This window comes from Halichoeres trimaculatus, unplaced genomic scaffold, assembly GCF_033239565.1.
Source record: "Halichoeres trimaculatus isolate MK-OKI-2021-1 unplaced genomic scaffold, fHalTri1.1 fHalTri1_scaffold_14, whole genome shotgun sequence".
In the NCBI taxonomy this organism is placed as follows: Eukaryota; Metazoa; Chordata; class Actinopteri; order Labriformes; family Labridae; genus Halichoeres; species Halichoeres trimaculatus.
Window position 1 is genome coordinate 25076071 of NW_027437192.1, and position 58945 is coordinate 25135015.

The 58945-nt window shown below is 39.9% G+C and overlaps 6 protein-coding genes across 6 annotated transcripts; 4 read left to right on the forward strand and 2 right to left on the reverse strand.

Annotated features, from left to right (window-relative positions):
- Positions 1-999: 999 nt before the first annotated feature.
- LOC141803343 (sodium-dependent neutral amino acid transporter B(0)AT1-like) lies at positions 1000-6355 on the forward strand. Its single transcript, XM_074687309.1, has 12 exons — positions 1000-1198; positions 2482-2622; positions 2713-2850; positions 2947-3128; positions 3210-3320; positions 3399-3511; positions 3643-3771; positions 4858-5014; positions 5240-5444; positions 5541-5700; positions 5824-5986; positions 6185-6355. The coding sequence occupies exons 1-12, from the start codon at positions 1000-1002 to the stop codon at positions 6353-6355; spliced, it is 1869 nt and encodes a 622-aa protein (XP_074543410.1).
- Positions 6356-9900: 3545 nt separating this feature from the next.
- On the forward strand, positions 9901-16232 carry LOC141802899 (sodium-dependent neutral amino acid transporter B(0)AT1-like). Its single transcript, XM_074686693.1, has 12 exons — positions 9901-10099; positions 10754-10894; positions 11005-11142; positions 11234-11415; positions 11501-11646; positions 11708-11857; positions 11990-12118; positions 13551-13707; positions 13798-14002; positions 14112-14271; positions 15730-15892; positions 16059-16232. Exons 1-12 carry the CDS (start codon positions 9901-9903, stop codon positions 16230-16232), a joined length of 1944 nt encoding a protein of 647 aa, XP_074542794.1.
- A 5030-nt stretch (positions 16233-21262) lies between these two features.
- slc6a18 (solute carrier family 6 member 18) lies at positions 21263-29977 on the forward strand. Its single transcript, XM_074686490.1, has 12 exons — positions 21263-21522; positions 23045-23185; positions 23260-23397; positions 25585-25766; positions 25888-25998; positions 26080-26192; positions 26287-26415; positions 26508-26664; positions 26874-27078; positions 27168-27327; positions 27412-27574; positions 29635-29977. Exons 1-12 carry the CDS (start codon positions 21381-21383, stop codon positions 29860-29862), a joined length of 1869 nt encoding a protein of 622 aa, XP_074542591.1. The 5' UTR covers positions 21263-21380; the 3' UTR covers positions 29863-29977.
- Positions 29978-30098: 121 nt separating this feature from the next.
- On the reverse strand, positions 30099-46898 carry tert (telomerase reverse transcriptase). Its single transcript, XM_074686489.1, has 16 exons — positions 46578-46898; positions 44857-46171; positions 44599-44788; positions 44357-44510; positions 42704-42871; positions 42348-42509; positions 42155-42256; positions 41986-42071; positions 41721-41837; positions 41494-41565; positions 34422-34610; positions 34034-34160; positions 31465-31526; positions 31226-31350; positions 30995-31132; positions 30099-30817 (listed from the first exon to the last, which is right to left on the reverse strand). Exons 1-16 carry the CDS (start codon positions 46791-46793, stop codon positions 30714-30716), a joined length of 3327 nt encoding a protein of 1108 aa, XP_074542590.1. The 5' UTR covers positions 46794-46898; the 3' UTR covers positions 30099-30713.
- Positions 46899-48288: 1390 nt separating this feature from the next.
- rbbp4 (retinoblastoma binding protein 4) lies at positions 48289-54060 on the forward strand. Its single transcript, XM_074687193.1, has 12 exons — positions 48289-48468; positions 49023-49173; positions 49285-49430; positions 49720-49893; positions 50021-50136; positions 50997-51157; positions 51282-51408; positions 51615-51692; positions 52013-52089; positions 52380-52437; positions 52542-52652; positions 53232-54060. Exons 1-12 carry the CDS (start codon positions 48453-48455, stop codon positions 53292-53294), a joined length of 1278 nt encoding a protein of 425 aa, XP_074543294.1. The 5' UTR covers positions 48289-48452; the 3' UTR covers positions 53295-54060.
- Positions 54061-54429: 369 nt separating this feature from the next.
- sync (syncoilin, intermediate filament protein) lies at positions 54430-58172 on the reverse strand. The gene is made up of 6 exons (XM_074687192.1): positions 58072-58172; positions 55600-57202; positions 55303-55517; positions 55003-55210; positions 54709-54833; positions 54430-54631 (listed from the first exon to the last, which is right to left on the reverse strand). Exons 2-6 carry the CDS (start codon positions 57139-57141, stop codon positions 54580-54582), a joined length of 2142 nt encoding a protein of 713 aa, XP_074543293.1. The 5' UTR covers positions 57142-57202; positions 58072-58172; the 3' UTR covers positions 54430-54579.
- Between the last annotated feature and the right edge of the window lie 773 nt (positions 58173-58945).

Consider the following 58945-nt stretch of genomic DNA (forward strand, 5'->3'; position numbering starts at 1 on the left):
TCATGTTTCAATTAACAACGCTTTTCAACTGTACTGATAAACACCTTACCTTGTAATGTTGTATCCGATAAAATGTTTTCTTGAACAAAGACGGTCTGTTCCAAATCAAACACACACCTTGTTGAAAGCCACATCTGTGTGCATGAGACTCCGGGCCAGAGGGTGGCAAGGCAGTCCAATTAGAACAGATCCCCCTCACAGCATCTTTAAGGTAAGACTTCTTACTTTAAAGTTAAAATAAAAAAAGGTTTAAAAAAGTATTATTATTGGCCAGATGTTTATTCATTTATTCATTCATTCATTTATTTATCATTTGTATTTTTTCATTAACCCTAATGAGGACTAGGGTCACTCTGTTTTACACTGACTATGGACTACTAGACTGACAACAGTATACGAAGTCTCATGACAACTTTGATCCAAGACACTGCAACACCAATGGCATATTAATTTCTCTTGAAAGTTGTCTTGAACACACATCTTTTGGATTTTTTTCTAACAAATAAATAAATAAATAAATAAAAAAGATCATAATATGGTTGGTACTTGGCACTGGGTCACTAAATTAAGGCTACCATAAAACCTTTTTCTTAATATGGAGAACTTGAAACAAACTCTAAGTGACATTTCTAAACAGGGAACAACATCAGTAAATATATATGGGAAAAAAAGCCCTATCTTTTATAGGGGGGTTCAAAAATAACAGGTTTATGACTGGTTACATAACTGTGGAAAGTTGCATGATTAAAGTGACCTACAGTGACCTGAAGTGACCTGGAAGTTTATGATCTACAAATTGTTTGCACTATCATACCATTGTTAATGAGATTAATGTTTGATTGAATTAAATCACTGAATAGGAATATAAAATCACAAGTGCAACGTATGCACATATTAACCTGTCGCCCACATTAGATTATAAAACAGATCATAAAGTGTTTCAACATAGGCAGTGTAAGACCAAGCCTTCACTTCAGCTTCCAGGAGCAACAGTGTAACATGAGACTGTTGCTTCCTAACCCAGGGCTGGATAGTAGGATACCATCCTATGAAGATCTGAAGAGAACAGAAGAAGATGGGGTCGAGGACAGGCCCAAATGGGACAACAAAGCTCAATATATTCTGTCCTGTGTGGGCTTCTGCATTGGGATTGCCAATGTGTGGAGATTCCCCTACTTGTGTCAAAGCAACGGAGGAGGTAAGCAAGGATGGAGTGTTTAGGCTGTAAGGATTTTCATGCCTGTTATCATCCTGAGAAAAACAAAGATGAGCTTGATGTTGAGCATGTTCTAAATAGCGACCGAAGTGCAGGGGGACAGTTTTGCAATGCAAATAAAAGAGATATACCTGCTAATAAGGCTAATATGGCTAATATCAGCTATCAGCTTATCTTTTTCTAGATTGTTTTATTCTACATACTCATGAGTGGTAGAAACAGGATAGATGTTCATTAGACCAATACAGTTTTGGATTGTAAGCAGTAGTTGTGTTGCAAAATGACTTAGTGGAGGTGAAAAACACACACGCCTGACAGTGAATCAGCTGGTTGTTATGGTCTACCATGAACTTGGACTTTGACTGATATAGTGCTTTGTTTTCAGGGATATAAGTCTTGTTATGATTTGAATTGTTGATGTATATGTATAATGATTTCCTCGTCATGCATTTGAATACTGAATGAATATTTTATGCTTATCTTAGATTTGATGCCAGCAACTTGTTTCAAAACACCAGAGTCAGAGGGAAAACACTTTTCAAAATAATGAAAAGTTGTGTAGTGCTAACAAAAACAGAAAGACAAAAGCATGGACGATCATCAACTTGTATATATATAAGTTTACAATTTTGCATTCTTGAAAAAGGCATTCAAGGGAGGCCAAGTTTCTCAGAAAAAGCTCTCCTCTTTTACCCCTCTCTTCAAACTTACATGGCTCTGTAATGGAACTCACTGCATGGGCTCATAATAATTTCCAAAAATCCATTAACTGCTTTATCCAGGCACACAGGTTAAAACTGTAACATGCAGAGAGGGAAACCATTTTGGAAATCATGAATGCTGCACCCTCTGTCTGTAAGAAGAAAGAGCCCATCGGCTTGTTATCAGCCAGAGTTGGGGACTGGAGTTTGACACTTGGACTTCAATCACACCTAATAGCACACTATCTTTATTATTTGGTGTATTTGACTTCCTAGTCATGTACAGCTGGCACCATGGTCAGCACATCTCCTGCAGCTACATGTTATTAGTTTTTCACAAAGACCAAACCTGAGCAGGCCCCTGTAGCATATTTACAGACTACTTTTACTTTCTCATCTGTGTGGGATTTCTGTTTGGGATTGGTTCCCCAAACTCTGAGCAGAATAAGAAAACAGCTCTGCTAGTTAGACAATGGTCCATTGCATCACAGAAACATTCTGCTTTAGTGATGTTCACATCATGTTTTGTTAAAAGAAACCATGCTACTGTTGATTGATTTTCAGGTGCATTTGTAATCCTTTATTTGGTCCTGCTGGTGCTGGAAGGAATTCCTCTCCTGGTGATGGAGTTTATCATTGGGCAGCGTCTCAGGAAGGGCAGTGTTGGAGTTTGGGGGGCAATCAATCCTTATTTGTCTGGTATTGGTAAGAAAATGAGGTTCTATAAACTATTTGCCTTAATTTAAAGACTATGCATAAATACACAGCTAAATATGTATATATTTGTCTTCTCAGGTGTGGGCTCTATGCTGGTGTCCTCATTAATTGTGTTGTACTACAACACATTAATAGCCTGGATCATGTGGTATCTCTTCAACTCCTTTCAAAACCCGCTGCCATGGGCCCAGTGTCCTCTCAATGCAAATGGAACAGGTGCCTGTAAACACAGAAAGAAACTTCAGCACTTTTACTCTTCAAATATCTAACAAGGGTGTAACAATTGTTGATTACTGCCTCTTATCCTCTTAGGCTTTGTACCTGAGTGCCACGGCAGCTCAACTATGGACTATTTCTACTACAGAGTGACTTTGAATATCTCGACCTCGATAGACGACTCTGGTGGGATTCATTGGCCCATAGTCGTCTGCCTGCTAGCTGCTTGGACACTCCTCTGTATCTGCTATATCCGAGGAATCAGTACCTCAGGCAAGGTTTGTCAAGTTTCACGCGGAAGCTTGCATTAATGTATCATGCCTGACTGCTTCATGATTTACATTTCCTGTCATAACTAGGTGTCGTATGTCACAGCCATCCTACCGTACATAGTGCTGGCCATCTTCCTGATCCGAGGACTGACCCTAAAAGGCGCAATAAGTGGACTAAAGCACCTCTTCACACCAGATGTAGGTTTTAAATTTGAGTTCTTAAAGCCTATTAACTCTAAACAAAAAGACATTTGAATGTATTCCTCCATCTTGTAGGTTAATATGTTGGCTGAACCAACAACTTGGCTGAATGCAGGTGCCCAGGTGTTTTATGCTTTGGGTTTGGGATGGGGAGGCCTCATCTCCTTCTCCAGCTACAACCCTGTTCAGTAAGAGATGCATCAAGATGTACTCTTATATTTTATAGCTTCAGATTAATTTAAGTAATATTTTATGTCTTCATAAGATATTCAATAAATCTGGCGTGTTCTTTACTTGTTGTTGTTTTTTTCCTTTTAAGCAACAACTGTATGCATGATGCTGTCATCCTGACAGCTGTAACTGGCTTCACTTCCATCTATGCTGCCATAGTCACCTACACCATCATTGGCTTCAGGGCCACAGAGAATTATGACAACTGTATCAGCGAGTGAGTAGTCAAAAGGTTTGATCCAATCATTAATATGTGCATGTCTATTTTTATTTCGAATCTACTCACTCCATTTTTCTGGCCCTTGTTTGGGGCTTGGTTGCATTGATGTTATACAAAGCTAGGTAGTCTTCACTCCCCTCTGTCTGGGGACATGTATGTATTTTACATGTTGCATGTTTTAAACAAGAAAAAAGTCTTCAAGAGGGGGTATAATGCTTTCCCATAGTTTAAAGATAGATAAGAAGTAACAACACTAGATGTCCACAATAAACATGTGCAGAAGTTCAAACAGATTTATATTCATATGAATATAAATCTGTCAGTAAACAGCACAAAATGGTCTGTTCTTCAAATAACACAAGATCTTCACGAGATCGTACTGAGAGTTTCTGAAACGATGAAGTCATGGCACAAGGATCTCTAAACTGGTTTATGACAAATTGGAGGGATGGCCCTCCAACACCGAGGCCTGCCTTGTCCACTCAGAGGGAAGGGGGTTCATGGAGTGGGGAGCCTTAAAGAGACAGCAGCTAAAACAAACACAAGCTAAAATAAGGGTTTCATTTTCTGTAGCAGTAAATCATGTTAAGCTATTGTTGAGGAACCAGAGGTACAGTAAAGTGATGAAAAAGAACAATATCCCCTCTTTGACAATATCAAGAGGGTAACCTGGACATGGTCCCATTGAGAAGTATTAATAACTGTTGTTTGACCTCACTGAAAAATTTAACAAACAAAATCTCATAATAACCTCAATGAAGAAATAGAAATAATTAGGTCATATCATTAGCCCTAGAGCATCATTGCCTATGTCTTATTTCAAAGTCTTCAGAAAAAAAAATAGTTTTATGCATTTTTATTTTTTTTTCATTATTGTTTATAACACCACACATGCTATTCATGTAACTATTTTTAACTTATTGATTTTTTTAAAATTAAAATTTCACAGATTAAGACAATTAGGTTGAGGCTCAAAAATAATAATTTAGATGTGTAAAATATATGACATTTTATTATAAACCTGTTTTTTTTATATTAATAACTTTGTGTTTAGTTACTAATTATGATATATTTTGCTCACAGAAACATCATGACATTATTGAATGCCTTTGACCTTCCTGAAGACAGCATTACTCCGAGCAACTACGAGGCAGCCTTTACTCATCTCAACAGCTCCTCTCCTGATATTGTTCTTGGACTGAATATACAAACCTGCAACCTGCAGAGATTCCTCAGTGAGGTGATTGTCTTGATTTTTTTTAAGTAAAAAGGTGTCACTTTAAAATTAAGATCCAGACTAAGTGCTAATGAGCTATAAAAGATGCTTAAGATAACGTCTGCTGTGTTTTAAAGCTTATAGATTGATTGATACTGATGTGTAACCAGATGTCAAGCCACAGGTCATGGTGCTGTTATTTCTTGTCTACTGGTTTTATTCTCAACAAATGTTTGTGTGTTTGTGCAGGGTGTGGAGGGAACAGGTCTGGCCTTTATTGTGTTCACAGAGGCCATCACTAAGATGCCTGGTTCCCCAGCCTGGTCTGTCCTCTTCTTTGTGATGCTTCTCTGTTTGGGAATCTCAAGTCAGATTGGGACCATTGAAGGTGTAGTTGTCCCTCTGCAAGACCTGAAAGTGTTCCCTCAGAAATGGCCCCAGGAAGCAAAAACAGGTATTCTTTCTGAAAGTGAATCACAAAACATATGTCGCAGTAATTTTTTTTTTCTTGGTTAACAACACGATTTGTTTTTGTGCCTGTGTGTTTCAGGAGTAACATGTTTCGTGGCCTTCATAGTCTGTCTCCTGTTTGCGCAGAACTCAGGGTTTTATTGGGTAACTCTCTTTGACAACTTTGCTGGATCTGTTCCACTCCTCTTCATTGGACTTTTTGAGATGATAACAGTTGTTTACATCTATGGCATTGACAGGTTTGTAAATGGAAAAAGACATGATAATTAATGAGCAATTTAATGTGTTCCAAAGGATAATGTAAATCACTCTATGAAACAAGACCCATGGACTACTTAATAATGGATGTCACTGTGTTGCAGGTTCAATGAGGACATAAAGTTCATGATTGGATACAGGCCTTCAATCTTCTTCCAGATCTCATGGAGGGTCGTCAGTCCTTTGATCGTTCTGGTTATTTTAGTTTTCTACCTGGTTACACAAGCACAGGAGGAGCTAACCTACTTAGTCTGGGATCCAGAGTCTGTAAGTGACAAACTCTCTAATCAGTTGAAAAATCAAGCTATTATCATGTTGGTGTTTTTCTCTCATTGCAAAACAGACAAGGTTCTTGTCACTGTAAGGTGAATTATTAACAGTAGGTCAGTAGATAACTATTGTGACACTGTTGGAAAGCTGTTTTACATTGAAAACCATCTAATGACACTGTTTTGTGATTTACAGGATGCATTTCCATCCCTGGCAACAGTTCCCTACCCTTCATGGATAAACGCAATCATATTTATTTTGGCGGGAATCCCCAGCCTTGCGATGCCAGTGTATGCGTTATACAGACTGATAATCGTTAAGTTGGTGAAAAAAGACAAAAAAAGTCTGGCTCCTTTAAAGACTTGATTACATTTATGTATTTTGTTTGTATATTTGTTTTTAATATCCCTTCTTTAAATGCAAATATATTTTTTTCTTATTCCCATGTAAATATTATAGAGCTGTGCAATGATTTTCTATTTCTATTTTTTCTGCTAATTTTTTTTCTTTTTTTTTTACTTTAATTTTGCATTTATTACAATAAATCTGTTCATAACTCTTTCTGGTTTACAAGTCTCTCCTGATTGAAATGCCTCAAAATCAATGTATATGTGTATTTGTTCTGTATGTACAGCACAGAACCAACACAAAGAGACAGACACACACTCAGACCTGCATGAAATTTAGAGAGAAATTTAATCAACCTGATGAGAATGTTTTTGGATGCGGGAGTAAGCCTGAGAATCAGAAAAAACCTACACATGCACAAGGAGAACATTCAAACTCTACAATCAAACCAGGAACCTTCTGCTGTGAGGCGACAGCGTTAACTACCACAGCCCTGCTATCATTCTGTTCCATGAGATAATTCTCAGAGTGCATGCAAGGTTTCCCCCACACAGCAGGATATCTGACCATAAATACTGGACATCTTCATCAGAAAATAAGGACTGCTGACTTTTGCTAGAAGTGGGAAACCAATTCTAATATCTGCCTGATTTCATGCAGTGCAGTCTAGTGTAGTGCAGTGCTGTCTATGGTTCCTGACCTGGAGAAGCACTGTTTTTCAAAAGTTGCATAAAAGTTTTAAGTTGTTGCCACTCTAATGCTAATCCTCAGAGATTTCCCTTCTGTTCCCTGTAGATGCCAAGAACAGTTCTGCTGCCATAAGCTGCATTTCAACCTGAGGAACTCTCTTTGGAACTCCCCTGTGATAAGTCGTAATGCTTGATTATCTAAAGCTGTTCAGAAGGATGCATCCCTCTGAAAGTGGTCAATGAACCAGCTCCTTTTTAAGCCAAATCACAGGCTGATCTGTGCCATCCTCCTGCTTTAGGCAGCAGTGGTCTAGTTTGGCGCTTTCAGAAAAAGCGTTGGCAACTTTGGCACTAATGCTTGTCTCAACCCAAAACACAAATCCATCTGCAGGCCTTTAAAGCACTGTTGAAGCCAGGACCGAATATACTCAGTGCTAACAAGCCGACTGGTACTGCACATGGATGGCTGCTTGTCTTCTTCCATGGCGTCATTTTTGCTGAGTGGTCTTTATTGTTGTTTTTCTGCCCTCTGCTGGTATGAAGGTGTTTTGCAATCAACTGTTTCTTCTCCCACACATCATTGTCCTATTGTGAATTATCTACCTGGGTCTTTGGCCCCATTGTTGAAACAAAGACAAACAATGAGCCATAGAAATAACTCAGTTCTGGGGAAAGTTTTACCAGGAACTAAAAGCTCCTGGGCTCTCTGGTCCAAACACAGCTACAGTCATCAGCCTAAGACAACACAATGCCAAGCCAGTGAAACTCCTTATTTCTTTCTGAGCACTCTGTTCATCCGTTTGAAGAAGTGGGGCTCTTGTTGGTGTGGTCTGACTTTTTCTGCCCTTTATAACTTGGCTACCTTTGTGATCCTGCCCTGAACTGGAGTATCAGAGTTCTGTCCCTGCCTTTGCACTGACATATAGTTGTCCACTTTTACAGTGAACAGCCTTTGATGTTCTAGAGATCTTTGACCTGCATCTTGTCTCAAAATCCCACATTCAGATAACTCTCAACAAATCATCCCAGTGATGGGATTCTTTACCTTGTGTTTTATATTCTTTAAGTTTTAGCACTGTAGTATTATTATAATTATCATTAAAGGTGCTTTACCACCAGAAGTTCCAGGAACTTTTAGGGACATTTGGATAATATTCTGACCTATTAATATAAAAACTACATTTGGATGCATTCCAGAGAGCTTCCCTTGTGTTCAACAGCTTGTCATCCAATGACACATTCAACTTACAGCTGCCAGTTTACAGGGTCACTCTATAAATGTAACTACAGTTACAGTTTAAACTACTGTGGCCAGAAGTTCAGAGGACAGTTATCCAAACGGACACAGAAATGTGAAAGTAAGTGAATGATTTTTTTTTTTTTTACCTTCAACTATGATACATATAGCTTTAACTAGGAGTGGGTAAAAATATCAATGAATCGATGCATTGAAATATTTCTTTGCCCAATTCAATATTGATTCAGCAAATCCTCAGAATCGATTCATCTCCTGGCAAGTGAGGGGGACTGTGAGTGTTACTTGCATTGCACGAATGAGGGCCACCAGAGACCAAAATACAAAAAAATGGCAGCCAAAGCAGCAGCAGTAAAGCTTCAGCTTTAAAGTCTGATGTTTTATAGCTCCAAAACATGAGGTGACATCCCACATGCGTTTACATGGGGCATGAAAATCGATAATGAAAACATTTAGATCAATATAGAAACAAATTGATATTGAATCAAATTGTGAGGTTCTTGGCAATACCCAGCTCTAGCTTTAATGCTAACTACTGATCCAAAATTTAAATATAAGATGACGTATTTTTCTGATAAATAGATATAAATACTATGAAGGATATTACAAGGTGAGACCCCTACAAAGCTGTCATAATCATAGGTGAAGTTAAAAAAGATTATCATTTACTTACTTTTGCAACTTTTCTGCGTCTGTTGGGATAATTAAACTCTTTTAACTTCTGTTGTGGCTGTACTTCCTTTGTGTTGTGGTGTTGGCATTCGTGTTGTCACTTTTGCATTCGTATTGTGGCTTTTGCAAATCATCTGATGCCCACCAGTCACCATATCAAACAGCTGAAATAAAACCAGCTTCAGTAATGAATCACATGCAAAAGAGTCAGACTGGATTTTACTTAATCTTCTTTTCAAGGTAAGGCCTCAAGGTAAGATGATAAAGCAAGACTGACTTCAAGGCCCTTATCAGTTGAGCTGATGTTGGGTTTCAGTGGAGAATTCCCAAACAAAGCTGCAGATCGACTGCCACTGGAGTCAACTTTGTTGAACTGAATATTCAGCGACACCATGCAAAAACAGTTGCTCCAGCCAAAAGCTGATGTCCAAAGGTCAAACACTGGTGGATTATTGCACCAGGCTTTTTGATTTGTCGCCTTATTGGAGGTTTAATCTCGTTCTTCAGGTGTAACCTTGTTTGCCTCTGCAGTGAACCCCAGCCATGATCTCACTGTCAACATCACTGACAGTGTGTGCTTCACTGAGGTTATCTGTCTCATTATCTGCCTCAGAGTCCTACAATAATACGACTACTACATGGGAGAGTTAGTTTCAAAATAGACAAAAGGTCAGTTAGGCCTTTGTCCTGTGAATTCATGTATCTCCATGTTGTTATCGGACCAGCTTTCTATAGCAATGCTGCTTTAATCGATAAAGTTTAATAATTCAAATTACTCCGTGGTTGAATGGAAACACGGGGCAGAGTATGCAATGACTAATCTCCACGCGGCACCAGATAAAGAAAAGGATCATAAACTTGTCAAGACACTGGCAGGTGCATACAGTAAGCCTTCAGTTTTCCTTCCAAGAACGACAGAGTGACATCTCTGCTTCAACGGTGGAACAATGAGACTGGTACTCCCTAACCCAGGACTGGATCTCAGGATCCCTTCCTTGGAGGATCTGGAGAGAATGGATAAGGAGGAAGCAGGGGACCACCCAAAGTGGGACAATAAAGCCCAGTACATCCTTACCTGTGTGGGCTTCTGTGTTGGGATTGGCAATGTGTGGAGATTTCCTTACCTGTGTCAAAGCCATGGAGGAGGTAAGCTGAATGAAAGGGTAAAGAAATGCTGTGTGACTGCTTATTTCTTTTAATAATCAACGAAGTTGTGGCACCTAGATTTCCTCATCTATCAACTTTGCTTCAAATCAGAATAAAAGAACAGGGTTGTAGTAAGATCAGGAATGTGCAGACCTTCCTATTCCAAAATGATGTATTCCTTTGTGCATGAATTGAAAAGGATTCTGGTAACTGAGTCATACCAGATGAGATAGAGCTAAAAGCCTTACCTAACTAAATCTGCTCTTCCCACTCAATAGTGAAGTGTATTTTTTTGTCTTTTGAACTTGGTTTACTCAGACAGCTGAACACAGAAAATTCAGCGCAATGTCAGACAAATGATAAACTTAATTGTACTGAAGACTCAGCACGTTCTGCAAACATACAGCCCACCAGAGAGTGAAAACGCAGCAGAAGAACAAAGGCAGGCCGACAGGGGGAGGAGTTATGACATAATTTCATTTATTGACATTAGCATGTATTGTTCGTATGCAAGGGCCCTTGAGACGAGTTTACTGCCCAGAGTTTACTGCCCACATTGACTTGCTTGAGCAAATTAAGTGTCAGCAAGGTCGTTCATTGTCATAAAAGAAACAATATATCTATCTGATAAGGCTTTTATCTTATATTTTCCAGGTGCTTTTTTGATACCATATTTGATCCTGCTACTGCTGGAGGGAATGCCTCTCCTGCTGTTGGAGTTTGGGATAGGCCAGCGTCTCAGGAAGGGCAGTGTTGGAGTTTGGAGGGCCATCAACCCTTATTTGACTGGTATAGGTAAGAAATTTGATGCTAGTGCAATTGGTCCAGAGCAACTACCCAAAAGACATTAGCTTAATGTGGCAATAAACATCAATGTAATAAGTCAGCTTTTCTTTCCTTAACAGGTATTGCATCCATGCTGGTGTCTTTACTGATTGGGCTGTACTACAACACGTTAATCGCCTGGATCCTGTGGTATCTCTTCAACTCCTTCCAAGACCCTCTGCCATGGGCCCAGTGTCCTCTCAATGAAAATGGGACAGGTACTGGAAATGATCAAAAAATGCTCAGCCACTGAAAGAAAATCCATTCATGATTCAAAGAGTTTCAGAGGACTGTTTTATTCCCCTCCAGGCTTTGTCTCAGAGTGTCAACGCAGCACAACAATGGATTACTACTATTACAGAGTGACTCTTGATAGTTCAGCCTCTATAGAAGACTCTGGTGGGATTCATTGGCCCATGGTGGTCTGCCTGCTAGCAGCCTGGACAGTTATCGGTATCTGCTACATTCGGGGGATCAGTACCTCAGGCAAGGTTTGTCAAGTTTCACTCAAATGGCAAGTACTTTTTAATCGGCTCTGGAATAATTCACCATTTTAATTTCTTGTCCTGACTTCAGGCGGTGTACGTCACAGCCCTCCTACCGTACGTAGTTCTGGCCATCTTCCTGATCCGAGGACTGACCCTTAAAGGAGCTATCAGTGGGTTAGAGCACCTCTTCATACCTGATGTATGTATGTTTGGTAAAAGGATATACAGTCACAAGTCTCATTTACGTAACAATGAAACAAAGTTGTTGGCCAAGCTTTACTCAGGGTCTGGAAAGAAAAACCAACTTGTCAAAATGTCTTCTCTCTCTACAGCTCAACGAGTTGACAAAACCAACAACGTGGCTGGATGCTGGTGCCCAAGTGTTTTATGCCTTTAGCTTAGCATGGGGAGGCCTCATCTCCTTCTCCAGCTACAACCCTGTTCAGTAAGAGATGTTCGTACAGCACAATAAGGGTAATACATAAGTGTTACCCTTATTTTTAAACAGATTTTTTTTAGGTGCAATGCTCTGTTAATGGTGTTTCCTGATTTTTTTTTACTTCTTTTTCTTCAACAGCAACAACTGCATGAAAGACGCCGTGTTTCTGACGGCTGTAACTGGCTTCACTTCCATCTATGCTGCCACCGTCACCTACACCATCATTGGCTTTAGGGCTACAGAGAAATATGACAACTGTATCAGCGAGTGAGTGATTTCATGATAGAAACTCAAGATACTTGGGCATTAATAAAAGGTATTTGTGCTAAAAGAATCCAAATCAATTTTTAAGTGCCAGGACATAAAAAACATGTTCAAAGGAAAATTGATAAGCATAATGCTGTCTGGGATCTTTTCTTGGAGTTATTTGTCACATTAACTTTACACTGCATAGGTGAAATTTGCTATCCAACCACAACTAAGTATATTTTAAAATCCTAACTTTCCTTAGCAGGTCTGTGAAAGATGATTTTATGTTTCTGTTCATCTCAAAGGTCCCATATTCTGCTCCTTTTCTGCAGTTTAATATGGATCATTGATGTCTTCATGAAATGGTAGTAACATGTTTTGGTCCAAAAAGCCAATAAATCAAGCACAGCAGCATTGTTTCCAGGCTCTCATAGCCCCTCTGTTCAGAATGCTCTGATTTAGTGGGCGTGACCTTCATATGTAAATGAGCCACCGCTGATACCGCCCTGCTCTTCAGCGTCACTGAGAGCGGCGCCATGAGCTCCGAGTGCACAATGTTTAGTAAACAGCGAAGCTTGTTTACCGAAACATTACAGGCTAAAACAACAGGCTAACCGCAGCTAAAGTTAGCATCCTGAAGCTAACACAGAGACAGGGGGGACACTGAGGAAAAGCTCTTACATCTGCTCCACAGCACACAGCATTTAAAATACTCATATTTTTAGGATCTGAGGTTTGTTGGTGGATGGTTGGTAATGCGCCTGGATTCAGGACCAGTCTATTCGCTGGCCCTCTGTTGTACTGTCCAAAGTTGGAAAAGCAGTCGACCGTGAAGTGACTAGCACACACATGCACCGTTTTACTGAGTGTAGCTGGCACATTTCCTTGATAAATGAACTCTAGCCACTAGTCTTGTCATTTTCCAAGATGGGAAGCTTGTGCAGGGAACTATGTGGCTGTTTACCGCCAAAAACAGAGCAGTGATGGCTCTTCAACTTCACCATTCTCCTCTCCCAGCTGCTGGAGAGATTTCTCTGCAGCAGCGGGGAGAGGAGATGGCGGGGAGGGGGTTTGGGAGTATCTGCTCTGGTGGACCAATCAGGTCAGACTTGCTCCTGATTGGTCAAAAAAGGGAATCACTGACTTCGGCAAATCCGCAAAATCCAAATAGCTCGTTTTAGGTCAGGATTTTACATTCACAAGCACTACTAAGTACAGGTTTTGTCATTAAATGTCACGTTTTGTTTATTAAGTCTTTACTAAAAGACTTGATAAAGTGATTTTTGCATAATATGAGACCTTTAAAGGTGAAGATTTCTTAACCCTGACTCAAATTTGACCAGATACAAAAAATCGACAGTTAAAAAGAAATTTAAACAATCTGTTATAAAGTATACAGTCAGGAAGTGTTAAAGAAATGTTTTCACACATTGTCATGCTTTCTTTGCAGTAACATCATGACGTTATTAAATGCATTAGAGCTTCCTGAGGACAGCATCACACCAAGCAACTACGAGGCAGCCTTCACTCATCTGAATAGCTCCTCTCCTGATATCGTTCTTGGACTGAACATCCCAACCTGTGACATGAAGAAACTTCTCAGTGAGGTGACAACACTGATGACTATCCACAGCTGTAATAATTTATAACTGCTAATCTGTATTTATTTTTTATTTTTACATTGTATTTCTCTTTAGGGAGTGGAGGGAACCGGTCTGGCCTTTATTGTGTTCACAGAAGCCATCACTAAGATGCCTGGTTCTCCAGCCTGGTCTGTCCTATTCTTCATCATGCTCTTCTGCCTGGGGATCTCCAGCCTGTTTGGCAACATTGAAGGGGTGGTGGTCCCTCTTAGGGACCTAAATATCTTACCCCAAAAATGGCCCCAAGAAGTTGTGACAGGTAGTACAGTCTTCTGTTTTGTCCTTCTGTTTATCTTCCAGGCAGCCTGAGGTTATCAAATCATTTTTTGTGTCTACAAGTCTCATGTTTTTGTGCACGTTTGTTTCAGGAATAACATGTGCTGTGGCCTTCGTCATTTCCCTCCTGTTTGCACAGCGTTCTGGGTTTTACTGGGTAACCCTCTTTGACAACTTTGCTGGATCTGTTCCACTCCTCACCATCGGACTATTTGAGATGATAGCTGTTGTTTACATCTACGGTATAGACAGGTGAGTGAAGATAATGTAGGATTGTGTCATAAAGAAATGTAGGGGTAAAACGCAGGGAGCATTTTAGTAGAGCAGGGATATTCATTCAGGGTGAGACATCAGCCCTCTCTATGAGATGGTCAGAAAAAAACACTTTCTAAAAGTCATGTGTAAGCTTCTTGCAGGGTTACTTATTCGGAAATTCATTATCTAGTCTTTTTTTTTCTGTACTACTTTTTCAAATTGTTGAATGGGTTGTATGTAAAGTGTGCAAATATACACACTACTCCTTTAATTATTCACTTTTCAAAATAGTTGAAAATAAACAGTTTGCACCCAGATAGCACATTGGCACAGAGATCCTGACTTACAGCTGAACGTATCAGCATAGGGTTCACTTGTCTGGAAGATAAGGGACAAAATGTACCTGTGTGCAGCTTCCCCTGAGCTCTGTGACACCACTGATATTTTAAGGGAAGAGTTATAAAAAGGAACTCTCTTGAGGAAAGTGCGTGTGGATGATGGGTTATCTGACAAATAGTGAGAAACCTTTATCTGTCGGCTATCTGTTTAGATTTACAAGGGTTTAAAGGGATAGGCTACTGTGTTTAATATTCGTGTGTTACATTTTTTCTGATTGGATAAAACCACAATCAGAAAAAGTGTGAGATGAGGCAGACAGTGCTCTTAGGGGGAGTAATGAGCGCACAGGTTCATGGCAACTAGCTGCAAATCCAAAATCAAGTATGCAGCTGCAGCCAGTCCAGTTAAAAATTTTGCTTCAAATTAAAGCCAAAGTGAGAGTGTATTATTTATATATATATATATATATATATATATATATATATATATATATATATATATATATATATAATGTGTCAAAACTGGGCAATCAATCTATTTGATAAAGGATCTAATTGATTAAAAAAACATCACTGGGGCTCAAAGATTTTCTTCACACATAAGGTCAGAACATAATTTCTGCACTCCACTTAGTGATTTAATAAATGTTAAATAAGGAAGAAATTGTGACATAAAATATGCTCTCTCTAACTCAATGAAAATGCAGCGGTCCTTATGGCAAAATATGTACCCTACTTATGTGTGTGAAAGAATGCTGGTATAAATTTTACTAGTTTGTAATGTCAAGTTGCCAATGGAACAGCAAGTAAGCCACTGTTTGGCTCATGAAGTCGCCTTACCTCATCACTAGGAGAGTTTAGCCTTTCCAGTTTAGCCCCTATCATTAATATACTTTAAAACTTTGCATCAAAACTAATGGGTGATGTAACAGACATGATGTCCTTTACCTGTTTTTTGATAATCCTATTTTAGGCCTGGTATGTATTCATTTTATTCCCATATATTTTTGGTTGCCTTCGTTGATCAGAATGTCCTTGTAAAGTAAAATGTTTTCTTTTTTTAATGTGTTTTACAGTAGAGTAAAAATACTTAAACAAGAAAACCATTTTGTCGCAGGTTCAATGAAGACATCAAGTTTATGACTGGATACAAGCCCTCCCTCTTCTGGCAGGTTTCATGGAGAGTCGTCAGTCCTTTAGTCGTCATCGTCATTCTAGTTTTCTACCTGGTTACACAAGGTCAGGAGGATCTCACCTACTTAGTCTGGGATCCAGAGTCTGTAAGTTCTCAAGTTTAACAAACTCATCAAGTTCAGCATTATAAATCAGTGTTCATTCTCTTTTTTCTTCAGTTGTCTCTTGGAAATTTGACAGATTTGGGATGAAGCCTTGACTGTTGGTAGTTAAATGAACTGTGCTTACATGTTCCCTGTCTTTGGATTACAGAAGGAGTTTCCAACTCTGGCTTCAGTACCTTACCCCTCATGGATCAACGCAGTCATCTTCCTCTTGGCTGGAGTCCCCAGCCTGGCCACGCCTCTGTATGCACTGTGTCGTCTGGTCTACGTGAGCTGCAAAGACAAAATGAAAGCCAGAGAAAAACTGAAACAACTTCCTTAATTTACTTTAGAGCATATGTTATGTAGAGATAACGCCAGTGTTTCTTTTGTGTTGCTTGGAATTATCCTTTTTGGATGGAGGATTAGTGCCACGTTCAAGAGAAGAAGAAAAACTGCAAGATTAATCTCATAAATTTATGAGAATGCAAACATAGATTTATGAGAATTAAGTCATTAATTTACAAGGTTAAGTTCTTAAAGCAATTTAAATAATGCGAAACAACAAACTTTATTTATTCTAAGCCATCTGCTTGAGCAAAGAGGAAGAAATGAGATGTCTTCTTCATTAAGGTATGCTTTTGTTGGTGTACAGGTTTGATGAATAACCTTTTTGTCATTTTTAAACAGGTACCTGCAGCAGCTCTTTTGACAGCCTAACTAAAGACTAAAATACCATGTTAATTCTCACAGTTTTATGACTTTATTCTGAAAATTTACAACTTTATTCATTTAAATTTGTTATTTTAATGTAGTCAATTTTAATCTTGTAAATTTACTTTTTTTTTCTGTAATGTGGCCTTTATCCTCCAGTGCATCCTTTTAACTGTGAAGATTAGCACAAAAGAGACCAGACTTGTGTAAGAGTTAGCCCTTGCCTGATAAAGCCTTGTTCTGAATTGTGCTATTTTTGGATTAGACCAAAGCTTTCTCCATCATCTTGGCCTCCAAACTTTATAATATGGTTATAAATATTGTAGTTGTCAATCAATGTGCCTCTGTTACAAGCTAACAAGCTATAAAACAGCATAAAGAAAGCTGCAAAGTTCACACCACTACCAGCAGATTGATGCATCTGCCTGAGAGCCTGTGATAGGAGCTCAGACGTGTTTCAATATTCATATCTTCTGTAAACGTTCTGTTTATAAGAGCACGGCTCTTTTATTTGTCATTCTCAGTCCGTTATTTAATCTGCCTCCGGCAATTTTTAAAGTGCTTTAGATTGTGAAGGATGAGATTTTTTGTACAATAATAATAAATGCACTGTTATTATTTCCCCATTCCCCATTATTTTAAAATCAAGTGATTTTTCTTGTTATGAACAACAACACTCTTTCTTGAAGTTTAATTACTTGATAAATGTATCACTTTATCTTGTTCTTGCTTAGTTTAGTGCATTATATACCATGTGTCTATCTCAGTGGTGGATAGATTGTGCCTCATGAAGTTTTAGGGCTGTTTTCCTGTTAAAAATATTCAAGGCATTGGAGCTTCAAACAGAGACCTACAGGGACATCTGGTGGCATTTAGCACTTAGAGCGGTACTCTTAGTGGTGCTTGAAGCACCATAGTTTTCATCTTATATTTAAAAAATTAAAGTCCTATAGTTGTTTAGGTGTTTTTATGATATAAAAATATCTCTGACAACTCGTGCTCTGATGTACTTCATGATTTTTTTTTTTCATTTTAGTGCAAGATTGTAGCAAAAAAATAGAAAAAACTGTATTGTCACAAATTTCCCGTATTTATTACTTGTATTTGAAAAAATAAAAGCTTGCTTAAATGTTAAAAAGTTGAATGAGTATTACGTTCTGTCTTAGTTTATATATAAGACATATAAGATGAGTCATCTTTGACAGAAGCTTCAAAGCTTTAAAATTGAGCGGGGTGGTGGTGAAGCTTCAACATTGGTACGATCTGCTCATCCACAGTAAATCTGTGTAGTGTACTTGATATTTGTCAAAAACATGCTACACTTTTTCCAGGTTTCTATCTTTAAGGGGGTTATTAACAATAAGAATATTAATATTGGTGCATCTTGGTTTCAAGCTTTGCAAACAAAATAGTTTTGCTCTGTTCAAATGTGACATCTAATTTCTTTTTCTGTATTTCTATGTTCTAAAAAGTATGTTTATTTATGTCCACTCAATACTTTTTGCATTAACTCCTACATCGAAGCAGTTTGACATGGAGGTGATCAGCCTGTGGCTCTGCTCAGGTGTTATGGAAGCCATGGTTGCTTTGATAGTGGCCTTCAGCTTCTGGCCAATCAAGCACTTAAATATCATGGTCACTTATCCAGCTTTTGGTACTTTTGGCAGTGTTGGCAGGAGCTAAGTCTTAATGGAAACCAAAATCAGCATCTCCTTAATGCTTGTGAGCAGAGGGAAGCATTGAAAGCTCTGAAATTTCCTGGTAACAGCTGTGTTTAGTCTGTACTTCAGAAAACACAGTTAACCAACAGCAGCAGATGACATGGCACCCCGAACCATCAGTGATTGTGGAAACTTTACCCTGGTCTTCAAGATACTTGGATTCTAAACCTCTGCACTCTTCCTACTGACTCCTGGTCCTTGTTTCCAAATGTATCAAACGACTTTCATTTAGAAAAAGGAGCACCTTGGACCACTGAGTGATCGCCCAGTTACTTTTCTCCTCAGCCCAGGTAAAATGCTTCTGTTGTTGCCTCTGGTTCAAGAGGGGCTTGATACACAGAATCCAACAGTTTTATCCAAATTCCTTGATAGTCCATAATTGATGCTCTGACTCTGCCTCAGCCCACTCCTGAAGCCCCTAAAATTCTTAAATAGGTTTTTCTGTCAATCCCCTTCAGGCTGTGGCTATCCCTGCTGCTTGTTCACCTTTGTCTCTGTACTTTTTCCTCCCAATCAACTGTCTAGTTATATGCTTTGCAATAGTACTACCGGACAACAAGACCATTCATACGCTCAGAAAACCTTTGCAGCTGCTTCAAGTTAATCAGCTAGTTAGAGTGTATCACCATTGGTTTACTTTTTTAATCAAATCACTGAAATAATCAACTTTTCCTCAATATTTTATTGAGATGCATCTGTAGTCTACTGTGTGAAAAATCTTAGCTATAGGGACACACTCTTCTGGTTAGAAACCATCTTCAAAGCTCAGGAAAAACAAACCAACAAGCAAACAGATTGATTTAAGTTAAGCTCTCTTGGATGAGAGCTTCAGGACCAAACAACACCAGCAGGTGGCAGAAACAAACAACCTTTGGAAATTATAAACTCAAAGACTTGTATCCTGTGTGTTTCTGACTGGTGCAGTTGAAGATAAATCACAGACACTACAAGAACATCAAACAGCTATCCATCTTAGCAGGACAGGTTTTTACATTCTCAGAATTAGATGAAAAGCAACAACATTAAATCTAAACTTAACCTCTTCAAGCTTATTAATCATTAGTGGAAGTTGATAATTAACAGGGTTGATGTTCAGTTTGACCAAATTAGTCAGTTGTTCAAATTTCTAAAATAATAATAATAATAAAAACTTTATTTGGAAACCATTAATTGAATTTGATGCCAACACTGTGTTTTCAAATAAGTTGGTGGAACATCTCCCAGCATGCACAAGTACGGATGGTACCACTCTGAAAGGCTGTGTGTGTTTAAACAAGTTTATAATGATGTTCCTCAGAGTAAAACTGAGAAAGTTTGTGAGTTTTATCCATTTTAGTGCAGAATGTCAGTCAAAGTCTCAGAGATTTGAGAGAAATTAGTGTAAAAAAAAAAAAAAGAGACAATGATGAAAAACAAAACTCCTCAGACATTAGACATAGATCTGACTCTGTAGTGGAAATCACTGCATGGGCTCAAAACCACTGCCAAAACACATTAGTGAAAAAAGGTAGCAGCTGCATCCATAAACATATGTCAAAACTGTACCATGCATATGTAGAAACCATACATAAACAAAATGTAGAAACACAAGTGAGAAAAAAGCATCCTTGTGGTCTGGTGAATGAGGACATTATGGATGACACCCCCTGCTGAAGAATAGAGGAGAAACCTGGACTGTTTTCACCACAGAGATCGAAAGCCAGAAGCCGGTAGCATGTGTAGCTTGCACATCTAGGAGGGGATCATTAATGCTGGATAACATTTCAGTCAGAACCACTCTCTAAAGAATTTATTTAGTGGAACGGCTCTTCTCTGAGAAGTCCCTGTCTTTCCAAGTCTACATATGAAATACCAAAGCCTGAGGCGGGGGGAGCACACTTCTTTTATGCACATACAGGAAAGCCAAGGCAGGGAGAGCAGCAGCAGAGATCCATGAATACATCCCACACAGTTTAAAAGGAGGAGTCAGGGCAGGGCTGGGTCGCAGAGCAGTTTGCAAATGAAGCTGGAGGAGAAGGCAGGCCAAGGAATTTTTAGCCATCTGCCTATTGGATGCACAGAGGGAAACAAGCTGAGCTGTCAGCTGATGGGGATGTACTGTGGACAGGGCTTCATAACCTGCCTGAACACTATGCTCAATAAACCAGTTTTCAGAGAAAAAATATGCTGCCAGACCTCGCATATTTCAACAGCCCTTTGACAAACTATGTTTCGCACATATTACAACATTTTGTGAGTCCAGTGGTAAACTGGCCAGCCCATAGTCTCTGCTTGTCATCTGCTTTAAAAATTTAGTGTATCAATAAAACACCAACTATAAACAGATGATGTCTCTTTTTTTCCACTTTAAATAAACTCAAACCCATTGCCAAAACAAACACATAACCAACTGTGACGTTCCCATTAAATATGGTGTCAACTTCCCTGATCTAATATCCAAAACACATAGATACAGATATGAAGATTGTAAAGCTGCAGTGTCACGTTTATTGGGTTATATATGTGGATTTATTTATTTTTTTATCACTTCTTATTGCTTTTCCTTGAAAAAAAAACACTTTTATTTATTTATTTTTTTAAGGAATTTTTCCAGTGTGTGTCTTTTAACTACCTGTTATACACTCTGTGTCACAGCTTACCAACTCTGCTGAATGGGTGTTGCTACATTACCGCCTCAAAGGCTCTAATTAGGTTACTGTAACACTGAGTGTGCAGGTTATTCATTACATTTGTCTTATCACTGTTCTATTTTAAACAAACAGGGAGCTTTCAACTATTGAATTATCCTCTTGGCCTGATTTCTTTAAAGCTACAATAAAAACAGGTGGAGCTGATTGGATATTTAAGGACAGCCCACAAAAAAAAGAGGGAGCCAGAGGACAAGAGAGGAGACCTGGACATCACTTAGACTGAGCAAACCTAGACAGCACTCCTCTGGACTCACACACTGGGGTTGGATGAGCTGGAGAAACTTGGACTACACAGAAACAACTGCAAAAGTTGATGTTAGGATCAGAACAGTTGCATCCTTGACTAAGCTTTTTTTCTAGCTTGGGATGGCTAAAACCAGCAAATCTGGGGAGGAGGAAAGACCTCAGTGGGACAACAAGGTTCAGTACCTGTTGACATGTATTGGCTTTGCTGTGGGACTTGGAAATATCTGGCGTTTTCCCTACCTGTGCCAAATCTATGGAGGAGGTGAGATGCTGTTTTGTGATGCTGCTATTTGAGTTGCATCTTTTGACCCACATCCCATGACACTATAGTTTATAAAGGTCTCTGTTTGACTTTTTTATCACAGCAGTTTATTTTCAGTGTTTGCTGTTTTTTCAGGTTATTTGAGTAAGACAAGAGAGAGTGCTATCTTAGCTGGCTTGTCTGAGTTTAGTCATTAACAAATGAACCAGGCCACTGTCTGTATCTTTGCTGGAAATGGTGAATCTTATCTCTTGTTCCTGCATTCACTTCCTCATAGTTTTCAATGAGATATCCTAGAGTACTAAAACCACAGGCTCCTAACTTTAAGGTCAAGTCAAGTCAACAGTCTGTGCTTTAAATCTGCAAAGTGTGTATCAATTTCACATATTGACTCTGTGATTCTTGATTCCCACAGGCTCTTACACTCAGCACGGGGCCTTGGTTTGACCTCAGCTAAGTTACTCTGAGCGCCACCTGTGTGTTTTTAAAGAGGGCTTTTAATCGTTAAAGCAGAGAGATTGAGCAAGAAAAGATAAAGCTTAATAAATGTGCTGTTTAAGATACAGTATAAGGAGCTTTAACAAAAGAAACAGGTAAAGATAACTTCCACTCTCTCTGTTTTGAATACCTGAAAGAAGGAGCCACCTTTGTTTTACACTATCCACAGAAATCCCCTCAATGAGAAAAACATTTAATTTTTCTTCATAAAGCAGGAAAATGTCTTTTTTTATGTCTTTAATCAGGGAGGGTTGGATAGTGCATAGAGCAGGAAACAGGGCAAAAGTGTGATGTGACATGTGGGAGAGGCTCTGCCGCCTGAACTCAAACCCGGGCTGCCCACCTGAAGGCCTGCCTCATTGGGCACGCAACCTAGACCATTAGGCAAAACCAATGTCCAAGACTTCTACCTGAAAATCCTGCTTTTGCATGTTCAGGTTGATCACCAAAGAGATGAGACAAACAGCTTTGTCCACAGTGGGGACACCAAAAACAACACTTAAGACCTCACAGAGTGTGTTGATACACATGAAACAGGAAAAGTATAAATCGCTCATGAAATTGGAATGAATATATTTTCACTTTTCTTATAAGAGCATCACTGTGAAAATGAATTCACAATTAATCTTTGCAATTCCCAATCATTTTATGAGCAGAGGTAGAAAATAGTCTATCCCAACTTTATGGGCTACAGTGTAAATAATGTCGGGGCGCTGGTTTAGCTCAGGTAGTAGAACAGGCGCCCCATGTACAGAATCTACAGTCCTCATCACTGTGTTGTAGGACCATGCATTAACTCTGTCTCACATGCTATGCTGTTATAAAAGCTCTGAAAACAATCTTAAAAAAGTGGTGGGGTGGAAGATTATAGATTGCGGTAGAAGGAGATGTTGACTTGCAACATTTCCATTTTTTTTTGGTGAGTTAGTCCACCTATAAAGCATTGGCCTTGAAATGAAGCCTTTAGCTTTTTTATATTAGAGCATTAAATGAGTTTGTTTAACTGTTTACTTCATGTCTTCAGGTGCATTCCTCATCCCGTATCTAATAGCGCTGGTGTTTGAGGGCCTCCCCCTGCTCTACCTGGAGCTGGCAATTGGACAGAGGCTTCGCCAGGGCAGCATTGGTGTCTGGAACTCTATTTCTCCATGGCTTGGAGGAGTTGGTGTGTGTCAGGAAATCATTACTTTATCTGTTTTAGACTTAATGAAACTCACAAGATGTATTTCCTCTGTGCAGGAGTTGCCTCGATGGTGGTGTCGTTTCTGGTGTCTGTTTTCTACAACACCATCCTGGCGTGGGTGCTCTGGTACTTTTTTCACTCCTTCCAAAACCCCCTGCCATGGAGTCAGTGTCCGCTCAATGACAACCACACAGGTAACAAAAGAGCCGGTCATTAGGCCACTACCATCACATTTAAAGTCCTCTTATATAAAGGCTAATAGTATCTGCTAGAGCATCAGCTAAGTGAAGTTTCAATAAATCAATGCTGTCTCACAGATATGACTACAGAAAAAAAAGAAAAATCAATTCAACATTCAAGTTACATGGCCTTCACCAAAGGAGTGTTTTATGACCGCTCTACACAGAGTTTCGTGGCTGGGTTTTAACAGGGGAATAAAATGATAGTTTTATGGCACTGTAAGGTACATCATGAAAAAAAAACAGGTACACTGTCTTTTAAGGTGTGTCGAAAAATTTTCCACCTTGTCAGGCTGTAAGGAGCAAACGCACCTTTATGGGTCATTTTAACCCTTTCACACAAAAAGGATAGATCTTCATTGATTGTTGGTTTTGTGTCATCAACTTCTGACATAGCTCTGGGTTTCTGTTCTTGTGTTCTTGAGAAGACCTGAGTTAGTTTGAGTTTAAGCAGTTCATCAAGTGTCCACTTGAGGCTTGTTAGAGCCTGATACGCAACAACAACCCATGATGTCATAATAAAAAGAAAATTTTAAAAAGTAGTAGAACCTGAAATGTAATAACTGGTCAATAACAGAAGTGCTGAGCTCAAAATGTAATAAACAAATACAATAACACCCGAAATGTAACAACTTGTTACATTTCGGACAAATCTTAATACATTTTGGGTCTTGTTACATGCCAGGCTCCAACAAGGCTGGCTGCACCACAGGCCACATACACATCCATTCAAAAGGGCTTCTCTCCACGACAACATAAACATGTTTACAGCCTGGTTCAAAAGTGGTTTTGATCATATAATAGCTGGCACACAAAAAGGGAGAATTGTTTCATTACAATTTTTTTTTAAAGTTATTATACCTTCACGTCTGTTTAAGGGCACAGGCTGGTACACTGTAGCTGTTAGCAAAGAGGCTCAAGGCCTGCCTCAACTTTGCTTCTTCACCTCGTCCTAACTCGACAGAAGTTTAGTTGAGTCAGCTCAAGACAGAGGATAGATCAGGAAACAGGGCAGGTAATGGCTGGATACCCAAAGGCTGGAAGTGAACCAGGGTCTTCCTCTCTGAGGACTGCAGCCACTGTACATGAGGCATATATTCTTACCACTCGGTCAAAGCTCCACTGAAACACTTGGTTCCTGGGTATATATTTTATAAGCTGACTCGGCCTAAATTTTGGGTGTGCTCCGAGTGCACAATGTTTAGAAAACGGCGAAGCTTGTTTACAGTAACATTACAGGCTAAAACAACAGGCTAACTGCAGCTAAAGTTAGCATCCTGAAGCTAACACAGAGACGGGAGGACACTGAGGAAAAGCTCTTACATCTGCTCCGCAGCACACAGCATTTAAAATACTCACATTTCCAGGGTCCGGGGTTTGTTGGTGGATGGTTGTTAATGCGCCTGGATTCAGGACCAGTCTATTCTCTAGCCCTCTGTTGTACTGTCAAAAGATGGAAAAGCAGTCGGCCGTGAAGTGACTAGCACACACATGCACAGTTTTACTGAGTGTAGCTGGCACATTTCCCTCATAAATGAACTCCAGCCAAAGTTTTAGTCTTGTCTTCTTCCAAGATGGGAAGCTTGTGCATGCAACTCTGTGGCTGTTTACAGCCAAAAACAGCCACACTCCTCTCCCTGCTGCTGGAGAGATTTCTCTCCAGCAGCAGGGAGAGGAGTGGGCGGGGAGGGGGTTCAGGGGTATCTGCTCCGGTGGACCAATCAGGTCAGAGTTACTCCTGATTAGTCAAAAAAGGGAATCGCTGACGTCGGCAAATCCCCAAAATCCAAACAGCTCGTTTTAGGTCAGGATTTTACATTCACAAGCACTACTAAGTACAGGTTTTGTCATTAAATATCACATTTTGTGGGCTGGGAGGAAAGCCAAAGACCCTCAAATTTCACTAAAAGACTTAATAAAGTGATTTTTGCATAATATGGGACCTTTGAAAGATTTTTTTTGTCTTATAAAAACAATTAAATTAAATTAAATCCTGCTTCAAATGGTTGCATGATAATAAAAAAAAAAAACTCTTGTGGACTCATCTGTAACTAAACCAACATTACAAATAAAAACTTGTCTATACTTCAGTTTAATGGGGATTTTAAATTGTGACTTTATTTTTCTTTTGTGTTAATACAGCCTATAATGAGGAGTGCGTTAGGAGCAGTTCAGTGAGCTATTTCTGGTACCGTGAGACTCTGAATATCACACCTGATATTGATACCAGTGGCTCCCTGCAGTGGTGGATGGTCGTCTGTCTGGCCAGTGCCTGGACCATAGTCTTCATCTGCTTCATCAAAGGGATTCAGTCCATGGGAAAGGTCTGTTTGACAGTGAAAAACATATTTATCCTTCAGACTGTTGAGGATGTTGAAAATAAAGACAGTGAAAATTACATCAGTATGCTTTGCTTTTATAAATGTATGTGTTTGCATGCTTCAGGCTGTGTATGTGACAGCCACATTCCCGTACCTGGTGCTCACCATTTTCCTGGTCCGTGGGCTCACTCTGCCCGGAGCTACTGATGGACTCCTCTACCTCTTCACTCCTAAAGTGAGTTCATTTTATTTTGGCTTGACACATAATGGAAGACTGTATCTCGACATCAGCTATTGTTTTTTGCACTTCTTGTAGTGGGACATCCTCAAAAACCCACGCGTGTGGCTGGATGCTGCGACCCAGATCTTCTTTTCTCTCTCTGTGGCCTTTGGGGGTCTCATATCTTTCTCCAGCTACAATGATGAGAGGTAGGGTTGAAAACTAAAACTTTACCTCCTCTGAAGATTCAATGTAACCTGTATGATGAGTTTTAAAGCTGTTTTTCTCTGATGTGTCTGATAGAAACAACTGTGAGAAGGATGCTCTTATAGTAGGAATAATTAACAGCGCTACATCTCTGTACGCCTCCATTTCCATCTTCTCCATCCTGGGATTTAAAGCATTGACTGCCTACAACTCCTGCCTACAGGAGTAAGTTCACACAAACATTCTGTGAGTTTTTTAACATTTCTGATTTATTGCTGATTGAATGATGCAGTATTTTTCTTGTTTCCCCTCTACAGTAACATCCTGACTCTGACCAACCACTTTGAGTTTTCAGACCAGAACATAACACTTGAGAACTATGATTACTGGTTGCAATATCTAAATACGACATATACAGATGAGGTCGCAACATTGTCCCTGATTGAATGTGACCTGCCAACATTCCTTGATGAGGTAATGTCAATATAAAATTGACCAAAAGCTTGTTTATTATTTCTTTGACTCCTTACATATTGACGAAACCCCTCCTCTCTAACATCCTGGATGTTCTGTGCTCTCCCTCCTCTTTCTGTCCAGTGGTACATTGTGTTCAGGTCAAACGTGTACAGTTTGTGCTACCCTACTCATTACTTTCTTGGCTCTCTTTCATCTTCTTCCCCCAGGCCGCATCAGGTACCGGTCTGGCTTTTATTGCGTTCACCGAAGCAGTGATAGAAATGCCAGGCTCACAGGTATGGGCTGTGTTATTCTTCGTCATGCTCTTTAGTTTGGGTCTCTCCTCCATGTTTGGGAACATAGAGGGAGTACTCACACCCATCCACGACCTTAAAATACTGCCAAAGTGGATCCCGAATGAAGTCCTTACAGGTACCTTCACATTGGATCATTAAAAGTTCAATCCACTTTGTTTTTCTTTGTGAATTGTCTCACTGAAAAACTTCCTGTCTCTTCCTCAGCTGTCATCTGCATCATATCCTTCTTGGTGTCTCTCATCTTCTCGCTGGGCTCAGGGAACTACTGGGTGGAGGTCTTCAATAACTATGTGGGCTCTGTGCCTCTGCTCATCATTGCCTTCTTTGAGTTGATTGCAGTAGCCTATATCCACGGGATGGAAAAGTAAGAGCTGCAGTATTAAAGAAAGATGATGAAATAGTTCTGGCTTGTTTTAACATTTTCTCTGGTTCCCTTGCCCACTGACAGTTTCAAAGAAGATATTTATTTCATGACCGGGTCCAAGCCCAGCATCTTCTGGAGGGCATGCTGGAAGGTGATCAGTCCTCTGATGCTCCTTGTTGTGTTGGTTGCCTACGTGATAGTCCAGGCACAGTCTTACCCAATGTATCCTGCATGGAACGCAGAAAAGGTAATAAAATGAGACACAGCTAATATGAATCCATTATAGTGTATTTGAAAAAGTAAGAGAAAAACGAACAAAAGGTAGAATTTAAAGCTGCTATCATCTAAATTTACATAGGCGCTCCAGAAATGGTTAGAGAAGGCAAAATCTGACAAACTCAAAAAATAACCCAATTATGTTGTCTTAAACCAACAGATAAATTTACAGTTGTTTGAGACATCTGAACTCCCTCTCATTAGACTTATTTTTACCCATTGCTGTAGCAACTAAAAAATACCTCATAATCTGACATAAACTGTGAATTACCAAAAAAGTTGGCAACCAACCAGCCACCATAGAGAAGCAGTGAATTGAGGTATCAGAGTTTTGGACCTATTGCCTGATAAACAGGATACAGTGCATCCAGAAAGTATTCACAGCTTCTCTTTTTCTACATTTCAAAATGGAATTTTTCTAGGAGTTTTTCCTCATAACTCCACACACAACACCCCATAATGACAACATGAAAAAGGTGGGTTTTTTTAATTTTGCAATTTTATTAAAAATAAAAAAAACTGAGACATTGCATGTACATAAGTATTCCCAGTTTTTGCTCCATACTTTGTTGATGCACCTTTGGCAGCAGTCATAGCCTTAAGTCTTAGGCTTGGCACACCTATCTTTGGATAGTTTGGCTGATTCCTATTTACTATACCTTTCAAGCTCCCTCAGGTTGGATAAGGAGCATTGATACGCAGCCTTTTTCAGGTCTCTCTAGAGATGTCCCATCAGATTCAAGTCTGGGCCACTTAAGGATATTCAGAGTTGTCTTGGCTGTGGTCTTAGGGTTGTTGTCCTACTGAAAGATGAACTGTTGCCGCAGTCAGAGGTCAAAAGCACTCTGGAGCAGTTTTCATCCTGACCAGTCTCAAAGTTCCTGCTGCTGAAAAACATCCCCACAGCATGATGCTGCCACCACCATGCTTCACTGTTGGGATGGTATTGTTCAGGAGATGAGTAGTTTCCTCCAAGCATGACCTGGCATTCACGCCAAAGAGTTCAATCTTTGTCTCATCAGACAAGAGAAATTTTCTTTCTTATGGTCTGACAGTCCTCCAGGGAGCTTTTCCACTAACTCCAGGTGAGCTGCCATGTTCCTTTTACTAAGGAGTGGCTTTCATTCCGCCACTCTACAGAGTGGCTATGGGGTTGTTGGTCACCTCTCTGACTAGGGCCCTTCTCCCCAGAACACCCCTCCCAGACTGTACCTGGAGACAATCCTGTCCTGGAGGTGTACTTACAATTTTTTTGACTCCCTGCTTGGTTTGTGCTCTGACATGCTCTGTCACCTGTGGGACCTTAAATACCACAGGTGGACCCACATTAAGGTGTAGGAGTATGGAGTAAGGACACACCTGAACTAAATTTGAGGCTTTGATGCAAAAGCGGTGAATACTTATGTTTAAGATTTTCATTTTTAATACATCTGGAAACATGAAAAAAAATCACGTTTTCATCAAGGGGTGTTGTGTGTAGACTTTTGAGGAAAAAATGAATTTATTACATTTTGGAATGTGGTTGTAAAATAAAATGTAGAGAAAGTAAAGCACTGTGAAGTGTAATTATGCATTGTATAGATGATGATGTTTTGCTTAATGTCTTAGAATGATTAATTTTATTCACTGCAAACCTAAAGGTACAGTGGGTAGAAATGAGAATATAAAGTAGTACTTAGCAAAGCATAAGCATCAAATAAGAAAAATCTCATCCAGTAATTCAATCTAGTTTGGAAGGAGTTAGCCAATAAAGCAGAGAACAGGCTAACCTGGTAAGTAGAATATGCCCACTAACATATCACCAATTAATTTCTTTTCACTGTTATTGAATCCATTCAAACAACAAAGTAAGTCCTGCTTCTTATTTTACTGGTGAAAAGTTTAGCTGAGCATAAAGACTTGCTGGCTCTTGCAATAAATATTTGGTGAACACATACTAGTGATATTTTCATCCACTTTGTAAATAGTTTAACAAATATTTTTTATTATCATAATCTCCATAAATATTTTCTTCTTTGTATCTATTTCTAGGAACCCTTCCCTGGCACTGATATGAAGCCTTACCCAACATGGGTTTATGCCATCATCATCCTTCTCTGTGTCGTGCCTGTGCTCTCCATCCCTCTGGTGGCGCTCTTCAGAGCGATCAAGCGAGGAATGAAGAAGACTCCCCCACCAGCTGACCCAAACCCCTATGACAACGATGCTTTTGAGATCGAAACACAGGAAGCTAAGCACCGGGAGCGTAGGCAATCCTGAGTGTGTCTGACAAAGAAAGGACATCCTAATGCCAACACAGAGTCTGTGGGACTTCCATTAACTTACAGAAGAGCTGACGGATAATCTCTGTTATGAAACTGTAGTAGACACGTACCAATTCAATTCAGTCCAACATTCATCTTGCTCCCTCAATATCTCATCTGGATTCATTCAGTAGTGACCTTTTTCTTGTAAATTCTTGTTTTGTGTAAATAATATAACAGAAGATTTAACTAAACAATACTGACACAGCTCTCTTTTATTTTACATTTACAGAAAGTTTCATTTGAATCACTCACAGTGCTCACACAGCATCCCTGCGGTACACGTTGATTCCTGCTGTTTGCATAGAGATATCTTAGAACTTACAAATATATTTCAAGTGACGTCATGGGTTTTTTTGTGGCAAGCATAAATCAAAGTCCAGAGAAGACAACTAGCCAGGGAATGGGACCATGTCCAGGACAGTAGCAGGATGATTGTCAGTGACACATCTTTACTGATATGGTGGTTATCATTATCATGGGCGTGTTTATGGCTCAGGTTTATCCTCTGAGTGGTTTATTTCATTTGACTAAGGTCAGATTTCCAGTCAAGGCACAACAGAGAAAAAACTGGCACTCTGACAAGTCAAATAAATCCACACAACTGATTTTAAAGCCCTGCTCTTTCCACTCCCTCAAAACCTATAACACAGAGACATGAGTGGAAAATTTCTGTTTTTGAACGCTGGTGTATTTTGATCTATTTAAAAGAGAAAAAGTCAAAATGAATCACAAAGAAATTCCACTAAAGCTGGACAGTAGAGCTTAGCTGTTCCGTAGTCATGCTGAAAGGTGTAAGCTGTGGGTCTACACTTTGATGGCCAAGAAATCAGGTGGGATCCTGGGGTTAGTTGCTTGTCGGACCCTGGCCAGCCTCAGGTCCCCCAAATGCCGCTCCAGACTGCGCTTCTCTGTCAGCAGAAAAGAGATGAGTGCTTTTTGTCTTCTTTATCAACTTTAAAATGTATCAGCTTGTTATCACATCTTATCAGACTTAAAGTCTGCAAAAAAAAGACTTTTACTGAGAAAGTCTATGTAGCCCTGAAACAAGCTCATCTTTTGATTTATCTTTTCTTGAGGGAACATACTTTTGTGAAGGTGTGGGAGAAGACTTCTGTAGAGAGCACGGTGTCGTGACAGCACCAACACAAAGGAAAGACAGAACAGCAGATCCACTGCTTCAAACTGCAAAATGCCAGTCCGAGCTTTGTTGCCGACACTCAGTCCTGAATCAAGTAAACGAGAAAAAGAAGTGATCACAATTAGCATCAAAATCTATCTTTCTACAAACATTCTGTGTTATGACGAGAAAATGATGCCTTTGTTGCTCATCCTGATGAGCTGATTGGCGTACTCCGCCATGTCCCATATCATCTGCAGGAAGTACGTCGGGTTCTTAGCAACCGTCTGACCAAAGGGCAAACTCTGAGCACACACATGGAACCTATAAAGAATTTGTGTTTGTCGTGGGGAAAGGAAACAAATTATTCTACGTGTTTGTTTAATGTACAACACTAGTTTCTAATTTAAAACATGTGACAACAGCTCATCTTTTCACCTGTAAGCCTGAAGCAGCACCAGCTTGTATATGTTCTTGTAGACTGCCTGAATAGAATTGGTCTAGGAGAGAAAATGAATAAATAGATGAAATATATATTCATATATGTAACATGTAACCAGAATCAGAGCTGTCCATCTTCGATACACTCTGCTACTTTGTATTCCAATTACTTGAAACCATCTGGGTCATAAAACCAGTAATTGTGACACTTGACAAGTTTACAGCTGTTTCTAATCACTTAGTTGCTGTTTGAGGGTAAATTCCAGCCGGTCACCAAGGATATTTGTTAATCTACTTGTTAATAAATGCCATCTGTCTGAATAATTTGTGAGAGAAAGTGCAGGCTCAGCTTTCAAACTATGTACTTTGAGGGAGGAAGCTTTTTAATTGGTACACAGTTAATTTATGTTCGTCATCCAGCTGATTGGACGTATAGGCGACCTCAGGGCTTCTTTGAAAAGGATGAATGACCTTTGCTTTTGTAGAGGATCTGTCGTTTGACAAGCTCTTAAATTAAAACTGTCTCACAAATGAAGTCAGTCTGGAACATCCAGTCTGTTAAACTAACATAGACCTAAAGCGACTGTACAACATTAATATACGACAAGCCTCATTGTGTTTCATGGCTGGGAAGTGCTGGTAAAAGAGTTCAAACCTAGTACGTCAGAGGTAATCACAGAGAGGATTAAATTCAAACATTACCCAGTTCACACATGACCTTTCTTTATACTTTTTACTTGATAGGATGTCTGCACCCTACAACAGTACTAATACACTCTCTAGTCACACTGATGACTGCATAGAGCATATCAGCTGAATGCTTAAGTCAGCACACTAACATGTTTTAGGTTAAATTATTAATGCTCTTAAGTTCAGCAGGTTTAATGATTAACGTGTGCGTCATCTCTGAGAAGTGTTTTAGGATTAGGGCAATGTAAGAGACTCCTTCAGGTTAAGGATCACTGAAGTCATTAAAGCTTAGGGGTGGGATAAAAAAATCCAAAATCAATTTATTGGGATTTTCAAAATCTGGATTGTTTGTCAAAAAAAAACCCTTTTTTTTAAATCCAAATTCAATTTTTTCCTAACAGTCTTTGAACTGAACTGGATTAGAAAAAAAGTCACCAATTTTCTCCAGCAAAGGGTGACTTGTTTTTCTCTAAATCATGTGACGTGCATTTTACAGGAAAATGGAACTCCTGATATAGTCTGTAGAAATTATCATCATCATTTAACTTTTTCTTAAAGTCTAGTGTAAAAAAATAAAAAAAAAAAAAAAAAAGCAAACTAAAAATTGCAAAAATCATTTATATATGTCATCTTGTGCTATGTTACAATATGTTTTTTTTAGTTGGACAGGAACAACAAAACACTGAAAAAGTTGCTTGATGCTTAAAAAAAAAAGCCATTTGGAGGAATATTTTCCATCTAATTAATTTGTGCGCCATGACTTTATGATGGGTTTAAAAAAAAATAATAAATCCCTGAGGGAAAACAAGGAGTTGCACCTCTATACAAGACTGTTCTGGATAATAACCCATAATTTTATTTTATAATATTTTTCCTTACCATTAAATCACAAAGAATAAGAGGGTTCAATCATCTCTGGTGTATCATTAACAGGTTCAGAGAAATCACTGCATGGGATTAAGTATCTTGCCAAAAAAACAATTTTTGTGGGCACACTTTTTGCTGGTTTCACAAATTCAGGTTTAAACTGTACCACACAAAGAGAAAATTGAATCTTAACATGAAACAGGCAATGTTTTCATTTCAGAGCCCATTTTGGATGATCTGAGGGGGAGAGGAGCACTGCCCTGTGGTCTGATGGATCAGAACATCATTGAACATTCCTTTTGGAAATCATGGTTAAAGATTCTTCTCTGAAGACAAGAGGGTCCCGCTAGCTCGTTAACAGCAACACGTTCAAAATTTAGCATGTATGAGGCTATGGGGATTCATGAGTGACCATGGCATGAGTAGCTTGCACAGCTCGGAGGGGTCCATTAATGCAGGGCATTATAAACAGGTTTTGAAAGAAAATTTGCTGCCATCCAATGACTTTCACATGGAAGCCCTCTCATATTTCAGCAGGACTATACCTCACCACATTACAACAGCATGGCTCTGTAGTAGAAGAGTCCAGGTGCTAAATGACCAGCCAGAAGTCTCACATTATCACCAATCAGGAACATTAAGTGCATCATGAAGTAAGAAATATGAAAAGACCAAAGATTTTATAACAACCTAAATCCTGCATTACGCCATAATGGTCAGCATTTCCCTTCTCAAAGTGTTGTTAAAAGAAGACACACAATATTAACATGTCCCTGTCCAAATATTTTTTTTAAATGATGCCAGCATCAAATTTTAAATTGAGAGATCATACCTCAGTTTCTTCACGCTGAATGTAAAATTTGCACTAATTCCACTTAAATGTGGTTTTTGAATGAGTTACATGTATTTTTTTTTTTATTAAAACTTGCATGTCATTAAACGAACAGAAACCTGCTTCATGAATCATTTGCACACTCTTAAATTCCTTGAAGGTCACGGTGTTCCTGACCTTCACATCTAAGAAAACAGGGTGGAACTTGAGCCTGAGGACAGCCATCAGTTTTCTCCTCATTTGCTTTCCAGCCATGTGGGTAGAGCCCAATGTAACGCTGTAGCGCAAGGACAGACCTGCGTAGCTGAGAGAGATTGGTAAATATAAGAAACAGTAATAGAAACTGAATATCCATAGAGAAATATAGTTATCATGTAATAAATGTGTCCATGAAAAGCCTTTGAGTCGTACATGTCAGAGAAGTCTGTTTATGAGCAGGTACAAAGTACAGTCGTTCAGTCAAGTTACAGGAAACCATAAAGACTACAAAAAGTTCAATTTTATGGAACAAGAATTATCAGAGCAATAAACCTTCAGTGCAATCACAGCTGCCAGGATCCCTTACCCTGAATAATCTTTGTAGACATCAAGCGATTGCGTGTCAAGCAGCAATCCACACCAGGGGAAGAGGCAGTGAGTGGGCAGCACACGGATGTCAGGACAAGAGCTGCAGCTTCCTGACACCTGAAAGTTGACCGCCACTTTCTTTGGGTTGACCACCAGACCATACTGTGATACCCCGGCCAGCAAGACCCTACATAACAGACACACAGTATCTACATCTCAATCAATGATGTCTCTCAACAGTTTTTTATTAACCCTTTAAGCCCTGGCCTGCTAGAAAAATGAGATTGGAAAGAGAAAGAGAAGAGTGTATCTCTGCATTCACAATGTCTATCTGAGTCATTCTGTTGTCATAATAAAGGGAACACTTGTAAAATTTGTTCAGAGGTTACAGTATTGGTATTTATGACATGGGCTCAGAGAATTAACTCAAGTGTTACTCAAACAGAAATTTTGGTTGAAGTATGAAATGATGGTGTCTGTAGCTGACTTCCTCCTGTCAAATCTCATGCGCAACATGGCTGTATTCATACATGATAAGTAGAGGTGAGTATTGGCAAGAACCTCACAATACTGTGATATATTTGGATATTCCACACCACGGGTGGCTGCTGGTCAGTCAAAGGGGAAGCTCATTTTTTTCCAGCCTACATCATAAATTTGTTTATTTATTTAAACATAAATTCTACCCTCCATTCCTTTTAAAAAAAATGATCTGTGACCCTGTTGTACCAACAAGGTGCTTTTTCCAGAGATTTTACCAGTGTTCTCTCAATGGCCAGCAGAGCTAGTTTGCTTAAACGGCCTTGGCCCATTGTGTTGCGGGCGTAAGACTTGAGCCACTTTAAACAGGAGAAGCTCCTCTCTACAGAAGATGCTCCGGTGGAGGGTTATACTTCAAGATCGATGACTGGCTCATTTCACTGTCAATCAAAAAGGGATTCGGCCTCAGACAGATCATCCAATAATCATGCAGAAGACCCCCAGAGATGCTCAGCGTCCGATGGGCGGGACAAAGCCCAGCGTTCATCCAATGACCGTCCAGTTTCCACAGTGGAACAACCCACTCTACGCTTCCCCGCTGAAGTCAAGATATGCTCAGCGTCCGTCTGAGTTAAAGCGCTGAGACGCTGCGGGGATGAATAAGAGGGAGGTGGAGCCAGTTACCTGTGATAGGTAGCTGATTCTGAACAAAAGATGAAGGTATTCTAGCACATATTTTGTCAATAAAATGTACACACAGCGTACATATCACCACTTTTTGGGGGACATTTTAGGGGAAGCTGAGCTTCCCTTGCAGTCTTAGAGCAATCGCCACTGTTCCACACAGTTAACTATTTGATTGAAAACAGCTTTCCTTTTTTATTATTTTTGAAATAATGAAAGCTAGATGCAGTGTTTTATACATACACTTAAATTGAAAACATAAAGTGTATCAAGTTTTTCACTTTAACTACTGTGACATTAAACTAATGTTGCAAAAAAATTATTGGGTAAAAGATGTGGTCAGTTGGAGAAACTGTTAAATGTCACTTGGAGTAACTGATGTTACTCATAGAAAATCTACTATTGCACAAAACATGACTATGATTATTATTTTATCGGTCTACTACACTGTAAAAATTATGATTTTAAACAAACTAAACCAAGCAGAGAGAAAATATTGATATTTACGGCTTCAAACCCACATCATCAAGTTTAGGAATTAAGTATTTTGAATAGACTTTCAGACTATATTTATTATACAGTATATGGACGACATACAGTGGAGTAGCTCTTCGGCGCCATCAACCACAGGAGTAAAGATGTATTGGACTTCCAACTTCGCTGAAATTTGAATTTATGTTTGAACAAAAATATCGCTATTAATAGTTGAAATATCAATGTTTTATCACAGTTCAAAGTATTAGGATATATTGCTGTATCAACATTTTTTCACACCTCTAATGATAAGTACTTTGTTTTATGTCTTTGGCTGCAAAACACCTCAAAGTCCCCCAATTCAGGTACCTCAGGGTTTAAAAGGTTAAATAGATAAATAAGTTACTTAATAGTGTCAAAACAACTGGGCTGCGACTTTGACACAGAGAGGGCCACAGTGGAAAATCACTGTACGCTGGTTGGCCACAAAGAATATTTTGCCAAGTCATCACTTTAATAGCTCCTTAATGAAACATTTAGTATGTATAAGAATAAAATAAATTTGTAATTTATTTACCTTTTTCTGCAGTTTTACATGAATTTCTAATGTTCTGGCATGTTGTTGTTGCTGGCAAATACCAATTACATGTCATGCATTTGAAAGACCATATTGTTTACAGGGGTTATCATATATAACTTTTTATCAATCCCAGCTGATAATCCGTTCTTAGTTTTTTTTCTCACAGCAGCTGAGTCATGTGAGGAGCTTGGTGTGAATAACAAAGTGTTCCACAATAATCAAAACCAAAATAGTAATGTTAATGAATTACAACCAGTACAACCAGCGTCACGTACAAACGGCAGTCAGTTATACATTACATAGGAGAGTTCCCACAACAAATGGAGCATTTGCTGGAGGGATGTGACATCAGTGCTGGAACAGGAGCAGGGAGAACATGTGAAAAGTGCATGTATTAGTTAATGCAGTCAACCTAAGCATCAAGCCTCTTTTGCCAATTATAATAACAATAACCATGAGGGGATCTGGCTCACGCTCCTCCAGTTACGTAACTCTGCCCTTTGTGATACGACATCACTGTTCAAATGAATCTTCAACAGAAACCACAAACTCTTTGGTGTCACAATGATGCAGTGACATCATTACAGCTGACAGCACGGATTTGTTTTCAGGGATGGTGGTTTCAGAGGAGCATCGATAACATTCTTTAAAATGACTCTAAGCTTATCTTTGAAAACATTCTACCCAGTTTTCTTCTGGAGCACATCCAGCTTTGACACGAGGAGTTTTGCTGTTCAGTTGTCTGGTAATTTTCCGAGGTTAATATTTTATCGAGTGAGGAAGCAGTGTACAGAAAAAAGATGCAAATCTCGATACAAGGTGCATTCTTTATCTCTTTATATCTTGTTTATTGCAACAGCTTCATCTCAACCAGAACTAAATTAACAAAACAGGAGGTACATTCTGTGGTTTAAAAAGTGAGTCATCATCATGTTAGGCTACACTTCTGTAACTTCTTGTCTTGTGCAATCAGGCTATCTCCTTAGAAAAAGAAAAAAAAGAAAAAAACTTGGGCACTGTAACCAAAAATGAATAATAATTTCAAGTTTCTCTGAACACTTGTTATAGCCGGTAATTTCAGAGTCAGTTAACATTCTTGATAATTTGTAAAACCAACTAACAAGAGCATTTTGAGCTCTGCGTCTGAGTTTTTGTATTTTTTTGCCGATTTATGAACTGATGCAGATAGGCGGCGCTGTATCCTTTTTTGATAAGTAAAGCTGTGTGTGTATCAAACTACTTTTTTTTTTTTATTTTAATCAAGGTCTATTTATTGAAAGTTTTACAATTTACAAAACAAACAGGAAAAAAAAAAGGATATAGAAAACCATATATACCGACTATCAAAAAGAGAGAAAAGAAAAAAAAAAAGAGAAAAAGAAAAAGCCCACCCATCAACCCACCCACTGGACAAGTATTGTACTATAGTAATCAGTCATCCTACACTAGCACCGGCTAACACAGAAAGATGTATAATATATTATGGGATTATGCTCTCTGCTCCTAACTTCTCAACAAATATCAAGAAAGGCTTCCAGGTTTCATAAAATCGTGAAACAGACCCTTTAAGAGAGTGTCTTATCTTCTCAAGCTTGACGTATTTCATAATCTCTTTAATCCAGTGAGAATATTTAGGAGGAAGAGGGTCTTTCCACTGGAACAGTATAAGGCGCCTGGCCATCAAAGTACAGAAGGCTAGCATATTATTTTTAGAGTTATTTAGATGCACACCCTGTGGCATGACACCAAATAAGGCAGAGAGAGGGGATGGATCTACTGGCACTCCTAATATTTTGGAAAGAGTATCAAAGATGGACTTCCAAAATGGACGAAGTCTTGGGCAGGCCCAAAACATGTGGAGTAAACCTGCTGGGGCTTCTTTACACCTGTCACATGTCGGGTCTAGGTCTGGCCTGATTTTAGACAATCTGACCTTTGACCAATGGAGTCTATGGACAATTTTAAATTGAACAGCAACATGTCTTTGGCAGATGGAGGATGTGTAAATTCTTTGTATAATTTTTGACCAAGTTTCTTCTGAGATCTGCTCGTTCAGTTCCCCTTCCCACTTGTTCTTAAGTTCAATCAGATTTGCTGAATTATGATAATTGAGAAGGTCATAAACTTTACCAATCACCTGTTTTAAGTCTGGTCTTAGTGTAAAAATTGAATCTAACAAGGGTGCTGAAGAATATTGGGGAAAACCATCTAAGTATAAGGCAACAAAGCTCCGCAATTGTAAATATCTGAAGAAATGAGATTGAGGGATACCAAATTTACTTCTTAATTGCTCAAAAGATGCAAAAGTACGGTCTATAAAGAGATCCTGGAGAGATGAAATTCCATTACTAAGCCAGATGTTAAAGGCCCCTGACAAAGATGGGGCAAACGTGATTTTTGTCTATCGGGGCAAGGATAGAAAGATTATACAGAGCAAATGATTTACGAAACTGGTTCCAGATTCTTACTGACTGTGCCACAATGGGGTTATTAGTAAAATAAGAAAGCGGTTTGACCAAAGGGAGTTCAGAGCACAATAGAGCTGGCAGGGAGGTGTGTCTACAGGATGTAGTCTCCAAGGTTAGCCATCTGGGTGCATCAGAAATATTCAGATCTTTCATCCAATACACTAGAACCCTAATATTTGATGCCCAATAATATATCAAACTACTTTTGAGTCACCTGGGACGAAAGCAAAATTTTAGCGGCAATGGGGGAGATGGATGCAGTTATAGCTCTCTATGTTTTTATGTATGTATGTGCCGTCGTGTTTGTTTATTGTGTCAGAGCCATAGACTTTAAGAGCGCAGCGACCCTATTCATCATAGTCATCTACTTCCTGAATGCAGAGGCCTTTAAAGACCTACCAAACTCAACCAAAATCTGATAGAAATTGCATTTTCTCGGTGTATCAATCAAGCTATGCTTTGTCTGGTTTGACTAATTTTCTATCTTTACTATATATGATTGATATGGTTTGACCATTGACTGTATAAAACATGGACGTAGTCTCGCCGACGTCACCCATCTGTCTCTGAAACGGAAAATGAAGCACATCGGCTATAGTGGCCATATTGGTAGTGGCAAGGGCTTCGCCTACAGCCATAGTGAGCCGGCTGTCACGTGACCCTCAGCTGTGCCTCCAATTGGGGGAGCTTGCGATTTTAATATCCTCTGAACGGCCGAGTTGGAAAAAAATTCACCCCTCGTACAGTGGGTGCTGGTAGTAAAATTAACGACTCAGATAGGAGACGTTTTTTGAACCAGGCTGTAAATAGGTTAATTTCTGCTTTGAAAACGTCTTTTTTTGGCTTGGTGTGTTTGTGACTTCCGCTACTTCCGGAGCCAGCCTCAAGTGGTCACTCGAGAAACAGCAGATTTTAGCACTTCCGCATTGTCTCATATTCTCAGACCAGAGGTTGCCGCTTGGGTTTGACCTGTTAATGTGCATTTCAATAGTCTGATCTCACACTGACTAAGCTCATGGTCTGAGTTTTGAAGCTGCATGTAAATGTACTGACAGTGCGAGGACTCCAATCTAGAGGTCTCCTTAAAAAAATATTTTTTACTTGAGTCGAAATTTAAGCCATGCAATTCATTCTCAAGTGAGTACTTTTTTTCCATTGTAAAAAAAAAAAGACAAGAAGAGTTACAGTAAAGCTAAAGATCTTCACCAGAAATCTGCTTTATGTTGGATAACAAACTCGATCTTTTCTTTCCAATATTTAACTATCAACACATCATTCTTGAGCCTGCTTTGGGACAACCGTTAGAATTGCCTCTCACAAGGAGGGAGCTGTTTTGTGTTTTTGTCACACCCAATTGAATGTCTTCAATATAAGTTAAGACAAGGGTCTCCAAATCATTCAGGCTGAAGCCTATATGTCCCAATACTTTTGTCACTTTTTAGCCCCTACACACAGTTCAACCCTTTGAAGAGAGGTGTTAAATAACATTGTGCTTTAACTCTCAGTAGCTTTACAAGTTTTTTGATACTGTTAAAAAATGTTGCTAATGCCACCAAAATTATTTTTAATTCCTCAAGGATCTTTTATCTTATAGGTTTTTTCCTGCTTGTTATGCCCAATGTACCCTTTTTAAGTTCAATGTCCTTCAAATAACACTGAATGAAAGTGCTTACTAGGTCAACATCGTCAAGGTGGATGGCTGTCTTACATGAGTCCCCTCGAGAGCAAAGGGCTCAGCTCATGGTGGGCTAAGGAGAGATAAGACTTCATATCTTGTCTTGATTGATACTGATACTGTTCTCATATGATCCCTTTAGGACAGACCGTCTTGGTCAGTTAAACTTGCTTCCATTCCATCTTTGGTAGCTCATTTGGTCCTCCTCTGTTTGAATTCCACCATTTCTTTTATTTCCTCCTCTGCTCTGCCTTTCTAATTATTTGTCTCGTTAATTCCTTGATTTCTTTTGGCTTCGTGTCATCCTTTTTGGCAAAATTGACTCAACATTTTAGAATCATTTCCAGGATGGCCATGTTTTCTATCACTGCTTGGTTTTACAGTGTGAAGGTATATTCCTACTCAAAATTTCACATTTTTGTGGAATGATCAACAGAAGAGGTAGAATCACAACCCTTTTTACTACATGTGCTTTAATGATTGATTGATTGATTTGTAAAATGTATGATCAGGTTGTTCATGGCTTTGCCTTTGCCAGTCAGAATTGCATAATGCATAAATTAATTCAACCTAATTGGACTTTTTTTGTACTTATGAAAACTCATTGTTTTCCCCTCTCCAGTCTGATAAAACGTAACATATTGCAGAAATGTAGGTTAGGAGCCCTTGTGGCTTATTATCACAGAGAGATAACGGTCGTGTGTCATACCTGAGAAACCCTTGAGCCTCATGTAAGTCCGGTGTTATCAGAAGGAAGTCATCCATGAGTCTCATTAAACATCTGCAGGTATAGACAGAGGTAAATATTTATGCTTATATACATACACAGTAAAGTGAGGAGTGCTTCCAAACAGAATACTGCCCTCTGCTGCTGGAAATACATTACTACAACTTCAAAGTTGACCAAAATAATTGTACACTGCATGCCTTCTTTACCCTTTGGTTTTAGTGAGGCTCTTGAGCAGAGTGTTCTCCATATGACCATAGCAGAGACAGCAGAGCATACTGGAGATAACAGAGCCCTGAGGAATCCCTCTGCATTGCCGGTATGTCCTGACACACAGCAGAGTAGAAAAAGAAACTGAAAGCTGTGGTCATATCAAGCTGGAATCATGCCATTTGTCCCTGTTATATTAACCAAATAATACATAAAGTTGACAAAGTGTTCATCATCAGTTTATTCAATGTGTTTAATGATTACCTTTTCCCAAATCTAACAATACTGCCTGTCAGCATTTGGGTGAAGAACTGCATTGCCTCTCTGCCATTCAGATCTGAGCTGAAATACTGCAAGGGAGAAAGATACGATGCACAAGTTTGAGACAAGAAGTGTCTTTTCTAAAAGAGGGATCTGGTCAGGTCACTCTCACCTGCTCCACCAGTATGCTGTGATGAACTTTGCCTCTTTTCTGCAGTGACATCACAAAACCTTTCATGTTGGTGGATTCCATGTTATCCTCCATGAAATCTGCCTGTGTTAAAAGAAAAATGACAAATGGACAATGTGTGTGTATTGACATGCACAGGTACAGTATATTAGAGCATGTGTATGAGTCACAGCACCTGTCGGGCAAAGACCTTCTTCAGGCCCTCGTGGTAAGTAGGCCAGATCTTGGCATAGCTGCGGATGGTGATGAGTTCATCTTGGACAGGGGAAAGAGCCTGACCAATCACCTCAATGAGTTTGTCATGAGGCAGACTCTCAAAGGCTCCACCCACATCCATCTTAAATGTAAAAAAAAAGAAAAAAAAAAAAAAAAGAAAAGAATGTATTGAACATTCAGTGAACCCCATTGTTGAGAGGAAATGTTGGAACCACAGCACGACCAGTTAAGAGGACACAAAACATGCTGGCACATGACAAATAATTATTACTGTGCTAGCCCCTCTGAGGAAAAATAGGTGAGGCAAAAACTCACCTTTACAAAGTAGAGAGTTTGTGGATTCTCCTTCTGGGCTGGAGCTATAGATTCTAACTTCTTGTGGATATCAGCTTGCCCCCAAACTGTGGAGCCCAGGAGGGATGGAGAGCAGCGCACACAGGCCTGCAGCACGTCAAACAAGTCCCGCACACGGCCTTGGTGGAACTGTTGAGTTATAAAACCATTAAAATGTACACATATTAAAAAGGGGGATATCTTCATCCTTTTTCTTATATAATAACTATACCAGTACTTTAATTCACTCCTATAGGTCATAAGATGTGAGTGTGTTCATGCAAAATTGATGTGGTTTAATTGAATTATTCTTTTGTTCAGGCAATATTATGTATTGTATTTATAATCATTATAATAATCTAACCATATAATCAAATCAACTTCTCCTTTTGTTTTGTGTACTTTTCTTTGCTTTGTTTGTTTTCTTGTGTTCTGCCAAAAAAACTGACTAACTTACAACCCCTGTACACACAAGCCATTGAGGATGAATACATACATTTATCTCTTATAAAAACATTTGCACATGCAAATGCATGCAGATAAAACTGAAACCATTGTCTGTGGCCCACAGAAACAAAGGGAAAGAGTTATCAGTCAACTTCAGACTCTCTCTCTGATTGTGAGTAACCAGGTTAGAAATCTTGGGGTGATATTGGACTCAGACCTGAACTTTAACAGCCACATCAAATCAATAACATCAGCAGCTTTTTACCATCTTAAAAACATCACCAGGATTAAAGGAATAGTGCCAAAACCTGTCTTAGAGAGACTGATCCACGCGTTTGTCTTCAGAAGGTTAGATTACTGTAACGGCCTGCACACTGGACTCTCAAAACGAGCTGTAAGACAGCTGCAGTACATCCAGAACGCTGCTGCTCGGGTCCTGACCAGAACCAGGAAACACAACCATATAAGTCTAGTTCTCAGGTCTCTGCACTGGCTTCCTGTGGCTCAGAGAGTAGTCTTTAAAACAGCTCTGCTTGTTTACAAGTCTCCTTATGGTTTAGCACCAAAGTACATCTCGGACATGCTGGAACCATATGAACCAACTCGGTCTCTGAGAACCTCAGGGAGGGGTCTCCTGCTGGTGCCCAATCAGGACTAAACACGGTGAGGCTGCTTTCCAATTTTATGCTCCCAAAATCTGAAACAGTCTCCCAGAAGATGTGAGACAGGCCTCAACTCTGACAATGTTCAAATCATAGCTGAAAACAGTTCTGTTTAGCATAGCATACAACAACTGAAAGTATTTTATCTGCACTCTCTTTTAATTTAATTAATCATTTTTAATGTTTTATGGTATGATTTTATGCAATGATTTTATTTTGCCTATTGTGATTTTATTTTGTCAGCTGTAAAGCACTTTGAATTGCCTTGTGTATGAATTTGTGCCAAGTTTATTTGTGCTCTACAAATAAACTTGCCTTGCCTTGCCATGCATATGCACACAGTATTACCCTCAAACTTATTACTCTTTCTCTGTTTCAGTTTTTAGTTTTTATAATCCAGTTTTCCATCTTGTCCAGACTCAGTTGTCAAGCTTTTCTTTATAATTGCACTTCTCCACTTGGCAAAGAATTAACACAATTTCATAAATTTGTGAATGAGGACTCTGAAATCACTGTAATACTGTACCCTTGTTTTGGCACCTGCTCCAATGACTCGTGTGATAGGCCGCATACCATCTGTCTTGGGAATGAAGCGCAGGCGAGAGATGACGACAGATTTTGGAAGGGCTGCCACCTGAGCTGGAGTCAACTCCTCCAACTGACCTTTGGAAAGGTGACCCCTAAACCAGAAAAAAATGTTTTGTGAGCTTGTGTGATCATGGCTGTTTGAGCACAGGCCCTCCATAAGCTGTGTGTGAGTCTGTGTACCTGAAAGCCAAATCTTGCAGTTTTCTCCAGACTTCCCGTCTGTAGAACCTGATGGCATTCTTCTGACCCATACTCTCAGTGGCATAGAAACAGGCTCGAACCAGGCCTCCAACATAGCCATCCAGAAGCCAAGCCAGGAACTGACCCAGGATCTGAGTCCGGTATGAGAGCTCACTGGGCGGGATCTTCCCTACAGATGACAGTAGTTTTTATACCTCAGGTAAAATACATGTTAAAGGAAAAAGTATGGAGTCTTACCTGTTTTGCTGATCTTCAACCATTCACAGTCATTCACCCTCATCTTCCACATCAGCTCAGCCAGTGAAAGCCTCTCAAACTTGCCACTGTGCAGGAAGCTCCTGACTCTTCCAAAGAAAATTAGTCGGTTGTGGTTGGAGCCCCACAGTTCACGGGGGATCACAGCCAGGAGGCACTGCTTAAGAAACAGGTAAACCCTGTGAGGTGCAGAGCATTGAAGTAAGAAGGAGCTGAACTTCTCTTGTCCTGCCTCTTTCCCCTCCATCACTGGGCAGAACCTCTGCAGAATTCTGCTGTAGGGACATTTTCTATGCTGACGCAACATTTGGCAGAATAGGGGAACCATGTTAAAAAAACGACGGGGAAGCCTCTTTGGTTTCCTCTCCAGTCCTTTCAGATAAGCCTGTCCCTCAAAAAAGACTATTCTGACCAAATCTTGTCCTTGTAGTCTTTTCAATCCATCAGCACTCTTTCTTTTCCTGTTAAGTAGAAAGCCATGCAAACCCCTTCCACAATACATGAATCCAATAGCACGGATAAAACATTGTGAGGGAGGCGGAGGGGGGAAAGCCCCTGACCTCCAACTGGGTACTCCTTCTATGGAAAGTGTGCTTGTTTGCATTTCAGCAGGCTGTTTGAAACCAGTTGCAGGATTTTCCAAAGGTTTTCCAGATGGTGTTGGATCCAGCAACATTGGTTGCTGTTTCTCCAGTGTTGTAAAGCACACCTTTTGGATGTCATGTGTGGTTCCTTGCTCTCCTACTCGTCTCTTCTTTCCTGGAAAAGTCTGGATGTCCTGCTCATTAGTCTGATAAATTTCTCTCTTTCTTTTCTTGTTTCTTAACCCCATATTCTTTTCGGTATTCCTCTTGCTCATAGTACACCTCTGATTTTCCTGTTTCCTTCTCAAAGTTGCTCCAACTTGATTCCTGGCAAAATGTCTCCTGTTTTGTTTCTTGGTCTGAGACTGAAGACTAAACCCAGAGAAGGCCGTTTTCACTGAAACTCTGTCATAAAGGGGAGCACCGCACACCTGAAAAAGACACGAGGGAGGGACAGCCACAAACATAGAGCAACTCTCCAGCAGGTATCGTGTGATGTCTGTGCCAAGGCGCATGGAGATCTTTCTCCACATGTCACTTCCATGGATATAAGCCGCACTTTGTCCAATGTCTCCTTGGAATTTGAAGTGGTCTGCATCCCGCTTTTCCTCGGCAAGAGAAAATAAATTATAGCCATTTGCCAGGACGTTCCTTTTCCTTTTTCTTCTTAGGGTGTTCAGCACATAGGCCAGGACTTCAGGCAGAGTGCAAATCTGAGCAAAAACATAAAAAGGACTCACATCAATTAGCAGCCCACATTTATTTTAATGACACTATGAATTATTGTTATGTTTCATCCCTTTTCACACTAAGTAAAATATACCAGTTAAAATACACATTAAGCCTGATTTGATTTTTCAATATCTGATCAGAGGTTTTCCCAATTTCATTGTATCATTGACTATATATATCTTTGTCTTAACACGACACAACACAATACGCGGCGTGTCTCCATAAGAAAAGAAAATAGAGCTTAAAAAGAAAAACACTTAAAACAGACATAGGACAGAAGTAGAAAATGTCACACACGTGCATCTCAACAACTAGCATAAATCAGTGGTAACCGTCATCTCCAATCAACTGACGACCCGTCAGCTCATAGACCGTGGACAGAGTTACCTGGCTGCTACTTGGGACTTGTTGAAGTTCCTTGTCAAAGCATACAAAAACACCCCGGACGAAAGATTTGAAGCGGCTTGTATCTGATTCCTCAACAACCTTAACTCTCTCCCCTTCCTTGAACACGATACTTTCTACAAACTCCTCCAGTGACTGTGTGTGCTGATACAGCGACCGGAGAACGGTAAGCGTGTGAGACATATCGTCTGTAGACATAATGGTAGCATTAAGATGCAGTTTTCTAACTTAAAACATTTATCACCAAGCGAATGAGAGCCTGAAGCAAAACTTGTCAAGCAATGTTTGGTATGAGATGGCCCGCGTCATTCTCAACTAGATCCTCAACCAATGAGAAATGACTTTATTTTTTTTATTGGCCAATCAGGCAACAGCTTACTCAGGCAATGGCAGCTGACCAATGACACACACGAATGGAGCTGTTGTACTTTTCCGTCATATATATAAAATAAAATAAAAGTGTACTATACAGTATAATGAAATATATAAATAGATTCTAGCTGGGAGAATTCGACTCTTTTCCTTCAACAGCACTCCCTGGTTAATTTTTTTTTTTTAATTAAATGACTTGTCTTTTTTCACTTATTCTATAGTGTGTCACTTACATTTAAACAGGCTGGGGGGAGGATTGTAAGATGCACTTCTATGTGAGATAATAAATCCTGCTCCTTAAAATTGTGTATATTGCTCAATAAGTCAGTAATGACATGATTCACATTTTCTGGGATCATAAAGAAAAAAAAACTTCTATTTTTTATCTGTAAGTAAAGTTAGATAAAGTCTGTAAATAAAAGTCAGTAAATGTATAGCGCTTTTCCATAGTCACAAAGTACAACTAGGTAAAATAGAGCTTAAAAAGAAAATCACAATACAGGAATAGGACAAAAGAAGAAATTGACTCTTTAGACGAAGTTTAGAAAGAATAGCTTCAGATGCACAATCTTGAACTATTCTTGTTTTTAGCCCGGTACAAAGACCAAGCAACAAACCCTGACCACTGATAGCTTTAGAAGACTTAAGTGGCTTCATTTGAGCATTTAGTCTATATCCTTGTTTTGTTACAAGTCACCTTCCAGCACTGGTAAAGTCCTGAACAGCACTAGCTAGCTAGTAAGGTTATAAAACACTTCACCAAGTGTTTCTAGTGACATTTAGTTCATCATTTGAAAACTATAAACCTTTTACTGAGTTTACGCTGCCTGCTAGTCAACAAGTTATGGTGTCAGACTCCAAATAGTAGTGCTGTCCAAGGTGCAGACAACTGTTGATGAAATAAATACTCAAAGGGCTTTCCATGTTGAGCAGCTCTTAGGAATTAGCAGGACTTTGAGCATTATTATTTGCCCTCAAGACAAAGGCGTAGTGTTAAACTGGATTCTGAATTGAACAAAAAAGCTTGTATAGATGTGTGATATATATATATATATATATATATATATATATATATATATATATATATATATATATATATATATATATATATATATATATATATATATATATATATATATATATATATATCCTTAAAATGCTGTCTTCGTTCCTCACTTCTGGTGGACTATATTGCTATAGCCTACAGCCTGTGGGGCCACGATCTGTGTGCTGTACCTGCACTGCGCACTTTGGTTAAATGAAGGCAGCAATGTGGCTTCTTGCTGCCCTCTGCTGGGCAGCACGAGCTACGCTCTGATTGGTAGATAGACGCCCCCGTCGCTTGGACTGAGCGCGCGAATGCACCTACGTGTTGTACAGTCTGCTGCTAGAGCTCTGCTCACAGTTAGCACATCGGTCTCCGGTATATCACAGAGAGAATAACAGAGGAGAACCCGAGATAAGGTTCTTCAACATTTTCCTGCAATGGCCGACAAGGAAGGTAAAGTGATGAGTTAATGTCAGGGGAAACATCGTGGAAACTCGACGGCTTTTCGTTTAGCTCGCAAAATGGCTAGCTTAGATAGCGGCTAGCTGCCGTGGCTTCTCGGTAGGCCTTTGGCAGTTATAACAAAAGCCGGGTACCCTGGTTTTTGTTTAACCTGTCACAATTTCAGTTTTATGTTGCAGTTGTAGTTTCCGCATTGTTTGACCCCGGTTTACATGGTCTGATATCATGTGTGTGCGAACAAGCCATACAGAGGTATGCTAAAGTTAGCAAGACCATTGTGGTTGAAGCATAATGGTAATTGCAACCGGGTAACGTCAAGCTAACCGTAAAATGCTTCAGTAGACGCTTCCATTCTGCTGCATACCAAACACTCACCAGTCAGTAGTCTAATAATGAAACGGATTGCCTGTTCAAACAAGCTCAAACAGCTGGTTATTTGATGGCTGTCAGTAATCTAATGGTCATAGTAGTTGTGTATTGTTAACTAATATCACACGGACACCTGTTGGCAAAACTGACATCTTTCTTTCCCTGTCTCCTCTCAGCAGGTGCATTTGATGATGCAGTGGAGGAGAGGGTAATAAATGAAGAGTACAAGATATGGAAGAAAAATACCCCCTTCCTGTATGACCTGGTGATGACCCACGCTTTGGAGTGGCCCAGTCTTACAGCCCAGTGGTTACCTGACGTCTCCAGGTACATATATACTAACAAATTTGAGCAGTTGTAAAGCTCATACCAGATTGTGTCATATAAATAATTGTAAATTGTGTAGATTTTAACAGTCCTCTCCTTCCTCCTTACCAGGCCAGAAGGAAAGGATTACAGTGTGCACAGACTGGTGTTGGGCACACACACATCTGATGAGCAGAATCACCTGGTCATTGCCAGTGTCCAGCTGCCCAATGATGATGCCCAGTTTGATGCTTCACACTATGACAGTGAAAAAGGAGGTAAGATACTTTTGTTGTTGACAGTACATATAAGAGTGAATAACTAGTTGATTTAAAACTACTGCATAAAAAGTTTAAACAGATCATTTTTGAGTTGCTAAGCACTACTAGTAAAGCATACAATCAAGTAACATTAAAATTTAGTTGTCTAAAGCAGTTATATTAAAGTGGCGGATGCTTCCTTTAACTTAACAGGGTTGCTGTCCTCCACATAGCTGTAAGATGGAATAATATGTCTTGGCTTTAGATGACTTTTACTCATGAACACATTTCTTGTGTGTCACCCCAGAGTTTGGAGGCTTTGGATCTGTCAGCGGCAAAATTGAGATTGAAATCAAGATCAGCCATGAAGGAGAGGTGAATCGGGCTCGCTACATGCCCCAAAACCCCTGCATAATCGCCACCAAAACCCCCACCTCAGATGTGCTGGTGTTTGACTACACCAAGCATCCTTCTAAGCCAGGTAAGTAGATCACAGGCACTTCATGTGTTGCATGTTTGATGAACACGTTTTGAAAATAAAGAGGGTTAATTGATGGCTTTTCAGAAACTACAGTGCAGTACCAATTATGATTTGTCGTTTTCAATAGATCCTTCTGGAGAGTGTCGCCCAGATTTGCGTCTCAGAGGTCACCAGAAAGAAGGATATGGTCTCTCCTGGAATCCAAATCTCTCTGGCTCTTTGCTTAGTGCATCAGATGATCATGTAAGAGCAGAATCTGGTTTTATGTTTTAACTTGAAAATGACCGACTTCAGTTTAAAGGATAAGTTTGGATTATACAGCTTTTGCATTGTTTATAGAATGAAGTAGAACAAAATACTCACCCAGAAGTGCTTCGGAAGATATTTAGATCCAAAATCGTGCCGCGGACGTCCATATAATGGCATCCATCGGGGCATAGACAGCGCCGCTCCTAAAACTGCATTAATCGTCCAACAACTCATGTTTTTCACCCATATTCCATCATTGTCCGCTCCGGGTTAGTCCTCTGCTGCAGTCTGTGTCACTCCATACAGCGCTGTGTGGCTGTAATGACCTCTGAACTCACGAAGACTTTGTTTACGTTTGCCCCTCAAAGAAAGGAGAAAGTGGAGTCAGCTCTCCAGAGAGCTGACTCCACATGCGCGGAGGGGCAAAGGTAAACAAAGTCTTTGTCAGTTCAGAGGTCAGTACAGCCACACAATGATGTCTGGAGTGACACAGACTGCCGCAGAGGACTAACTCGAAGTGGACCATGATGGAATATGGGTGAAAAACATGAGTTTTTGGACAATTAATGCAGTTTTAGGAGCGGCGCTGTCTATGCACCGATGGATCCCATTATACGGACGTCCGCTGCACGATTTTGGATCTAAATATCTCCTGAAGCACTGCTTGGATCAGGAAAGCCTACTTGGTGAGTATTTTGTTCTACTTCATTCTATAAACAATGTACAAGCTGTATAAACCGAACTTATCCTTTAACAGCAAACACGTTACTAATGATAAGATTCTAGCTGGATTTGTGGTGTTAAGACAATCTGACGGGTTGATGTGATGTTTTTTCATCTCTCCTGTACTGTAGACGGTCTGTCTGTGGGACATAAGTGCTGTGCCAAAAGAAGGGAAGGTGGTAGATGCAAAAACCATCTTCACTGGTCACACTGCTGTGGTGGAAGACGTGTCCTGGCACTTGCTTCATGAGTCACTTTTTGGATCTGTAGCAGATGACCAAAAGCTCATGATGTAAGTCTCTAGATATTGATCCAAGTCTGACAGGCAGATCGAAAATTACACCAGAAGGGTTGTGATTGTGAATACTTCAAATGATGTATTCTTTCATTGCCTCCTTGTTTTTTTTTTTTTTAAGCTGGGACACTCGTTCCAACAACACCTCTAAACCCAGCCATGCAGTTGATGCCCATACGGCGGAAGTCAACTGTTTGTCTTTTAACCCGTACAGCGAGTTCATCCTGGCCTCTGGCTCAGCAGACAAGGTAACTTATTACATCATTACATTGTAGTTTTCAGTCCTTGTATCAGTTAATTTTCTTGAGTGTATATCTGATGTGTTCTTTCTAAAAGTCTCTCACTACCTTAATGTATAAACCAGTAAAATGACTGCTATTTTGTGACTTCATTGATTGAAAAGAGTAAAAAGAAAGTAGTAGTAGTGTAAGTAATACCTTTGTCTTGTTCCCAGACTGTGGCTCTCTGGGACTTGAGAAACTTAAAACTGAAGCTGCATTCCTTTGAGTCGCACAAGGATGAGATCTTCCAGGTAAGACATGTATTCCTACAGATCTTTAATTTAATAACCAAGAAATCTTTTGCTGAGATCAATATAATATGTTAAAAACACTGGTAGGAATTGGATCACAATGAAACCATCTGAAATATTTAAAAGTCAAGATCTCCCACAGTTCTTCTTCCCAGTCATGTGAGAACAGCAGAATGCATAAAAATCTAAACCTACACCGCAATCTTTAAGAGAAACTTTAAGGTTGCTCTTCCACACAGAATAGGATTGACAACATTTTTATGTTTGTCTAAGTTTTTATTCAGGGGAACCTTATATCTGTCTTTGACATGTTTGTACAGGTTCAGTGGTCACCTCATAATGAGACCATACTGGCATCCAGTGGAACAGACCGCCGCCTCAATGTCTGGGACCTCAGGTAAGCACCTCTCAAGTCCATTGTCCACTGAAAGCAGCTGTTTCTTTTCTCTAGATTCCATCACAGGTGCCAGCTCATAAAAGTCCCATTCTTGCCTGTCAGTCAATGTCTTGCTTGTATTTGAGTAGAGCATTGCATGCACTTTATTCTTGACTTATATCTGAGGCATATTATGCTTTTTGTCCAGCAAACAAGTCATATTTATGAATGCAGATTTAAGTTGAACATGATATTAATGAAGTATTGTACTGATGAGTATAAAGTGTAAATCTTTGGTCTTGTTCGTGTAGCAAAATTGGAGAGGAGCAGTCACCAGAAGATGCAGAGGACGGCCCACCTGAGCTGCTGGTATGTCATTCATGCACCCTTAAATTTTCAATTCCTTATCTTTGCTAAATTTGTTTTTTTGTTTTTTTTCAACAAAAATTAAACCTGCTACTTTTTTCATTTAGTTTATCCATGGAGGCCACACAGCCAAGATCTCAGACTTTTCTTGGAACCCCAACGAGCCCTGGGTCATCTGCTCTGTGTCTGAAGATAACATCATGCAAGTCTGGCAGATGGTAAGACATCTAAAAGCACATCTCACTCAAACAGGATGGGAAGAGAAATTGATTGCCTGTTTGTTTTTTTGTGATTTAAAAGAAACTATTTTCCCAACAAAAGAAGTTTCAGAGCAGGCAGCTGTGCCATCATGATTCCTTTTCTTGCAAAAACTATAAACACAACTCTTGGATCAGAGCAGGCAGCTACTTATTTGCAGGGAAAGTTATGTCTGTGGAGGAGACTACAGCATTTCAACTGCGCTGAGTAAAACTCAGTCGAGACAACATTTTGCGAGACTGAGTCAGTTTGAGGCAGAACAAAGAAAAGAAAAAGGAGAGTCGGTAAGTGAACTTAGCCAGTTGTCTTTATTTTGTAACCCTGCAGTACTGTTTTTTTATGCACTGCAACGGTGATCAATAATGGTGTCAGAAAAGTTAAAGATTTGTTAGAAATGTAAGTCACATATTCTAAGCAAGATGTAGCTCTTGAAAAAACCCGTTATTTTTTTTCTGACTTGAACGATAAATAAGTTGTTTACTTTGTGAATATCTTAACCCTGTCACATTATTTGACTCTTCTGCCTTTTCTTTTTTAAGGCTGAGAACATCTACAATGATGAAGATCCAGAAGGCTCCACAGACCCTGAAGCCACAGCATGAGTTCATCTGCTGTGTATCTGAACCTACAACCTCATTACGAACTGCCAAACTGCCACCTCAGTAGTTCAGTGCAGCTACTTCTTCTCCTTCTTACCATCCCTCTTTACTTTTCTGGTGGGACACTGTCGTAAATCACTGTAAATACATGAACGATGATAGTCATGGGTAGCCATGTTCCCTGTTACAATGCTTCATTTGAAGAACTCTATTATCTGAGTAATTTGAAACTGAATTTTCAGATTGGCTCTCTTTTCCAAACTGATGTTTTAAAACAAAAGCTTTTCAATAATAAATAAAACATATTTATAGAGCCCAGCGTTTTGATCCCATTAACTATAAGAAGTTTTTCTTGTTTGTTAAGAGTGTGAACAGCGACCTCTGGTCATGTCTGAAATGTAGCAGAGAAGAATATCAAAGGAAAATTGCAGCCAAACATAATTAATTTGGTTACTGTCACTGAATCATTCAGAGACACTGTGTTAATGATTTTAAACGTCAGACAAGTGTTCCACATATTTTCCTCGCTGCAGTGTGGCCGTGACCTAAATTGTTCAAGAGTTTGATTTTCTCACCAGCTGTTTTTTTAAGAAAGTATTCAATTATGGAGTGAATCTCTGTTTGAAATGTCCATTGATGGTCCCACCTCTCCAGACTTAAGTCATTAAATAATCATTTAACTGTTTTTGTGATATAGATTAGTTGTTGAACTTTTTACATGTTCAATATTTGTACAGTGAGTGCATTCTTAATAAAAGTGTTTCATTAGTCTTTTGGTCCACTTGATGAACTGTTGTTTACATTTCTAATCATGAACAAGCGTCTAACATTTGAGTTATGGGGACAGGGTCTTGCTAAGTCTAAAAATATTCCAAACAACACTAAGAGATCTTTATTTTGAGTGAGATGGCAATGCCTTAAACCACTTCACTGAGAACTTTGTGTGTCTGGCATGACGTCTTGCTGCTTTCTCATCCTCAACCTTTCCTCACTTAATAAATCTTCCATCCGTTGTTTAGATCTTCAGCCGTGTTGCCCTTATAAGTACAGAGACCATCTCTGCACTTCATGCAGGGACATTAACTCATCAGCTGCACTCTGATTACAGCAAGCTGTCTTTATTCATGAAAAGCATACAAGTGATAAAGTTAGTCTTCAGTGGTTACAAACAGCCACAGTTTATTCAACAGCATGTCTAATGATAAATGTAAAGTGCATAAATAGAACCAAGGAGTTCGGTGGTGTGACAAAATGGACTTGATTGTCACAAATCTTAAAATAAAAACAATCAGTCACTTTGTTTCTGCTCATCATCACATTTATGGTCCTCAATGGCTTGCCTGTAGGAGGAAAAAAACCTTATAGTTTTCCTGTAGCAAAAATTTCTCAAATTTTGAAGTATATGCATAAATCTTACCTGTAAAGGATGACTCGTTTGGTTAGAATATCTCTTAATTCCTCAATTTCTTTAATTTTCTTTTTCTGAATCTTAAGCTCTGTCTTCAGCTCTCTGCTGGTTTCTTCCAGGGTGTGAACTCTCTCCTGCAAGAAAGACAGGATTGTTTTTTGGCAATCAGATGACTTGTTGATTTCTACATTCTGAAACATTTTGTCTCCGTCAAAAGCATCACATCTGTCAGCCTCTGCCCGTTTCTCGCAGCATCTTCCTTCTCTGATTTACTCACTGAACACCACTTGCCATGAGGCCTACCTTATACTGTCCCACATCCTCTCTCCTGTGTATGTACATAAGTTTGAGTTTTTCTTCCAAACAAGTCCTCTGGAGATTCAGTTTCTGGATCTCCTCCTTCAGTGGAATCAGCCGAATCTTCATCTCCTGGGCCTGCTCTTTGGCTTTCACCAAGGCTTCAGCTGTTACTTCCCTTCTCTTGAGCAAGGCAAGTAAAATGGGTTCATATCTGGCAAGACACCGATTCACAATTTAGCTGAGAAATGCATTGAGTGAATAAACTGGCACAAGGTAAAGTATTGTGGTGAAAAAGGAAAATACCTGTCCTCAAGGGCTTTCAGCCCACCCTGCAGATACTGCTGAATGTCCCCACAGGAGTGCCTCTTGCTCTGGGTCATCTCATCCTTGTTGTTGGACGGCTGACTGGAGCTCTGGGCAAGGAGCTCTGCTTGTAGACCTAAGAGTTGTTCCTGTTGAGCTGCTCTGAGCTTGGTGCGCTCCTCTGTCAGCTGGAGCACAAGTGACTTCAACTTTTCCTTGAAGAAAAGAAGAATATCACTTTATGAGGATGTTTTTCATGAAATTTGAGGACAAATGGAGGTTGCTCTTGTTTCTTACCTCTTCCCTCTTGAGCAGCCCCACCTCCCTGTGCTGCGTGTTGAGGGCAACCTGGTTGACAGCACACTCTCTTGCAATAGCGAACAGCCTCCTCTTCAGCTTCCTGAGCTCCTCTTGAAGCCCTTGCCTCTCCAGGTTTACCTTCCAGATCTGTTTCTCCTCCTCTGCTCTCTCAACCCTGAGGCACTGGATCTCCTTCCTCCTCTCCTCTCTTCTCCCCTCTTCCTCCTTCTTCAGTACGTTAATCAGCTCTGCAACTTTACGGTCTATCTGCTGCTCTGTCTCCTCTCCCTCTTCATTGCCCTCCTCTACCTCCTCTCTGTTTTTATCCCCTCTCAGCTTGAGCACCTCAGCCAGTAGCTCCTTCCTCCTCTTCTCTAACTGCTGCACCTCCTGTATGCACTCCTCCATCTGGGACCCCAGTGTGCATAGTTCGCTCATGCCAGATTCTAGGTTGGGGGAGTCATTTCTGAGCACCTGTTTGTCCTCAGATGAAAATTCACTTCTTACTTCAGTCCCTGTTAGGTCTGCCTTTGTGAAAGTGTCTGCATTAGTAAACATACATCCTGTCTTTGCTTCCCTACAGCACATTGGATCATTTTGTGGACCATCTAATGGCAATGATGGCTCTGAAAACCTAAACTGACCATCAAGAGCCCTCTGTGCTATTTCTGAACTCCCTTGCCCTTCAGATCTTTCCACTGAGGAGCCATCTGTGTTGTCACAGCTGAGCACAGGACACTGCTGCCTGTCATTTGTTGCTGAGTCAATTGTCACCTCATCTCTTCTTTCCCTGCAAACTGCATTCTTCCCTTCATAGGAATCCAATTTGAACGGATCAGTCTCCAACTTTGTTAACCTTTCGTGCCTGATAGGGACCAATGTTGTACCCCTGATGTGTACGTATTCCTGGGTTGCATCCGTTGCCCAGTCTTGGGGTTCAAAGTCCATCCCAGTTTCTTCCATACAGCTCTCAAGCATGGCCAACATCCCCACTAACTGGCCCTCGTACTCAACCATGGAGTCACTGAGTTTGTTACCCGCTGATGTGAGAGGCATCTCTTTCTGGTGAGAAATGTCAGTAGTCATCCCACACCTGTCGATGAGCTGGTCCAAGCCTTGAGCCTGGCCTTGTGCCGCCTGGTCTTCTGGCCCAGCTCCATCCATTTGAGTGTCGATGTAACTCGTAGAGAGGTATGTATGGGGAGAAACGCCTGGTTCTTGGTAGCTGTCCATTGAGAGGACTTCTTCTCTGTGGCATTGGGCTGTTTCTGTCAGGTTTGTGTCATTGTAACTGGCGGAGAATCTAGAGCCAAAAGTGAGGCCGGTTAGCTCTTCACAGCTCCTCAGTAATTCATCCATCTCCTGTAAGTACGGCTTAATCACTGCAGATTGATTCAGTTGTGTTCTCATGAGGCTGAATCCAGACTGAGCTGTGTGACACTCGTTTTGTTCCATGGGGGTTCTGTCTGGATCTGCATCCTCTTCTTTGATGAAGAGGGGCTCGAACCCAGTCAGCGAAATATCATCCATGTCTTCCATGGGTGTAACTGATGAAAATCTTCTGAACAGGCTAGGAGTCTCCTTTACAACTGTTTCATACCTTCAACAGCAGATGGACATGTTAGACAGGACAGCTGATGGAAAACATGTTAAACAAATACAAAGCCAGACATTGATGACATGTCAAAAGTGTTGTTGGATCTATACTTTTACCAGACATCTGTTACAGCTATTTGGTGTAAATAGCATTAGCAGGCATGCAGAGCCAAGCAAAGGGACAGTTTAGCAGAGGATATACCACCAGCAGCTGTTCTGCTTGGCCACATGCCCCAGTGACCAACACACACCCAAACAAGTTTACTCATTTGAGACATGATCACCATTATAAACACATGCAAACAGCTCTGGTCTACAGCTCCAACAGGTGGCATTGAACAGATTACTTTGGAGAACAAACTATCACAACATGTCACTGTGTCGATGGATGGGCAATGGGACTCATCCCTTGTGGAAAAGCAAGCTGTAATCCCCCCCTTCAAGTGTTTGCCAAGACTGGGCATGAACTCTCAGTGGAGTAAATTTATCAAATTGACCCAATACTGTCATCGCTTGAAAATTAGTCATGTAAAAAGGGCACAGAGATGAGTGTGACATTCATATAATGGCAGCTGCCTCCATGCCCACTTGAGCAAAAGGTGTAGGGCAGGAGTGGACACAACTCACATTCCTTTAGAAGTCCACCACATAAAGACGGCACCAATGCCTGTATTTGCTGTGAACTGTAAACATTTACTTCTGTAGTCCTCAATGAAACAAAACATAAGCTTGATGTTTTGTGAAGTGAAAAATCAGCTCTTACTTATTTAACAGATAGCTCTGGAAAGCAGCGTGCATGGTTTGTGATTTTTTCATGAATTACTTTTACATTGAATCAAAATGAAACATTTAACAAACTAGCACTGCACTTACTTCTTTGCTTGCGCCTTGCGTCCTTTTAAGGTATCCTGTGGATGAATTGGTCAGAAATGAGTTGCGGTGCAAAGACAAAACAAAGTGAGCGGCAAAGAGTGAGCGGGAGCAGATGAACTGAGAGAGGAGGGGGAATTCAAGACCGTTGACCCAGCCTCTCTCTCAGTCAGCGTGCTGCTATGTGTGACCATGACTACCTCAAATCTGGTCAGGGTTATTTTTAAACACTGGGTGCAAATTCGCCCTCTAAAAATACTGGATACCTCATTGTTTCTCTTGGTTGTTTATCTAAATTGAGTCTCTCTCTTCGAGGACTTTTCAACAACTTTCTTCCTATAACCAGGAAAAATCTTCATACACTTTCTTGACACAAAGGGAGTAATGTGCCCTAACCCAAGACATCGGAGTTACACTGGAGGTAGATTTACATTAGGTAGTCTAGCTGCTGGATTTATATCACCTCCTTTTGCATCTGAGGAATTTCACAAACATGTCTTAGGTTGAAACTTTAATCCCACATTGACTCAAGGAATCACAGCTGTTTGCATTCATTGTGCCAGTTAAGTGGTGTGTGTGTTTATGATGAAAGAAGACATGGATCCAGGATTCCACCCATGCCTCTTCATTATCGAGCGGTCTTTAAATAGGTGCCTGCGATTTTCTGGCAGCTTCCCACAGAAGGGTTGGTTTTCACCTAAACTTTTGACCTCAACAGTGGACAACAGATGGTCTTGTATTGTCTGAACAGGGCGTGGAAGAGGTTTGAAAACATGTGAGGGTATGTGGAAGATTGAATACAGTGGGAAAGAGTATTGGAGGCACTGGAAACAAATGTATTAAGTGGAAAAGTGATTAATGTCTTAAATTGGAAAGG

Coding starts and splice junctions, on each gene's coding strand:
- LOC141803343 (XM_074687309.1), top strand. CDS start 1,000: ATGAGACTGTTGCTTCCTAACCCAGGGCTGGATAGTAGGATACCATCC. Junction 1,199..2,481: donor GTGTCAAAGCAACGGAGGAG/GTAAGCAAGGAT, acceptor ATTGATTTTCAG/GTGCATTTGTAATCCTTTAT. Junction 5,701..5,823: donor TACATCTATGGCATTGACAG/GTTTGTAAATGG, acceptor ACTGTGTTGCAG/GTTCAATGAGGACATAAAGT.
- LOC141802899 (XM_074686693.1), top strand. CDS start 9,901: ATGAGACTGGTACTCCCTAACCCAGGACTGGATCTCAGGATCCCTTCC. Junction 14,272..15,729: donor TACATCTACGGTATAGACAG/GTGAGTGAAGAT, acceptor ATTTTGTCGCAG/GTTCAATGAAGACATCAAGT. Junction 15,893..16,058: donor TAGTCTGGGATCCAGAGTCT/GTAAGTTCTCAA, acceptor TTTGGATTACAG/AAGGAGTTTCCAACTCTGGC.
- slc6a18 (XM_074686490.1), top strand. CDS start 21,381: ATGGCTAAAACCAGCAAATCTGGGGAGGAGGAAAGACCTCAGTGGGAC. Junction 21,523..23,044: donor GTGCCAAATCTATGGAGGAG/GTGAGATGCTGT, acceptor TCATGTCTTCAG/GTGCATTCCTCATCCCGTAT. Junction 26,416..26,507: donor TACAACTCCTGCCTACAGGA/GTAAGTTCACAC, acceptor TCCCCTCTACAG/TAACATCCTGACTCTGACCA.
- tert (XM_074686489.1), bottom strand. CDS start 46,793: ATGTCTACAGACGATATGTCTCACACGCTTACCGTTCTCCGGTCGCTG. Junction 41,566..41,720: donor AGCCTCACTAAAACCAAAGG/GTAAAGAAGGCA, acceptor CTATACCTGCAG/ATGTTTAATGAGACTCATGG. Junction 31,133..31,225: donor CATCAGGATGAGCAACAAAG/GCATCATTTTCT, acceptor TACTTGATTCAG/GACTGAGTGTCGGCAACAAA.
- rbbp4 (XM_074687193.1), top strand. Junction 49,894..50,020: donor CAAGCATCCTTCTAAGCCAG/GTAAGTAGATCA, acceptor CGTTTTCAATAG/ATCCTTCTGGAGAGTGTCGC. Junction 52,653..53,231: donor TCATGCAAGTCTGGCAGATG/GTAAGACATCTA, acceptor TTCTTTTTTAAG/GCTGAGAACATCTACAATGA.
- sync (XM_074687192.1), bottom strand. CDS start 57,141: ATGGAAGACATGGATGATATTTCGCTGACTGGGTTCGAGCCCCTCTTC. Junction 55,211..55,302: donor CTGAAAGCCCTTGAGGACAG/GTATTTTCCTTT, acceptor GTGTCTTGCCAG/ATATGAACCCATTTTACTTG. Junction 54,632..54,708: donor AAACGAGTCATCCTTTACAG/GTAAGATTTATG, acceptor TTCCTCCTACAG/GCAAGCCATTGAGGACCATA.